This window comes from Bactrocera tryoni, unplaced genomic scaffold, assembly GCF_016617805.1.
Source record: "Bactrocera tryoni isolate S06 unplaced genomic scaffold, CSIRO_BtryS06_freeze2 scaffold_11, whole genome shotgun sequence".
Classification (NCBI taxonomy): Eukaryota; Metazoa; Arthropoda; class Insecta; order Diptera; family Tephritidae; genus Bactrocera; species Bactrocera tryoni.
Genome location: NW_024395824.1, coordinates 10,746,611 through 10,818,699, shown reverse-complemented (window position 1 = coordinate 10,818,699; position 72,089 = coordinate 10,746,611). Strand labels below are relative to the sequence as shown.

At 36.6% G+C, this 72,089-nt stretch overlaps 1 protein-coding gene across 4 annotated transcripts; it reads right to left on the bottom strand.

The window, feature by feature from the left end:
* Positions 1 to 46,492: 46,492 nt before the first annotated feature.
* LOC120779731 (inactive rhomboid protein 1) lies at positions 46,493 to 66,308 on the bottom strand. 4 transcript variants are annotated; one of them, XM_040112104.1, is made up of 8 exons: positions 65,471 to 66,267; positions 55,768 to 59,815; positions 55,345 to 55,686; positions 54,465 to 54,719; positions 54,148 to 54,405; positions 53,169 to 53,510; positions 51,274 to 52,161; positions 51,084 to 51,211 (listed from the first exon to the last, which is right to left on the bottom strand). In XM_040112104.1, exons 2-8 carry the CDS (start codon positions 59,557 to 59,559, stop codon positions 51,182 to 51,184), a joined length of 5,907 nt encoding a protein of 1,968 aa, XP_039968038.1. In that variant the 5' UTR covers positions 59,560 to 59,815; positions 65,471 to 66,267; the 3' UTR covers positions 51,084 to 51,181. The 4 variants fall into 4 exon arrangements, with proteins under 4 accessions (XP_039968036.1, XP_039968037.1, XP_039968038.1 ...); XM_040112105.1 differs by lacking the exon at positions 51,084 to 51,211 and having other exon boundaries at positions 51,835 to 51,958; positions 52,026 to 52,161; positions 65,471 to 66,308; XM_040112102.1 differs by having other exon boundaries at positions 46,493 to 52,161; positions 65,471 to 66,262.
* Between the last annotated feature and the right edge of the window lie 5,781 nt (positions 66,309 to 72,089).

The following is a 72,089-nucleotide window of genomic DNA, read 5'->3' as shown; positions in this document are numbered from 1 at the left end:
AATAGGCTTAACTGTATTATCGTTCGACATTAGCTTATTTACTTATATATACTTATTTATATATATGTGTATGTATATTTATGTTTTTAGTTGAGACGGCGTTAGCAGACCCGAAATACGGTCACTCTCTTGATTCCGCATCCAAGCCTAATGTGGAACCTAATTTTATGTTAGTGAGCTATTAAGCATTTACTATATACATACATAAGTATATATTATTACAAGGTGTTTAGAGTATAGGAATGTAACTCGCGTGAATCGCTTCGTGTCGAAACATGTCGCGGCGCGCTCGCAAACCCGGCATCGCGCCCGAAGCTTGTGACACGCGCTTCACACATTACACATCAGGAGCAAAAACAATATAACTTCGGTTGCGTTGCAAGTTTTCATGTTTTTCTTTTTGTCAATAACGTGTTATAAAATGTACAACAATATTAAATTGAAGCGATATTGTAAATCGATTGAGAAGTTTAAATTATTTCAATTTGTTTGTAACAATTGTTTATAACTTTTTTAAATAACGTTTTTCCTGTCAATAAAAAATTGAAATAGGAAGAGAAAGTCAATAACGATAGCTGTTTTAAAAATGAGCAAGATCGATGCTATCCATCCTGAGAAAATAAATAAATTGTAAACTCATGCAAAAAAAAAGTTTATAACAACAACTTGAAAAATAATTGAAACTTTGGAAAATTGTTCAAGTTGTATTTTTTATTTATTGTTGTGAACTGAAAAACGTTTATTCAACGTTAAAAGCTCGACCGTCAAAAAAATGTTGGTACACTTGAGAAATTTTGACTCTTAAACATCTACACATTGGACCACAGGGGTTACTAGCAATAACCAGGCAAAAGTTTTGGATTTTGAGAGGTAGACAATTAGCAAGCAAAGTTGTAAATAATGTTATAGATGCTTTAAAGCAAACCCTCGGCCCCTACATCAGTTAATGCGAAACTTACCGCAAGATAGACTAATAGGAACGCGTCCATTTTATATAGTAGGAATGGACTTCCTAGGTCCAATTTGGATACATCATAAAATACGTGGAAAAAAGGCTGATAAAGCTTACGTCTGTGTCTTCGTGTGGTTTTCCACGAAGGCAGTACACTTAGAAGTAGTTTCAGATCTTTCTTCAGCAGCTTTTATAGGTGAGAGGTAGTTGCCCCCATAAAATCTATTCAGATAACGGGACCAATTATATTGGAGCAGCCAATAGTCTTCGCGAAGTTTTTAAGTTATTTCAGAAAGACTCACATAAAACAGAATTATCAGAATTTTGTAATCAAAGAGAAATAACCTGGATAAACATACCAGCAAGATCTCCACATGTAGGAGGATTGTGGGAAGCGGCTGTTAAATCAGTTAAAAAACATTTTTTCCGAGTAGTTGAAGGTATAATGACTTTTGAAGAAATGTCCACACTCATGACACAAATAGAAGCCGTACTTAATTCAAGACCTATTACCCCATTATCAAACAATCCAAATGATCTCCAGGTATTAACACCAGGCCATTTTTTGGTAGGAGAACCATTATCAACTATCGTTGACACGAACTAAAACCAAAGTTACCAAGGGTTAGAGGACCATTGGAAATCGGTCGAAAAGAATTCAAAAGAATTCTGGAAGCGATGGTCCAATAAATATTTAAATGAACTGCAAAAAAGAAATAAATGGCAAGTTCCTTTTGAAAATATCAAAACTGGTACCTTGGTACTTCTTAAAGAAGAAAATATCCCACCATTACAGTGGCAAAGAGGACGTATTGAAAACGTTATTTTAGGCCAAGATGGGAAATGTAGAATTGTAGACGTAAGGACAAGCAATGGTACATCAAAAAGAGCAATACACAATGTTTGTCCTTTTCCTATCGAAGAAAAAACAAGAGATGATCCGATTGAAGTAAATGATAATATACCAAGGCGGTCGACTCGGATAAAAAATAAAAACTTAATCTTAACATTATTAAACTTACTTATAGTTTTACCATCTGTAGAATGCTTAAAGGTAAGTTATTTTAAGAATAGTTCTGGAGTATTTTTGGAACAAAGAGGGCCTGTTGGGTTGACTAGAACAGCGTGGGATATAATTGTCCACATCGATCTTCTTCAATACTCGGTTGAAAAGCAGCAAATTTCAAATTCGTTGAAATATTTGAAGGACTCAACTATATTTAATGAGGATAAAGTGAACGAAATGGCTCAGCAGCTGCACAACAAGTATTTAAAGATTGAACAGCTGCACGACATCATTGCGTTCACGGGGAGAAGGATGCAACGGAAGACAAGGTCAGTCTTACCCTTTATAGGGTCATTATACCACTCCTTGTTTGGACTGATGGATGAAGAGCATGCAGAAGATCTTACGCAAAAAATAGAGAAGGCTAAGGAGAACGAAAACTACTTGCTGGGATTATTGCGAAATCAATTTTCAGTGGAAGACGTCACCTTAGATGTTTTAAAACGTCAAAATCAAGCTTACTGGGATAACTTTAAAAGAATGAACGACTCAATTTATTCAATGAGTTCCATTCTCGATGACCAATTGAAAAGTGAGTTATTTATTGAAACAGCCACCAAACTCAGCACAACAATGGAGACCTTTGAAATGCTTCAAAGAGACATTATAAGCGTCCTTTGGAACTCTAGAGGTAACTTCATGGAAAGGCTGTTGCCGATAAAAAAGTTTGAAGCCCAAATAAAATTAATTTCAAATAATCTTGACCAGAGCTTGCGGCTTCCTGATACTGACCCCTTTGAACTCGGACATATAGCCACTACAACAGCCAAAGTTACTAAAGATTTTAAATTGTTTAATATAAAAATACCTTTAGTTGCCAAAACAGAACTCCATATGTACACAATATACCCATACCCCACAATACATGACGGGTATTTCGTCAGCATTAAGGAAACAAATCGTCACATTATTTTCAACGAAAATAAAACGGTTTTCTATAGCATGACTGATGAAATGTTGTACAGATGTCAACGTATGGTGAGAATGACAATATGTCCACAAGTGCATCCTATCTTTAACGTAGGACATATGCAGACTTGTGAGATGTCATTACTAAAAAATAAAACAGGCATACCACTTAACTGTGAAGTCAATATTATGCCAACGCAAGAATTTTGGTTACAGCTCTCCTCACCTAATACATGGATATTTTCAATGCCATCAAAGGTAGCGGCCAAAACTAGCTACAATGGTAGTAATCAAACTACCATTCTAAATAGACAAGGCATCATAACTTTAGACACCAACTGCGTTTTGAGGACGGAGAGCGTAAACCTTTGGGAATACAATCTCAAAACTTCCGGAATTAAGTTTGAAATACCAGGAACTAACCTCACAACACATCTCCCTCCCCTAAAACATTTTAAGCTAAAAGGATCCATACAAGCATTCAAGATACCTGACATTCCGCGACCAACTACCATTTGGGGATTTCCACTGGACTTAGAATGGCATCATATGGTGCATTACGGCATGAATACCACCAACCTAATCCTGTTAATTGCTGGTGGTGTAATCTTAACAATAATCCTACGACGCATCTCCAACGCAGCAAGGAACGTATATCCCATAGGAGGATATATATTTAGAAATTAGTTATTAATATTAGCAAATGAAAATTATATTAAACATTTAAAAAGTATACAATAAAAATAGTTTATATTAGAAAAATTATAACGAGTTCGATCAGCCAATCTTGTAATTAAAAATGTAATTAACATGCCCAAGATTTATAAATACTTGAATTATTTTGAAGTGTAAACACTTCAACGTGGGCAGTATGTTCAGATTGAATGAGATAAATCTGTATAGAAACGGATCTCATATGTCAAATATTTGTATGCATTATCGCTAACACATAAAAATACAGTCATAAATATAAATATGTATCGGGTGATTTTTTAAGAGCTTGATAACTTTTTTTTTAAAAAAAACGCATAAAATTTGCAAAATCTCATCGGTTCTTTATTTGAAACGTTAGATTGGTTACATGACATTTACTTTTTTGAAGATAATTTCATTTAAAATGTTGACCGCGGCTGCGTCTTAGGTGGTCCATTCGGAAAGTCCAATTTTGGGCAATCTTTTTCGAGCATTTCGGCCGGAATAGCCCGAATTTCTTCGGAAATGTTGTCTTCCGCTGGAATAGTTGCCGGCTTATTTCTGTAATGAGACTTTAGACTTGACGTAGCCCCACAAAAAATAGTCTAAAGGCGTTAAATCGCATGATCTTGGTGGCCAACTTACGGGTCCATTTCTTGAGATGAATTGTTCTCCGAAGTTTTCCCTCAAAATGGCCATAGAATCGCGAGCTGTGTGGCATGTAGCGCCTTCAGTTCTTGCACGAGCTGTATTTTATACGGTTTTACACCAAGATCTTTGCGTAAAATCTTCCATGTGGTCGAATAACACAAACCCAATTGCTGCGAACGGCGACGAATCGACATTTCACGGTCTTCAGCCACACTCTCAGAAACAGACGCAATATTCTCTTCTGTACGCACTGTACGCATTCGTGTGGTTGGTTTAATGTCCAATAAAGTAAACTGAGTGCGAAACTTAGTCACAATCGCATTAATTGTTTGCTCACTTGGTCGATTATGTAGACCATAAATCGGACGTAAAGCGCGAAACACATTTCGAACCGAACACTGATTTTGGTAATAAAATTCAATGATTTGCAAGCGTTGCTCGTTAGTAAGTCTATTCATGATGAAATGTCAAAGCATACTGAGCATCTTTCTCTTTGACACCATGTCTGAAATCCCACGTGATCTGTCAAATACTAATGCATGAAAATCCTAACCTCAAAAAAACCACCCGATACAAATACCCATTTCGGGTATTGTTTATGTTATGTTATGTAAATACATATCTTAAGTCAATATGTTATCATAAGTAAATATCTTTGTTGTTAATTGTTGAGTGCATACGTATTGCATATAAATGCATACGTGTCTCATATAAATGTATTATATGTATCTCTATGCGTTGTTTATGTATTGCTTTGTACTGCCTCAACACTGGCGAAGATAAGCCTGTTCAATATATTTGATCAGGCATATTGATTAGATACTGCAATATTTAATGCACTCAATGTAAGGGAACGGAAATGATCCTAAACTATTAAAAGATAAGAAATAGTGTGTATGCCGTTGAGAACACTTATGTTTAAGATATGTGTACATACTTCGGTATGTACAATAGATTAGTATTAAGATTGGTGTATGTACTCTGCATGTGGTGCATACACAAATTAGGATAAGAAATTTTATAAATAAAGGAGCTCTGGGCAACCAGGGCTGAGTACATTTTTAAATCCGTACCAAACGCGTCTTATTTTTTTCAAGAAGAGTTAATATTGCCAGCAATAAATGAAGTAATAACTACCGTGCTTCATAAACCGGCCGCAGATATTATCCGAAAAATTCCTTTGAGTAATAATTATGTGCAAAGACGAATTGATGAAATGGCTGAAAACATTGAAGAATCATTGTGCGATCACCTGAGGACAAGCCAATTCTCAATTCAGCTCGATGAGTCCACTTTACCAACTAATGAAGCATTGTTGTTGTCTTACGTGAGGTTTATTAGAGATGAGAAAATATGTGAATGTGAAGAACTATTATTTGCTAGAAATTTAGAGATTCGATATATTGGAAAAGTTTTGCGATGAGAAAGAGATTCCTTTGAAAAATATTATTCCAATTGCTACGGATGGCGCTCCGGCTATGATAGGGTGCCATAAAGGCTTAATAGCGCACTTAAAAAATAAAATTCCAGATGTCCTTGGTGTACATTGCGTTATTCATAGACAACATTTAGTTGCTAGAACCTTAAGTGAAAAACTATTTCAATCACTGCAATATGTCATCAAAGCAGTCAATAAAATCCGCAACAGCTCTTTGAATGATAGATTATTTCATCAGCTTTGTGTTACTAATGACGAGGATTTCAATCGTTTGTTGTTTCATACTGAAATTCGTTGGCTATCAAGAGGCAATTATCTGACTCGATTCTACAACCTATTTGACTCTGTTATAGAGTTCTTGGAAACTAAAGATACAGAATTTCAAGACAGGCTTATAACATTAAAGAATGATATAGCTTACATGACAGACCTGTATAAATTGTTCAACGACATGAATCTCCAACTGCAAGGCGATAAACTAAATGTAATTAAAACAAAAAACGTCGTTGCTGCTTTCGCATCCAAACTGCTTCTACACAAAAAGAATCTGGGCAGACGTGAGTTTCACAATTTTCCTAATTTATCAGTATCATGCAGTAACGACGAATTCTTTGCCTACGGCCAACCTTTGGAAAACCTCCACATTGACTTCACCGAACGACACCAGGACATTTTGAACTTGGAAATACCAGACTGGGTGTTGGATCCGTTTTCAAATGTCAACACAGCAATGTCACCTAAGCTGGAAGAAGAACTTATAGAATTGACAACAAACGAGGAAATAAAAATCAAGTTCAAAAATGGTTACCAAGAATTTTGGCTACAAAAACCAATCTCGCAATTGTACCCTGGATTGTGGTCAATCGCTCAACGATTCTTGATAGCATTCCCATCGTCATATTTGTGTGAGCGTGGATTTAGTGCTATGACAACACTGCTTACTAAAAATAGAAATCGTTTGCTTGTTACCGAACGTGGCGACTTGCGACTGTTCTTGAGTAAATTGGAACCTGATATTAACAAAATTATTAAACAGCATCAGATTCATCCTTCACATTAGTTTTTATATATGGATCGATTATTTTAGTTTTATTTTTAATAAAATATTCTCTGTTTTAATACTATAAAGTTGTGTTTCGATAATCATTCTTATTGGCAGGTGGAGCCCGTAAGAGTTAACTTGAGACCTAAGCGCCGTTGTATGTTACCTACTGCGCTCAGGTTTCAAGTTGCTGGTTATAGTAAAAGTTTCGTTTAGAATTCTCCGTTAATATACATATATAGGTCACAATAATTAATTTGAAGTTATAGTGGTTTTCAAATAGGTGAAAAAATGGGGGCGCTAAAAAAATATTTATTCTCAAAGTGGGCGGTAGACAAAATAAGTTTGGGAACCACTGTTCTAGGCAAATAACAAATATTTTAATATTTAGTTTTTAATACAAAGTTTAGTTTTGAAAAAAGCTTCTAATAGAGCTTTTATTGTTTTACCTTATAAATTATGAAAAATATTGCTTGTTAGTACATTCTAGTTGCAAATCGATTGAAATGTGAAACCATATATTGTAACGTTTTAATAAAAAAAAAGTAGCCTAACATTGTCCGAATCGGCTACGTGTTCTATGTTGTAATAGCAAACGTTTTTGAGTTTACATTCTTTTACGTTTTTGAAAGTGCTGTGTTTAAGATTTTTAGGTATAATGCCTAGGCAGAGCGTAAATAGTGCCAAAAGTTTTTGTTATGTGTACTGAGAACGCTTAACATACGGTTAAGTACTGTAATTTACAATTTTGGAGTCTCGATGAAGAACTGGAATCGATTAACTCTTCAAGTGATGTTACAGAAACTGCAAAGGAAATGACAACCGATCCTTTATTTTATTCACCAGGATGTTCAACAGTGCCGCATATAATTTCACAGAGTGAACTAAATGACTTAGTTCGAGATCTAAGCCTTTCAAAGTCGCAGTCCGAGCTATTAGCATTCAGACTAAAAGGTTGGAAACTTCTCCAAAGTGATGTAAATATTACTTTTTACAGAAAAAGGCAGAAAGACCTCGCAAATTGCTTTCTTCAAGAAGGGGATCTAATATACTGTTCAGAAGTTAACCTTTTGTTTATCGCACTAGGACAGAAACATGATCCACGTGATTGGCGTCTATTCATTGATTCCTCTAAACTTAGTTTAAAGGCGGTATTATTATAATGGTAACAAATATCCATCTGTGCCCTTAGCTCATGCGGTTCATATAAGAATTCTTTTAGAGCCAATCCGTTATTATGAATATAGTTTGGCAATATGTGGAGCTTCCTTTGCGAATGGTACAGCCGTGCGAGAGACTGTCGTTATGTACAGAAGCAGTGGCCAGTACGTCAGGCACTCACTCTGGGACAAAAAAACATTACCAGTGAACCTCTAGTTAATCCCAAAAAGGGATTACTATCACATTTGCATATTAAATTGGGTTTAATTAAGGGTTTTGTTTTGACAATGGACAGAAATGGAAGAGGGTTCTTGTATCTGAAACAAAAATTTCCAAGAGTCAGTGAAGCAAAAATTAAGAGGGAAGATTTGTGGGTCCGCAAATAAAAGAATTAATTAAAACATTTGAGGAAATGCTCAATGAAACTGAAATACGAGCCTGGAGTGCCTTTAAAAGCGTTGTCAAAATTTTCTTGGAAATGTAAAAGCTGACAATTACAAAGATCTTGTGACTGAACTACTTACTGCCTATGGACAAAGGGTCGCAACGTGTCCCTTAAAGTTCACTTTCTGGATTCCCATCTGGATTTTTTCCCCGAACATTTAGGGGCCGTAAATGGGGAACGTTTGGATCGGTTCCGCCAAGTCATTTCTGCTATGGAGAAACGGTACCAAGGCAAGTAAAGTGCCAGTTTGCTTGCCGATTACTGCTGGACATTGTTAAGGGTACTCTTTGGTTAATAACAATAATACATATGTATATATATCGCTGTTTTTTTTAACAAAAATCCTCATAGCAAAAAAACTATGGGTGATAGAAGAAATATGTAGCTATTTTCTGCATTTGTGGCAATTTTTACATAATAAACACTTTGTTCTGTTCATGTAAAAAAAAAAACAAGTGGACTTTTGATTACCAGTGTTATAGAAAGGGAACAGAGTGGGAAACGTAGCGACTCAAATCTTTAAACGCGTTTTTCAAAGAATGGTGTTTTTCAAAAAGGTTTCCATTCATTCCCGTCCTGCTATATGGCGTGGGGGCATGGACAATGACAACATTTGACAAGTCGGCCTTAGGAGTGTTCGAGAGAAAGGTTTTGCGTTAGATTTATGGTTTATTGCCCATTGGCAACGGCAAGTACCGCAGTCGATAGAACCATGAGCTGTACGAGGTATACGGTGACATTGACATACATAGTTTAGTGAATCAAGAGACAGTGGCACGCTGGTTACGTTATGTTGGCGTCAAATAGCGAAAAGAAGAAACGACTTGCGCGCTGTTGTTAACTCGGCCATAACCACTTAAGCGGGGTCTACGCCAAAAAAGAAGAAGAATTACTCAATACAGTAAAATTATTATTTACGTATAAAGACGAAAACGTTATAGGCAGTTTTTACAGATTTAAACTCGAACATTACTTAAAAATTTAAAAATGATTGAGAAAATATATATTTTTTTGAGGGGATCTTATAAAATCTAGATATTTAAAAGAAATGTTATTTTTAAGCCAGAAGCGACTTAAACCATTTGCCCAAAAATTGGTGGTGGAGACAACTTAGGACACAAAATATCTATATCTTTTATCTCTTAATGTTAAAAGTCAACACATTCCATAAAACCAAAAATTATATTTCAAACCGTAAGCATATGTTCAAAATTACGTAAGAGTCATTACGAAATATTTTATTATTTCAAAAAAAATAATAAAAACAACATATAGGTACTGCAAGAGTACAGTGATTTTTGTATACATATGTACTATATATGGATTATAGTGATTGTTGCTAATGTAAATAGCTGTCTTTTATAGGACGCCCCATGAGAAACCGGTAAGATATTTCAAATGTCATAACAGAGAATCGCATCGTTATGCGTTATGGACGAACGGCGTAGAGACATTCCTAACAAACGCGATGTTTACCATAAAAAACTAGTGGAAAAGCTGCAGTTGTGATTAAAAGTTCAATTATAATTTGAGATGAGTGCATATGGCACAAACACATTTTCAAAGCATGGCACAGAACAATGCAATTTTTAAACTGAAACGATTAAGGTTTTGGGTGTGCTGTCTTACTATTGTCTGGTGATTGCCGAAGCCCGGTCATTCCTCGCTTCTTTTAAGCCAATGATATCGCCGAATGTTTAAGCATCCGTTCTTATGGTGAAGTGCATAAACATTTTCATATAATACAGTTTCTAGATATTGGGGATGTTAGAATATACCTGCAACCAAATACACAATGCATTATATTGCCAGACAATGGTCCTCCTGCCACAGTTTCCAATGATACTGTAGAATGTATGATATGAATAGAGCTCAATTGAATTGAGCTTAAAAATGTTTATAATTAAAAACTATAAATGTTATTATTAAAAATTAAGAATGATTCAGTTCATTATCTCAAATTTTATCAACTAACAATTCAGAAAATTAATCATTTTTTAAAACTTGTAATATAAAATGAAAAAGTAGAATGTTATATATTATGTATTTTTGTGCTTAATAACAAATCTAAGAAAATTAGTATCTATCAATCATTTTCAAATTTGGAAGTAATCCACGGGGTTATTATTACACCGGAAATAACGTCTTCGTTTTAATTCATAAATACAATTTTACTGTACTGAATAGTTCGAAATTAATGTACACACTTCCCTCATACTCAAAGCCTCTATTTTGTAAATTTCACACACACGGCAAACTACTGCCACGCCTTCTTTGCCTTCACTTTCCGTGCTCGCTCTCACGCAATTATACTTACGTTGCTTACATTGCAAGGGTCGCCATTCCGCCAACAACTGCGGCTGCTCTAAAGCTCTAAAAAGGCCTAGTTCCGGCATACCAAAAGAGGCCAATCCCCGGAAGTCCAAAACTGTCGACCAGTTCGGTAAACCCGAACATCACCCCACAGATGCAGCAGGCTTGAAGATCCCCAATTGAAACGCCAACGGGATCTCTACTCCAAAAACTACTACTCTAACTCCTCGCAGGTATGTCGACATATGTCGCTTGTATCACTGAAACTAATCTAAACTCCAAAAAAAGCTTTATATCCCGAACTTCACAACCTAAAGGAGCGACCGCCACGGGGTCAATGGAATCTTTGTCGCCAGCTGTGTAATGGGTTTCATTCATGGTTGCCAATACACTTTAGGCTGTAGGCATTGACTTAGTTCTCAATTCACGAACACACAAAGTTATCTCGGTTTAAATTCACCCCGATAAAAATCCCCTCGACATCCCGTTTCTCTTCGACGCCACCACCTCGCCATCATCGCAGGTCAGTTCAACTCTAAGAACAAGACCTGGTATCGCTCAGCGAACAACGCAACCCGTTCGCTGATTCCGTGACACCCTGTAAAGAGTGTTTCTCCAAAATACCCACAACATCGAAGCGAATACCTTGCACCAATAATTTAACCCATAATGGACGCCCCTGTACCCAGATCCCTCTCCAGCCCAGAGGTTACAAATCGCCCCTAGTTTCTCCTCAGTTTGACACCAAAATCGACTTCCTTCCCTTAAAGATCTTGCTGGAAACCTACGCCTTCATTTGTACCCCAATCAACTCCATAGCTGATATTGATATGGCAGTGCCGAAGGAAATCCAAAACTCGGTCAGATCAGCCACCTCTCCAAAAACCTACCTCTCGTCCAAAAAACCTCTCGCCACGTATCCGTGCACCCATCGCAGTAAGGAAAAAGTGTTGCAAACTCTGGCAAGAGCACAGACAATCCCGAATGTGCAGCGCTTTAATTCCGTCCAAAAAATTAAAGGTTCTTCTTCTTCAAAAAAGCTCCTAAGTTTTCAGCTTCTTTATCGCTGAGACCAAGCAGCATCTTAAAAGTTGCTGGAAGGGTATCAGAGCTCTCCCCAATCGCAAATACTACCACACAACAGCCCTCAACAAATTTACCTGGACTGGTCCTGGTTGTGGGGCTCCGATTTCAACTCAACCAAATCCGAGACAATCAGAGGCGCGAGTTATGTTATTACGTTCCTTCGTTAATTGCATCAAATAAAATACTTTATCTTCTTGAAGGTTACACCAATAATGATCTTTACTTTTAAATTAATTTAACATGAAGGTAAGAAGTAAAAGAAATTTGATGAGTCAAGAAAAATACAGTAAAAATTAAAACAATAACAATTGTATAAAAATTGGTAAACAGGAAGTAAGTATTAATTAGTACACAATTGTTGCAATGTTTTGATCTGCTGACTTTAATATTTTAAAATTAAAGGGAAATTATATTGCTGACTTAAACAAAAGAAATTTGATGAGTCAAGAAAAATACAGTAAAAATTAAAACAATAATAAATGTATAAAAGTTGGTAAACAGGAAGTAAGTATTAATTAGTACATAACTGTTGCAATGTTTTGTTCTGCTGACTTTAATATTTTAAAATTAAAGGGAAAAATTATTATTAGTAATTTATGAATATGAATACAATTTAGTTTGTAAGAAAATAGTGTTTTATATTGCTGACTTACACTATTTAAAATTCAAATGAAAATTTTATAATCATTTGTTCTTGTTGTTTTATTGGTGTCTTCTGGGTTTTGGTGGGGGTTGATGTGACTATATAACTCCTCCCCCCTTAAAGTAGAGCGATGGCCACAACGAAGTTGGTGGGGACAGAGCGGCTTCAGTGGGCTTAGGATAATACCGAATTCTGGGGTTTTTCCATAACAGAGTTAGACTAGTGATAGTTAAGGTGATGAGTATCAATGTTGTAATCGCTATTATGTTTCTTCTTAGAATTGAATCCTTTCTTAATTTCATAATATCGTTTTTGTTGATGAAACTGGCTAGGCTTAAAGTCTCTGTTACTGTTGTTATTTGCACTTTCTCTAGATTTGGTGGTGCTACGAAGATTGTGTCCCAATGGACTGAAGGGTTGTCTTTATATGTTGTTCTCGCTATCGTGACGGAACAATTCGTGTAGTGGAGAAGGGAGGTTCCTTCAATTGTGAAGTTTTGCCCACAATCAGAGGTTATCGGTAGTCCTTTACGTTGATAATCATTATATAATTCCGGTTGGAATATATTCTTCCGGTTGGAATATATTCGATGTGTTCCCCACATCGTTCACAGGACATATTGGTGTTTTATTATTCAAGATTCTACCGATACAAGTTGAATTATTGGTGCTTTCGAAGTCATTTGACCTCTTGCAGTAATAGACGTTCTCAATTTTTGGGCAAATCTTTGTTAAGTACTGGAGCTCGTGGCTATTGTAACTTACGTATGGGTTTGTTTTAATTACTTTCGTATTATTCATAGGAAGAGGAATGAGATGGAAAAGCGAATTCGTACTTTTAGCCAAATTCGGTAGTTTTATATTAAAAATTAGGTTGCCATTATTATAATATGTTTGGAGTTCCAGAAGTTCGTAAAGGTGTCCGTTCGAAACTAAGTCAATATTCTGGGACTTAAAATGGTGTCTTATTTCATCCAATTCATCTGGATTAAGAATAAGCTTTGATACTATACCAAGCTTTGCGAGCATAACAGCTTCTATTATGTCAGAGATATGGTTCAGTAATAAATCTATATTATAATCAAGCTGATTCATGTATTGAATTTCTAATAGCGCATTGTCTTTTTTTAGAATATTATTAGTTGTTTTTGCTCAGAGTTTTTCTAAAAATTTTGTAATGCTTTCTTGATTGTTATTTATGTACATGCTCTGTCAAATTTTTAAATCTCTGTATCATTTGTATATTCAAACTTTTTTGATTTTCCTCTATTATTTTTGAATTTAATGTTGTGTCCTGGAGTTCTTGCATTTGTTTATTTATAGTCATAGCGTCATTTGCGTCCATGTTCCCAGTTACATATTTTATTACAGAGCCTAAGCCGTTGAATAGTCCTCGTTTTGTACGTTTATATGGATTTAATGTCTGTAGTTTGTTTTCGAGTCCCTTAAGTTTTAGCTTACAAATTTTAGCAGCATCTTTTAGAAGGCTATTTTTTTCAAATTTGTCTACGATAGTAATTAACTTTGAAGTTTGCGAATTATAATTGTCTAAGTCTATTATATGAATGAGATTGAAATAAGTTTCAATCGTTCTCGTGTGTCCAATCTTCAGGGCCATCATATTCTGGTCTTTGTCAAAATTTATTCTAAAGTTAAATAATTCTTTATTATTTTCGTGGTCTCAATTTAATTTTTGATTTGTGTAATTTTTTGTCTTTAGTAGTTTGTAAAGTAACGTCATTGTCTTTTAATACTTTATGTTCTGAGAATCGTGCAGTTATTTTGTTTCTCCTACATTCTTTTCTATGTACATATGTGGCGGCCGACAGCACTCATTTGCCATCCCTGTCAAACAACGAGTCTCGCTCACCAGCCATTAAGCAAAATGACAGTTCAACAAGTCGGCCATTACGAAATCGAAGAAAGCAAACACTACAACCACGCAAAGATGACTCATTCCTTTTTACCTCAACCTTCTAAGCAACCAGACGTGCAGCGATCCACCGTATTTTGTTCATCAACTTATAAATAACTTTCTGGGGCAAAGCTGCAGGAAATATAGTGAGAATTGCGAGTAATAGCCTTTTTAATGTTTAAATAAAGAACACGAATAAACTACACATATATCCTCTTCTTTGTTCCTACACTCTGGAGGTTTCCTAGATTTATTAAGACGACTAATATTTTTTAATTTATAACAATTATAACTTTCATAACTTTTTCTTTAACAATGGAGTATAGTTTTTCTTTAAATTCATTTAACTTAACTAAAAATTCGTGTTTGTTGTCGTATTTTATGTCTCTTGAGAAGTTATACGGTCTTCCGAAGAATAACTCATATGGTGTAAATTTTGTAGATGAATGGATTGTATTATTGTAAGTTATAAACGTCTCATCTAATATCTCTTCGTGATCTAATTCCATTTTCTTGGATTTTCTGGTTGTCATTATAATTCTGTATATTTCAGTTAGGGTTGAATGAAGTCGTTCTACTGGAGAGTTGCTTCTGGATTGTTGAAATGATGTGAAATGAAGTATAATTTCATACTGTCAAAAAACAAAAAATGTTAGATGTAAATTCGGTACCCTTATCACAAACAATTTTCTTAGGTATTCCCGCAAGGTTCATAAATGTTTTTAAAGCTTTGAGCACACAAACGCTTGTTCTTGATGGTAATGTATAGCCTGTCGCATATTTAGAAAATTTATCGATGATGGTCAAAATACATTTACTATTTATAGTATACTAGCTGACCCGGCAGGCGTTGTCCTGCCTGAAATTATGTGTTTTGAAATGAAAAGAAAGTTGAATTTATGCTGTGTTGAAAATCGTTTATTTTCGATTTTTCCAAATTTTTTCAATGTAACGAAACTTGATAAATAATATTTCTTTGTTTCTGTTTCGGTGCGTAAATGTTCAGAGAAGATGGTTTTCCAACTCGTGAGAACGCCACGTATGTCCGATCCTGTGAAAAACATAGCATTTCCAAATTTATGCCAGACACTTCTAGCGACTATCCTTGTTTCCTATTGATTCTCATCTCAAATGCAATTTTCACTGGAAATGGAATGCGTTGGAACTGAAATGGCAAATCGTTAGAACTCAAAGGAATTCGTAGAATCAAGCATTCTGCCCCTTGTATTTGATAGCGCAGATTGCGGAACATAATAACGACAGATCCAACTTTGAGACGCAAGTGATGCGGTGGCATACCAAGCCTCTCCAAAGAGTTTAGAAATTCCACTGGATAATTCACGGCGTGAATTAATAAACGACAGATGGATTTGATATCGAACCACCGGAATCCAATTTTTAGACGCGGATTTGAAGGCTGATTTGTCTAAATGTTTATAGCGAAAAGTGTGCGTACTTCATTTTTATTCCAGTGATTAACATGTTCCAGCAATTGTAATTGCTGGCTTACTTATCCAAAATTTGCACACACCGTACCATTCACAGTACGCAATGACTCAAATAAAGTTGAACCGCGTTCATTAATCAATAGCAACCGAAGGTAGAAACAATCGTCTTTTATCGGGTGGATTGTGTAAATTTGTCCTAATGCATTAGTTGATAACACACCTGGATGTTAATCTACTGGTTGGAATTGCTTTCTGCGCAACTATTTCATTGACGATGCATTCCAGGTGTATTTCCGAATAGAGCAATTTTCTCGCAAACGGATCACTGACGAAAGTTGAGAAAAAACTCGTTAATGCTAATTTTGTTGCTGGCGGTGTTTCCACTGGCTGTGCTGTATTCTCTGGGTTGAAATACACTCTCCAAATTAACTGCGAGACGTATTTTATCGATTACACCAAACTGCAACTCAACATTGATATGAGTTTTGAATGTGAATTACACAAAAATGGCGAATATGATACGATCCATGTGTTGTCAACTTCAATATTCATTCTTCTAAATTGAATGCTGAATGTTCTGCCATTGTCGTCTGGTGAGCGACGCCTATACAGTGGATATCAATCATTTCTAGTTTGAGTTTCCGAAAGAAAAGCACTTGCATAGTGTTTCGTGCATATATTGTCAGACATACAACCCGAAGTGGGATTGTGGTGTCCGCAAGGTCCATGAACCATATTGGTTTTCAACATTTGGTATAATACTGTATCTTTCCCTGCATCAGGAATTTCCGCAGAAATGAGTTCATCAGTTTGATCTGGTGTAACCACCATCCACCATCCACAGAAGAATGTGTGCGTGCGGCTAACTTTTTTTTGCTACTCAAAGAATACATCCAGCGTCTAACAGCACCATATATATGTATGTACCATATGTTGCTTCAAGATAAAGTACATCAAACATCGCTGCTGTTTTTTGAAAAGTCGTGCTGTGACATCGTGACGATCGCTTGCTGATTGACCGCGTTCCATAATTCACATGTATGTCATTGCATCCTGGGAGTAGTCGTTCATTTGTCTTGGGCTGCCATACGTTGATGGCAAAAGGAACGCCGACCGCTATTAGCGCGACCTCTTCGTGGCTTCGTAAGAAATTTCAATCTGTAATTGATAACTTTATGTGAAACATAACGTTTTCACTGAATAATTTTCAATAATTTTTCTTTTTTTTTTTTCATTCACCGTCGAACTGTCATCGTAACCGGTTGCTTTTCGCTCTGTGCTTATTGAGTTTGTTAAAACGGTATAACGGTTTGTTCTGCGTTTATATTACGCTCGTGCTTTGTTTGTGAATTAATTTTTTATCGTTTTATATCTTTTCAATCACTTAATTTCTTAATTTGTTAAACTAAAATTCGCGTTTACTATGGCCCTAGGGCCGCAAATTAGGGATAATAGGTTTCCCTATTATCTCCAATAATGAAAAAAGAAAAGAAAAAAACCAAATCCGATCCCGTTAGACCAATTTCCAGAATTACCAGTCTCAAACACGGATGATCCAAAATTTTTGGTCATGTCATCGCTGGACGACAACAAGCCACTTAATTCGTTATCATGCTTCGCTACGTATAAAGGTATTCAAGCAATCAGTAAGGAAGTAAGTAAAGTTACTGAGCTACGTGATGGTAGCCTACTGCTCTTTGTAAATAACAACAAAACAGCTAGCAAATTTCTTTCTGCAAAAATTTTACCTGGCGGAGGTCATATCAATGTCAAGCTTCATAATACTTTGAATACGGTTAAAGGCACCATATACGCCCCATTCCTGAATAACTTATCAGAAGAAGATATTGTTGATGGTCTCAAGGAGCAGGGTGTTTCTGCTGTACATAAGTTTTCACGAATTGCTGACGGCTCCCGTAATCCTACGGGTGTAGTTTTATTAACTTTTGATAAATACAAACTTCCTGAAAGAATTGATGTTGCCTGGAGGAACCTCACTGTCCGTCCGTATTACCCTAATCCTATGCGTTGTAAGCAATGTCAATTAATTGGCCACACAGCAAAATACTGCCGTAATTCACCTTCTTGTGTCCCATGCAACCTCCCTTCCGATCATACCCCACCTACTGAATGTAAGAGAATAATGTGTGCAAATTGCTCGGGCGACCACCCGGCATCATCTAATACTTGCCCTAAATATCAACAATCCAAAGAAATATTAAAAATTAAAACTATTTATAAATGTAGTATGCGTGAAGCTGTTACCAAGTATAAAATTCAATTTTCTCATACAACTTCTAATGCAAACTCTTTTGCCTCTATAGCTAAAATTTCTAACAATACTAATCAAATCAATAATGAAACAACACCTAATAACAAATCCAACAATCCTACCAAAACTAATCTAACAACAACTACAGACATCAATTCATATAAACAATCCCTTCCAACCCATCCTACCTCCTCTTCTGTCACTTCTCCTTCCCCTCTCTTTTCCCCTATATCCATCTCTGACTCTCCTCTCAATATCCTTTCCTCCTGTCCTATCACACCCTCCCCCACCCTCTCCTGCTCGCAAGATCCTCTTGCATTACCCAATTTTCCTTCTTACAATGAAGACATTTAGTTTAAATAAAATATTCGTAGCTTAACTTTTTTCTTTTATAAGTTTACATATGATATGATTACACTTCTTCAATGGAACATTAACGGTTATGTTAATAATTATATTAACTTAGAGTTACTTATGGGATCGTACAATCCATCTATTATCCTGTTGAATGAAACTCACCTATCTTATAATGCCTCAGCTTTTACCCCTAGGGCTTATGTGGGATATTTTATTAATCTCCCACATAACACCACCAACAAGCAGGGAGTTGCCATCCTAGTTAAAAGAAATCTACCTCACGTATTACTTCCCATACCCCTTTCAATTTTTTCTTCTGCAGCTATTGAGATCCTCGCCCCTATAAAATTTCAATCATCTGTGCTTATTCCCCTCCTGATCAATCATTTTCTACTACTGAATTTTTAAATCTTATTCCTTCCGGTTCAAATCCTTTTATCTTGTGTGGTGACTTCAATGCTTGGAGTCCCCTTTGGGGCTCTGCTTCGGCTAACTCCAAGGGACGTAGCATTGAGGATGCCTTACTAAGATCCAACTGCATTGTTTTAAATGATGGTTCCCCACCCATTTTTCCACTCACTCTACCTTCACTAATATTGATCTTTCCATATGTTCTGCCTCCCTCTCCTCAAAAATATCCTGGTGTTGTATTGATGATCTCCATGGCAGTGATCATTTTCCCATCCTTTCCAAAATATCTACTTCTCGCCCTCATTCATTTTTTAAGCCCAGGATTCGGTTTAAAACTGATTCGGCTGATTGGGATAGGTTTGAAGAAGCCTGTTTTTCGCATTCACGTTATTTCCCCTTTTCTTCCAATATAAATCAAGAGGCTTCTAGAATCCAAAAAATTATACGTTCTGCTTTCTAACTATTCTTTTCCCCTTTCTTCTTCTAAACCAGTCAAGCTTGCTCCTCTTTGGTGGAATAATGAGCTTTCTGCACTAAGAAATCTGAAACAGATCGCATGGCATCAATTTAAACGTTTACGTTCTAGTGCAAACTTAATAGCTTACAAAAATCCAATGCACTTTTTCGCCATAAAGCTAAAGCTGCTAAGGTTCATTGTTTCCAAGAATTTACGAATAATATCACTTCTTCTTCGGATTCTAGAAAAATCTGACTGATATGAAAAGACTGGCTGGTTTATCACCTTCTTCTCCTATCACTTATTTAAATACTCCTCGGGGCACTCTACTATATCCCAAAGATATAGCCTTAGAGTTTGCCACCCACTTTTCCAATATTTCTTTGGACTCCAATTTCTCTTCTGATTTTTCCTCTAGTAAACTTTCTTCTCTTTGCTCTCCTTACCTTCCTCCTTCCACCTTATCTCAATCAGCTGAATATTTAGATGCCGATATATCTGAACTTGATTTTAATTTAGCCCTCTCGTCAGTCAAGGGCAAAACTCCTGGCATTGATAAAATCTCTTACCTTATCATCAAGCACCTTCCTCCATTCCTTATATCCCGTCTAGTCAAACTTTACAATAGTATTTTTCTCAGTGGCAACTACCCTGTCCTCTGGAAGACTAACGCGATTATTCCTATTTTAAAACCTGGTAAACCTCCTGGTGTGGTCAGCAATTATCGTCCCATTTCCCTTCTTCCTTGCCTTGGTAAATTGATTGAAAAGATTATTGCTACTAGACTCGCCTGGTATGCTCAATCTAATAATCTCATTTCGCACAACCAAGTTGCGTTCAAGAGGGGGCAGGGTACGTTGGATGCTCTCCTGCACCTTGATCACTTTATCTCTGATACTCTGTCCCACAAAAATCATGTTTCTATTCTTTCTTTAGATTTCCTAAAAGCATTTGACAGGATTGGGATTCATGTAGTGTTAAGACAGCTTAGTAGGTGGAGAGTGGGTTCTCGTATTTTTAACTTTGTCAAATCTTTCCTATCCAACCGTAAATTAAGTGTTATCATATCCAATGTTTCATCCTCTGTTCTACCATTAGATAATGGTACCCCACAAGGGTCACCGCTCTCGGTGATCCTATTTACTATTGCATTTGATGAAATCAGTACCATTCTATCAGATTTTGTTACTATCCGGCATCAGATTTATGCTGACGATTTAATTTTATTCTCAAAAACTTCAAATGTGACTTCAGTAACAATTACTTTCTCTGAAATTTTATTGCGTCTTTCTCGTTGGTCCTCTACTTCAGGCACATCAATATCTTTTCCTAAATCGAAACTTTTTCATATTTGTAAAAAACATCAATGTACTATCCCAACGCTCACATTTGATAATACAAACATTTTGTGTACAGATAGTATTAAGTTCCTTGGTATTGTATTAGACTCTAAGTATTCATTTAAGAAACATTGTCAGTATATAAGAAAAAGACTTTTTGTTAATTTAAATATTATTAAATACCTCTCATGTAAGCGCTCACTCATCGGCTCGGCTTTACTGGTCAACGTCACTAAAGCCCTCATCTCATCTGTAATTAATTATGGCTTGGAAATTTATGGACATCATTCTAAGAATCATCTAAAGATGCTTGCTGCGCCCTATCATTCTTCAGTTCGTTGTTCTCTTCGAGTGTTTCCAACATCGCCAATTAAAAACATACTGACGGAAGCTGGCCTACCTTCTCTAAAAGATGCAGTGGAAGATAGCTTAAATAAGCTTTATTCAAAACTCATACTCAGCACGAACTTTACTATAAAAAAGGACTTTCAATCATCACTTTGCAGAAAGAGGTCTCCTAAAATACCGTCTTCTATTTTTAAAAGTGCTTTGTTTGCTAAAACCAATGAGTTGCCGCTTAAAATATTGCTGCCTTGCAGTAAATATATTCCACCGTGGAAAGTAAATGAATCTTCTTTCATTAGTGATCTTACTTTTCTTCACAAATCCATCACTCCAAGCACTGTGTATAAATCTCGATTTTTGGAATTATCTGCGCACTTCAAATCTTTTGGTTGGCAGTTTATATATACTGATGGCTCCAAATCGTCGCATACATCTTTTGCTGTAGTTGATGATAACCAACAAAGAATATCGTATGGTTTATTATTTCCATTTTGTTCAATTTTTACCGCTGAAGCTACGGGTATTCTCAAAGCTGTCCAGTATGCCCAACAAAACCTTGGTAAATTCATCATCTGTACAGATAGTCTATCGTGTTTTCAAGCTTTAAAAAACCGCAGTAACTACAATGACGTCATTATTGGCATTAGATCGCTGTTGTTTTCGTTAGCACATAGACTAAAAATAATGTGGATACCCGGTCACTCTCTGGAATCATTGGAAATACTTTTGCGGACTCGGTGGCTAAGGAGGTGTGCATCACTCCAACAACTACATCTGCCTTGTTTGTTAAGAGTGATATAAAACGGCTTATTATTCAACAAAGATCCACTAAATTGGCGCTTGATTGGATGAATTACAGACACCACTACTCTAGAATAAATTCAAATCGTATCAAACCATCCTTTCCGTCATCGCTTTCATCTAATTATATCATTCCATATATCAGACTTCGCATTGGCCACTCCATTATCACACACGCTCACATACTAAATGGCACTCAGATCAACCAATGCCCATTTTGTGATTCAGATTTAAATCTATTGCATCTTCTGCAACATTGTCCAGCACTTCAAACTCATAGACTGTCAAACTTCAATAATACTGATCCAATAATTTTATTGATGGATCCCTCAAGCAACAACATTTCGAAAATCTACAACTTTTTGAAAGACAGCGACCTTCTTCGACGCATATAACATAACCAGTCGGCCGATAGCCCATGATGCTAGTGCTGCGTATTTTCTTAAGTTTGTATAATAATTGTATTATTATGTAAGCTTTTATAAAATAAAAATAAAATAAAATAAATAAAAATTTTTCTTTTGAACAGCCGGAATAAAAAAAGCATGCGACCGAAATTGAATGATTCAAATATTTGACAAACAAAAATTTTGAAAAACAAAACAAACAAAAATTGAAAAAAAATTTGTATGGAAAAATATTACTTTTTGGGAATTTTCCAATTTCCAATTTCCCTTAACATTTAGGAGGATGAAAAATAGATGTTGTCCGATTCTCCACCCTAGCCGATATGCACGCTAAGATTCACGAAAATCGGTCGAGCGGTTTCAGAGGAGTTCAATAACGTACACCGGGACACGAGAATTTTATATATTAGATATGTCAATGTGCAAAATTTGAAGAGGTTCGTTTGGTGTTTCTGTAACTTGGAATTCTAATTTTGGTGGGTGTCTGTCGTATTTGATTGTATTGCAAATTTCACTATTATGTAAAGTTTTATTTATTATAGATTGCATAAGGGGAAAATAATGTTATCTCTTTAAGTATTCATAAATTTCGGTAATTCCTCTATGGTTCCTATTTTCGTGACAGGTACGAATTAGTTCAACTTGTTTATCAATGTCAGTTAAATCTGATAGGATTTTAGTGCATCGGACGATACGAAATTGTTTTCCATTTGAAAAGTATTTTGAGTATATCAGTTGAATAGTTCTGAAAGTTGGTTCATCGGAGAAGATGGCAGTTAGTTTCCCTAAGGGTATAAATTTTTTGAAAATCCGAACTATTGTATCTTGAGAAAATTCTCTTTCTCTTATAGTTCTACGTTGTTTGTTTCTGAAGATGGTTTCAACAGCCATACTGGGTTTTTTGTCAGATCTTTCTAATAAAAGTTGCAAGTTGAATTCATTTAAAGGTTTTTCTGAAATTGGTATGCCATCATTCACATTTTCCTTACATGAATGTATTGTATACAGTTCGTCCGAATCACACAAATTTATATCAGCGATTTAATCATTGTCGAATTAAATCCTGCTCAATGCATCTGCGTTACTGTTCAATTTTCCTTTTTTGTATACGATCTCGTAGTCATACTCTTCCAACTTCAGGCGCCATCTCACCAATTTCGAATTGGGCTCCTTGAGACTCATTAGCCATGTAAGTGGTCTGTGGTCAGTAATTATTTTAAACTAGCTGACCCCGCAGCCGTTGCCCTGCGTGAAATTATGTGTTTTGAAATGAAAAAAAGTTGATTATATTCTGTCGAAAATGATTTATTTACGATTTTTTTTATGTAGCGCAACTTAATAAACATAACTTTTTGATTTCTGTTCTGGTGCGTAAATATATAGAGAAGATGGGTTTCCAACTCGTCAACACACCACATATATCTGGCCGTGTGAAAAACATAGCATTTCCCGATTTCCTTGTGTCCTGTTGATTGTCAACGCAAGGGCAATTTTCCCTGGAAATTGAATACGTTTGAACTGAAATGGCTGTCCCTTGTATTCGATAACTACGTCATAATCATTCGGGTTCCATTACACAGTTTCGGCGCATGAAGATTGTGAAACATAATAATGACAGATCCAACTTTAAGACGCAAATGATGCTGGGGCAGGCTTGGTATGGTATTTGGAAATTCCACTGGATAATTTACGGTTTCGTCTTCCTTGTCAAGACGATCGATCGATTTATATGAGCGCAAACCTCCCGGAACTTGACTTTGAATCTTCCAGTTTAAATCACTAACATCGGTAATTTTGGCAGCTAAAATTGCTCGTGCACTCAAGCTATCGCAGTTACGATAATTTGGCCAATGTTCGGATAAACATTCGTGATGAGTTCATCTTCCGTTGAAGTGAATTGACAAAAGGGAGGTGAAATTGATATCAAACCACTGGAAGTATCAACCGAAATTTGCCCATTTCCAATTCTTAGCGAATACAATGTAAAATGTCATCGGCAATGTCATTTTTTCGTATCCCATAATTAACGCGAATTTAAAGGCTGATATGTCGAAATGATCTTCGCGAAAAGTATGCGAACTTCAGTGGCATGCGAAGTACTATCGCATTGTCCTTCGTCTGTTTCCAGTGATTATCATGTTCCAGCAAATGCTACTGCTGGCATGCTTCTCAAAATGTTGCACACACTGTACCATTCACAATACGCGATGACTTAAATGAAGTTGAACCGCGAGACGCAAAACAGTCGGAAAACTTTCATGAATTGCAAAAGTAAATATCCTACAAAGCGCTTTATTGCAGTTCATATATCGACCCATTTGATACTGCTGATCTCATATCGTTCAAGGCCAATAACCGCTATGTTGCTTTCTTTGGTGACGTACTTGCAAACGTATTTGATCGATTACACCAATCTGCAATATTCAACATTGACATGACTTTTGAATGTGAATTAAACAAAAGGGGCGAATATGGTTCGACCCATGTGTTGTCTACTTCGATGTGTTGTTAACGTCGATATTCACGCCTCTAAATGCTAAATGTTCTGCCATTGTCGTCTGGTGAGTGACGCCGATACAGTTAATATCCATCATTTCCCATTCCCGTTTCCGAAAGAAAAGCACATGAGTAGTGTTTCGTGCATTTATTGTCAAACATACAAACCAAAGTGGGATTGTAAGGTTCGCAAGGTCCATGAATCATATTGGTTTTCACTACTTCGTATAATTCTGGATCTATCTCTGAATCAGGAATTTCCGCTGAAATGATTTCATCAATTTGATCTGGTGTAATCACCATCCGCATCCAAAGAAGAATGTGTGCGTGCGGCAAACCTCTTTTTGCTACTCAACAGAACACATTCAGCATCTAACAGCATCATATATACCATAGGTTGCTTCAAGATAAAGACCATCAAACATCGCAGCTATTGTTTAAAAAGTCGTGCTGTGATATCGTTACGATCGCTAGCTGATTGACCGCGATCCATAATTCCGCACGTATGTCATCGCATTTTGGGAGTACTTCTTGCCTTTCTTTGGGCTGCCATACGTTGATGGCAAAAAGAACGCCGACCAATATTAGCGCCACCTCTTCGTGGCTTCGTAACAAATTTCAATCTGTAATTGATCACATCGTCTCAAACATACATAAAGTTTTCACTGAATAATTTTCAATAATTTTCCTTTGGATAGCCGGAATAAAAAAGTAAGCGACCGCAATTGAACGATTCAAATAATTTACAAATCAAAATATTGAAAAACAAAACAAACAAAAATTGAAAAAATGTGTATGGAAAATGTTACTTTTTGGAATTGTCCAATTTTCCGACTTCTCCTCATGAAAAGTATAAGGTATTTTGTTTCTAAACCTTTCCCGATCCACAACAAACAACCTTTAAAAATTTCATTAAGATTGGTTCAACCGTTCTCTTAGTGTTACTAACAAACAAACATTCATATTTATTGTAACGTTTGTATGGGGAAAAGAAAAGGGCTGTTTTTAAAGGTTTTCCTTAAACTATTCGAATTTTTCTCGCCGTAAAAAACATCCTTGAACTTCAACAAACATTTATGAAAAAGAATTGGCCAAATTGATCCAGGCGTTATTGAGTTATGCGCGTACATACATTTTTGGTATTCATTTTTATTTATATAGATTTACGACCGAAGAGATATGGGCGGAAATATTTGGTTGCCCACACTATGGCTAAAAGCTCTTTCTCAATTGTGGAATAGTTAATCTCTCTCTCAGAAAGAGTCCTACTTGCGTAGTAAATAGGTTTGTCACTGCCAATGTGACCTTGAGAAAGGACTGCTCCAAGCGCAATGTTAATTGCGTCTGTTGTGAGTAAAAATGGCTTTGAGAAATCAGGGTATTGCAGTATTGAATCGTTTATTAAAATGTTCTTGCATATTTCGAAAGCTTCTAGATATCTGGGCTCCTGCCCTTTTTTAAGCATTCTGTCATTGGTTTTGCAAGTCTTGCCAGGTTTGGGATAAACTTCCTATAATAACTAAGTAGGCCTATGAACGATTTTATTTCACGATTAGTGCGTGGTATTGGAAATTTCTGGATAGCTTCTATTTTTGTCGGATCCGGTTTTATGCCTTTTTGGACCTTAAAATTTGAACATCTTAACTTTAGAAAAACTTTTTCTAGATTCTCAATATTTTCCTGGAGGGACGTCGAAAATATAATAATGTATGTATGTGTATGTAAATACACTAGACAGATTTTTCCAACGAAATCATTTAGGACATTATCCATAACCCTCTCAAAAGTTGAGGGTGCGTTTTTTAAGCCAAAAGGCATTCTTACGTATTCGTAGTGACCCCCTCCCACAGTAAAGGCTGTTTTTTATATGTCCCGTGGATCCATTTCAATTTGATGGAAGCCACTTGCTAAGTCCAAAGTCGAAAAGTAAAGGCATTTGCCCAGTTTATCCAAGATCTCAGATAGGTTCGGGAGTGGGTACCTGTCCGAGACGGTTTTCTCGTTCAACTTCCTGTAGTCAATGACCAGTCTCCATTTCGTCTTCCCCGATGCGTCCTTCTTTTTTTGAACAATCCATACTGGAGAGCTCCATGGGGAAAAACTCGGAATAATAATCCCTTGCTCCAACGTCTCTGATATCTGTCTCCGAACTTCCTCTTTGTGAACGAAAGGATACCTGTAAGACCTAGTATTAATAGGAATATCGCCCGTCGTCCTAATTCTGTGTTTTATTTCATTTGCAAACGTCAACTTTTCATCCTCTCTATGTACTATGTATATTTAGTACATAGTTTCAAAAGTTTATGCTTTTCTTCGTCATTCAGATGTTCCATTCAGAGTAAGTCAGATAAATTTGTAATTCTTTCACTCTTTGATTTGTAATGCATATTAAAGTTATTAAGTTCGACGAAGTTTTCTGAATCATACGGACTTGTTTTCAGGGGTTGCTCTAGGAAAATTGTTTGGTCATTCCCCGTGGGATTAACTACTTCTATTGTACTAAACCAGTCTTTCGCAAAGTATATGCCTGGAGAAATAAATAAGCCGTTGTCCAAAGTTATTGTATTTATCATAATATCTCCTTCCTTAGAATCAACTGTCAGTTTTACGATTTGTTTCGAATTTGCCTCTATTGTGAATTTATCAGAGGAAAAATTTGGTTTTATTTTAAGAGGTATTGTAATACGAGTATTATTTGTAATTAGTATTTTATTTTCAAGATCAATTTTAGCTTTAATTTTTGTTAGAAAATCTAAGCCTAACAGTCCGTCAAAATAATCATGGAATTTAAAAACTAAGAATGTAAGAGTTCCTGTTTTATGTATGTGTGTGTATGTTTATGTAAGATAGTAGATATAATTATTGGAATACATTTCTTGATATCTAAGGGATTTATGAATTCCGGGTATATAAATGAAGAAGAAGCTCCGGTATCTATTAGGAATCTTAATTGTCTGCCAAATGGAGAGCTTATACTGATATGGGGTACTACCATGTTTATTGCAGTCTATATATCCTGTTTGTTTCTTGAGGCTAACTGTAAAAAATCCTGATTATCGTCAATTTTGTAATTTTCATATTGGTCCAGGTTTATCTTGTTAGCGTGGTCAAGACATGGGATAGAGCTTTCGTTTCGAAGACTTCTAAATTCGTTAGTATTATTTATTTCATTCCTATTTATTATCCTACTAAATTGAGTGCTTGGGCTAGTTTTGAATTTGTTTGTGCCTTTTTCAGGTTTTGAAAATCCACTACCGGTATCCATAGGTTCTGGTGGAGGTTGTGATTGCCTCCAATTTGTTTGTCTCGAAAAATTATCTGATTGTTTCAATTTGGCCCAAAATTATTGATATTAACATAGTAAGGTCTGGTTGAAAAATTAGAATATCTTTTAGGTTGGTAATAATTTTCTTGTCTTGGTGCATTATTTACAAAATTTTGTGGATATTTAGGATGTGGATTATATTGGTAATTTGGTCTCCATTGAGGATATTTCGGTTTATTTAAATTGGACCTAATATAATGAATATTCTGTTCTCTGATGCAGTAGTCAAGGGCAATCGGCAATGATTCTGGTCTCATTGCTATAATCGTAGATCCCATAGGTTCCCGTAAACCCGACAAAAATGAGTTTAGGCACATTTCAGAAAATGGATTTCTCTTTGCATTAATTACATTAGTGCCGGACTCATGGATAGATAAATTATTAGACAAGGCTGATTGGATTTCCATTATTTCGCTGTAATATTTTTCAATCGGTTTGCCGTATTGTTTAAAACAATGAAGATCTCTAATTAGGGATGTTTCTGTCCTTTTATCTGAATAATGCGATATCAAGTTTCCTCTGATCTCACCCCAATTGAGGGATGTGCCATACATGTTTGAGACTTCGTTGGCTTGACCAGCAATTTTATTTCTTATGGCCCTCAAGAGGATTAGTCCATGAGGAGTGTAATCTGCTCCCTTAATGTGAAGAAGAATTTCTTCCACATTACTAATGAATTCGTGGAGCAATCTTGGATTACCATCAAATTTGGGTAGGTCCTTGATTGCATCTGGAATTCTAAGTGAGTTAAAAATGTCGATATTATTCATGTTGTTACTATTAGTTGTCGTTTGAGTTCCTGATATACTTGGAACTTCTGTATTTGAAAGCATATTAAAATTTAATGTAATGTCCTCGGATATAACGGGTAGGCTTCTTGACTTAAAAATTTTAAAACTTTTAGGATATGGAAAATATATAGATTTACTACTCATCAAAAATAATAACTTGATAGGAATTTGGAATCAAATAATGCCTACACAAAAATTATTTAATTCGATTTTTTGTTTTTTTTTTATATATATTGTATGTAATTTATTTTTTATTTAACTTTTCCACTTTTCGACTTCGTTCTTTTTAATTTTATTTATTTTGACAATGTATGTTATATTTTCTTTTAAGTTGTAAAGATTATATTTTTTAATGATCTTTCCAAGTGCTTATAAAAAAGTTTCTTTTGAATTAACATATTTTCATTTAAAATTTTTTCTATTTTCGCAATATATTGTATGTACGTATGTTAACTTTCCTTCAAACATTTTTTTTTGTTTTTTTTTTCCTTAAAATTCAATAACCACTCATTTACTTACAGAGCCCCTATGAAAATTGTACGCATGAGGGATTTAGGTCCTTTTTCCAACGGTTCTCGAGTAATTCCACTTATTTTCCTTGTAAGCTTATACCAATATGCTCTTGATATTTGTTCTCCGTCCGATGTTCCTTCGAGTTTTTGAACAGGCGGCCCCTTATGTGGTCCAAGGATTTAATTATTAACAAAGATATTATTTTGTTAGCACTTTTAGTTAAGTTTCAACCCGAACCGTTGGCTTTCCGACTGCGCCAGTTATGTTATTACGTTCCTTCGTTAATTGTACCAAATAAAACACTTTATCTTCTTGAAGATTACACCAATAATGATCTTTATTTTTAAATTAATTTAACATGAAGGTAAGTAAGTAAAAGAAATTTGATGAGTCAAGAAAAATACAGTAAAAATTAAAACAATAATAATTGTATAAAAATTGGTAAACAGGAAGTAAGTATTAATTAGTACACAATTGTTGCAGTGTTTTGTTCTGCTGACTTTAATATTTTAAAATTAAAGGGAAAAATTATTATTAGTAATTTATGAATATGAATTCAATTTAGTTTGTAAGAAAATAATGTTTTATATTGCTGACTTACACTATTTAAAATTCAAATGAAAATTTTATAATGATTTGTTGTTGTTGTTTTATTGGTGTCTTCTGGGTTTTGGTGGGTTTAGTTTGGTGTAGTTTCCACGATATGAGTTCGCATACCAATTGACACCTACATAGGTCCAGAGCAGAGTGGAAAGGACGACACCTTGCAGAGTTCCCCTATTCATTTTCCGATGTGCCTGTATTCTCTTCTCGTTGTGGAATCCTCTCGATATGAAGAAAGGTACCCACCATAGCCTTTATGTATGAGGGCTCCTCCAAACTGACCTTCGTTTGCTGTAGGCATGCTAAGCACTTAATAGCCCATTCTTTGAAATTCGTCCCCTAATGTACAGGTTCAATAGTCACTTCAGAGTTTTCTCTAAAGGGAGGAAAGACTAATAGGCCTAAAGTTCTTGGCACCACTCTAACCTGCCTACATGCCACCGTCAACCATCTCCCTGGCAGCTTTGTTGCACACTGTCCTTTATTACATATTGTTTGCAATAAGGTTTTCCATAAGATATTTGTTTTAATACTTTTTATAATTTTCTCATCCTCATACATACAAATGTTCGTCTAAACAAAATTTATGAAAAAGGATATGAAGTAACATAAACAAATCTAACATATACATGTGTATGTCCACTGTCATAATCTCCAGTGAATATGAGATATAAGAAGCCATTAATACAAATATTTTTACATTAAAACCAGAAAACCCATCCACGTTAATTACGTTGTAAGAGTCCACGACTTTAATTTGAGCATTATTTTAAAATTTGAAAATGATTAATAAGTAAAGTTGTTAGTTGATAACACTTGAGATTATGAAAAAAAATTTAATGTTAAAAAAAAAGTTTATTTATAGTTACATTTTCAAATTCATTGGAACTTAGCTCCATTCGTTACCTACAATCTAGCAGTTTCATTGGAAAACGTAGCAAGAGTTACACTAATTATAACTCAAGAACCGATTTGGCTGAAAGTTGTTAGGAAAGTAGCATACAACCAGGGGACGGACATAGGATAATTTTTATCTCTTTATGGTAAAAGTCATTAAATTAATAAATATCAAAATTATATTTCAAATCGTAAGCATGTATTCAAAATTCATGTAAGAATCATTTGAAAATTGTATTACTTCAAAAAAAGAAAGAAATATAATTTTCGTATGATGATATTTGACCCGATTCAAGCCATTTTTGATACACAGAATTACTATGTTTAGGAAAGGATTCTGTCTGAATTTCAATTGTATATCTCACTCATTGACCAATATTTTCGGTCAAAAGTCAACTATAGATACAGGGGTCCACATATTTGTTTCCAGTTTTGATTGGATTTAGACGGTTTTTGTCAAAAGCATATTTTCAGGGAATTATTACTGCAAAATATTATTCCGTTATATTAATTTACGTCATGTTTTTAGACTGGAAAGTAAAACAATCATATGGAATTTTAAATTGTGTTATCTAGCTAAGTCATGTCGTCCGAATGGACGAAAACACTCCAGCTCTGAAAGTATTCGACGCAGTACCCGCCGGGACAGCAGAGAAAGAGGAAGACCTCCACTGGCGCACTGTCGTTAACTCGGCTATATGCGTTTATAGCGGTTTCTACGCCAGTAAAGAATAAGAAGAACAGTAACGCCACATGGGAAGTGAGCGGGGTTATCTTCCGATTTCATGAATTTTCACACTGTCTGTAGAAGTTTATAATGTATAATGTTTTAACTAAGTAAATTTTGTTGCTTCAGCTTTAGTAGCTTAGGAGATATGTATATTAAACTTATTAGAGGGCGGGGCCATGCCCACTTTTTCAAAATTTGTATTCACAGGTGCCCCTTGCTACTGCGATCCCCAGCGCCAAATTGCAGTTTTATTTCTTAATTAGATGTGTAGTTATGGCACTTTATAGGTTTTCGGTAAGTGGCGATTTGTGAGTGTGGCATTGTTCCGATTACGCCCATGTACGAACTATTTATTTTGTTGTACTAAGAAACCTATATGCCAAGTTTCATCAAGATATCTCAGTTTTTACCCAAGCTACAGCTTGCACGGACGGACGGACAGTTACCCGGATTTCAACTTTTTTCGTTATCCTGATCATTTATGATACGTATAATCAATAGCGCATTCAGGGAATTGGGGAATTTAGGAAAAACTTGAAGGAAAACCAAGAATTTTCGGCCGACAAACAAAACGCGGAAATTTCTGCGTGAGAATTTACGAAGAATACTACAGGGTCTCAGTGAGAAATCCATTTCTAGAGAATGGATTTCAACTGAGTTTGCTGCATCCAGAAAAAGTACGTGCTTTGAAAACCAAAAAATTTAAAATCTTATTGACTGCTTGATAGATAGATTCAAAGGCTTTTTGGATAATGACAACGTCGAGAGACGTTTGAAGCTTAAAGGTGAACTTGATCGCTGGCAGTGCCATTGGGGTTAGAAGCAAAAGTCAAAAGATAACAACGTTGAAACGTTGAAGAATACATCGCAGTTCTTCCTCATAATTCATAGTTTTCTTCGCATATTCTGCACACACTTGGTTGAAAAATTGGTTTTGCACGTTAAATATATAAAGTCGGGTAAAGGGTAAATATCGAAAAAGAACGGGATGATGCGAAAAGCGGAGATGTAAATCGATCGACGTCGTATCGACAAAAGGTGCGAGAGATCCTTTTTCGTTCCCTTTTGTTACATTTGGTATCCTGAATGGTTTCATCGTGTTTTGATACACGATACGGTGATTGGTGTGTTTCGGTGTGGTGAAGCTATTCTACATAAATAAAAATATATAAAGAATATAATATAAAATATTTACACACATGCTTAGTAATATTAAAGTAGAATTAGACAGAGAAATGGTGTGGACACCGAGGAAAGCAACTATCAGGTGAACGCAGAAGTCAGCGATAGCCACATACAAAACGACAAGAATATTAATCAAGTGCAAGAGGTAGTGCAGATCTCTGTCAGCCAAGCATTGCCACAGCAGGAACAAAGATTCCAATCACAGCTTAATGATATGAGCGCAAAAGTTAATAATTTGTGCTTTCAAGCGCCACAAGTGGAAGTTTATCAAAGAATTTCGGTAAATTAAGAAATCAGGTGCGATATTCCCCTAGATATAATTAAGTCAATTCTCGATTTTAGTGGGCGTCTGACGAGTACGTGGCATGTAGACACTCGGCCGTAGACTTGTACGAGCTGTTTAAACCATTTAACGGTTTACCAAGCGGTAACAATAATCAGAAATAAGGTAAGAGGACAGCTAGAGTAGTTCTTGTATCTCACAACACAGTGTCGATGCTATCATAGCTCGGCTAGATTGCTCATACGCAGATAAAACTTCGCTACGCCTATTGAGACGGCCCTCGAAATGGTTAGGCAAGGGGAATAAGCCTCATAGAATATTATGTTGAGGTCGAAAGAAAGTTGACCCTTGTTACAAACAAGATTGTAATGTCACACGAGGCGGGGTAGGCTACATTGCTCAACGATGAAGTCAGGTCAGACGCGCTTCACCCCCTCATTTCCGGCTTGAAAAAGCCCCGTAAGGCTATTGTTTTTCCGTCACAGCCAAAAGGTTTAGCAGAGTTTTAGCACTAGCAGAGAAGCAGAGTCGAGCGTAGAGCGCAGTATGTTTTCGGCATCCAGCTCCAAAGCTATTGCAAAAAGAGAACAGGCGAGGGAAAATAATAAAAATCGACCGCACGCGAAACAAGGCAGAAGCTGTGGTGGTGAGAGAAACTCCCATTTTGTTAAAAGGCAACAGGATAAGAACATCCACCAAGATAGAAACAAAAGAGAAGACCAAGGGAAGCCCGAGAGTTAGGGGAAGTGGACCCAGCTTCTAAGTTTAGGCAGGCCACCACTTCTCCAAAGCACCAAACTAGTGGCGAACAGGCTCAAAAAAGCTACAATACATCAGATAGGGCTCATTGTATTACGCTCCCGGCTGCCACATGTCAAGCGGCAGCTACGTGGGTGGGAAATATATAAAAATATTAATTGACATAAGACGGCAAAAAATTACATTAAACCCATAAAGGAGCTACAAGAAGTAATTCCTGTCGAAAGCCTTTTCCCCGTAAGCTCGATATATGGTTCGAGGATATTTTGAAATTTTTTGGCCAAATCTCCCCATTCTTCGCGTTAGGCACACTTAACTCATTTGATGCAATTATAGAATTCGACTAGTTAACACTACATTGCTACAATCCCAATGAAAGTTTCAGATTTTGTAAACAACGAAATTAGGCAGTTACTTAAAGATGGTATCATTATACCATCAAAGTCTCCATACAACAGCTCAGTCTGGGTTGTAGACGGCAATGAAAACCGAAATAAACCGTTGGTAATCGACTTTAGGAAGCTAAATGAATGAACTATAGCCGATCGATACCCAATGCTACTTAGCAATGAGATGGCATTGGTGCAGCCCTACTCAAGGGGGTAGACCCATTTTCATGGTTTCACGCAAGCTAAAGACAAGCGAGACACACTACGCCACGAATGAGCGAGAATTGTTAGCTCTAGTCTGGACTCTAGGTAAATTGCAAAAATACCTCTATGAAGCCGTTACTTTTTCCGTTTCAGATAGAAACACGAATGCGAAAATTAAACGATGGAAGGCATTCATTGATGAACACAACGCAAAAGCGTACTACAAACCAGAATAAGAAACTTATGTGGCTGATGCCCTTTCACGGCAAAAATGTAAACGCCTTACAGTCAGACGCTGCAACGATTCACAGCGAAAATTCGTCGACCTACACGATCGACACGACAGAAAAGCCTTTAAACTTTTTCAAAAATCAAATCATTCTTGAAGAAGCAAAATTCAGATTGAAATGAGTTATAATACTCTTTGGCCAAAAAATACACCACCTTACAAGGAGCGTTCCAAAGTAAACAGGACTTTTTGAATCTATAATTCCCTGATGGCGCCATCTATATGTCGACTGATGCGTTAGAATCTGATATCTTTATCGATTGTCCAGTGACAATTTCATGACATTTCATCGGATGGAAGTGAAGTTATTGCGTTTTAAGTGTAGTATGTTTGTGTTATCGGTGCGAAAATGAACTTCGAACAAAGAGCCAACATTAAGTTTTGTTTTAAAAATATAAAATAATAAAATTGGTTCAATTGATGAAACAAGTTTATGGCGATGATTGCCTATCCCGTAGCTGAGTTCACGTGTGGTTTCAACGTTTTCAAAGTGGTCGTGAGGACATAAATGACATAATTGACGAAAATAAAGCGGAAACTTTGATGCGAGATTTCTAGGTCTTTAATTTTTACGATTTTTTTTAATTGGCGAGCTGGATAGAAACAAAACTAAACATTGTATGGAATTGGGGCAAAGTTTATTACCTTTCACGTTGAATTATCTCTATTTAAACTAAAAAAAAACTAAGAAAAGTCATTTTAACATATTTTTAAACAAGATAAAGTAAAAATTTTTGGTGAAGAACCACTTTTTTTGAATTTTCAAAGAATTTGCTTTAATAGCAGAAATGCCTATTGCCTCTGATTTTGAAAAAGTAAGGTGGTCCGAGTCCAATTTAATTGATGAAAACAACAGGCAGGCATTAATACATAATACAGCCACAAATTAACAGTGAAGGAAATAATTAAAGCTAAAAAATGTATTGGTTGACACTCCGAAAAATTTGTATGAAACACTATTAGCAAGAAATAGAATATTAATAAATTATATATCGAACTTGATACTCACAATTACACTAGCAAATGATATGTTCCCACCAAAAAGTGATTAGATTACATTTAATCTCTTCACTAATGTAACCCGTTCTCAGTTTGAGTTCAGTTGTTTGACAGTTGAGTTCAGTTGTTTGACAAACATCTGTTTTGTTTTTGCCATTCAAGAATTCACAATGCTTAATATTTATTGAAAGAAAACATTGTTTTACTTGTATAGTATTTTGTTATAAAAGCCGTCTTTTCTTAAATATTTTCCATATAAAGGAAATAATGGACGCATTTTTTTATTTGGGAAGTCAATTTTCAGGTGAATTCAAATCATTGCGCTTAATTCATTTGAGTTTTTTTTTAATTTTTTCTCTTTGTAGTGTCTAAATCAGATGTGATTATGTAATAGATTTCCAATGCTGACAAGTAGAAAAGCTAAATCAGAGTCGCACAGAGAGCTTTCGCGTAGATTAGATTCAAAGCACCTCGGAGTCGAAATTAAGAACTGTAATTTTTGTATGACGAAATCTTGACAATTTAAGATTAGTGTGATAAACTATATAGTTGAAATCTTTTGATTAAGTGTCGGTCTGAACATGTTATAAGGCGGATACAATAAATCCCACTATTTTTGACCATGATGATTTGAAATCAATTATGAATGAACACCCCGTCGAAATGACCATAGCTAGCTTAACCGAAACATCTAAAATTAAGGTCCTCCAATCCGAGAATATTGCCCATATATTAATAGTGTATCCTAGGGTCAAACTCATCTGTAAGAAAATCACCATCTGCCCGGTGACAGACCAACACCATGATACCATAGCCGAATGCAACGATGACGTACTAGCGGTAAATGAATGCGTAACGACGACCTATGCCATCGTCTGTAAACTGACAGCGCAAGATACCTGCGCACGAGCATTGCACCTTGGAGATACAGCCTTTTGCCGCACTCAGGCAAGCTACCTAAAGCTTATAATAAAAGATGACGACTTTATTATAATTAACGAGAGCACTGCACAAGTTAGCACAGGCGATGGGCCAGAGATTACTATAAAAAGGACACATCTCATCACCATTCTCTCTTGTGCCACAATCAACGGCATAAGATAAGTAAATCGACGCGAGATGTTAAACAGATCGGCAGGCGTAGCATGATTGCCTCTACTCAACATCATCAGCCACGATCCAGTGCTAAGCATGCCCCAACTCCAGAGGATGAATAACCTAAATCTGCGCGTCATTCAAAATTTCAAGGCCGAGTTGGAGACCGCCGGATCACATAATGTTTGGTTTGCAGCAGGCATCATGCTCTGTGTTGTTGGCATTGGCTTTATCATAGATTTATCATTGGCAAATAATGAAAAGAAGAAAAACATCGAAGGAAGTACGAAAGGCCATTAACAACTACAAAATAACAGAGGACGGTCATGAGCTTGAGGGGGGTGTAGTTAATACATAAGAATTGCACTTTCTGTTTATGTCATAAGAATACACTTTTTGTTTATGAAGTGCAAGAATGATGCAATGCAACATTCTGCTGACGTACAAGTTCGTTGCCCAGCCACTGTGGTCAGCAGCGGTAATCCGATACTTGTGTACATACATATGTCGCAAGCGACTGTGTTGACGTATGCTGATTCGGCTTGCCGTATATAGCAGCAGACACTTATGCGCCAAGATTTTAGGTTCAATTACAGTTCAATAATATTTTTAAGTTCAGTTTATATCTTGATGTTAATGGTTCAACAATGAAGTTCTAGCTCCGGCACTTACCGAATTACCTGTATTATTTGGACCTCTTGCCGCTCATCTCATCAGCTTATTTTACTTACTGTCGTTATGTACAGTAGATTAATATTAAGTTATGTGTATGTACAAGATGTGGTGCATACATGAAATAGGATAAGAACATCTATAAATGAAGGAGCTCTGGGTAACCATAGCTGAGTTCTATTTGATAAGTGAAACCGAACCCTTCGTGTTATTATTTTAACAACTTGTTTTGACCCGCGGTGTTACCTGCGATTTATTAAGGAAAATTAATTGTATATTAATAGTAAAAATAGTGACTATTCAGGTTTCCAGAAGCGAAATAGTTTACATTTGAGCATCAGAAAGATGAATTTACAAAATTTAATGCTGGAGAGTTGATTATGCTTATGTAATTGTTTTATGTCTCGGGTAGTAGCTAGGAATCATTTTACCGCACCACATCCCAGTAAACAACACTGCGCGACTTGTTTCTGCGTAAATCATACGATTTTTTGCTTTTTTGTGCCGTCTCAGTTCTGTGAGACGTAACCCAGCGCCGTTGCATAGTCTGGGCACATCCAGAGTAGGCATCAGTATGACATGCACACCAACTTTGAGTTTTAACTTGTGGGAGGGTCCCCCTAACAGGTCGAGAGAATTTAAGATCTCTACAGGGTATATTGTTACGTCGTCAGTTGCCATCACCGTGATCATTGAGATGAAGGTCCTCACCTCACCAGGAACTTGCTGTAATATTCTTTTATTTATATTTTCTACCAATTCGTTTTTGGGCGCCTGATAGCTATTTCGCACAACCCTCCTCTTGTAAACTTTGGAAATACCTAATTAATAAGGTTATCTTCCGAGCCAAGAACATTACTAAATAGGCCGTCAAAGGTCTTCTGGACCCTAATGTTGGTATTCAACTGAAATCACTCTACCTTAGCCCACAACGGCGAAGCCTTGATGCATACGTTAGATATACAGACAGATAAATAAATGAGGCTTGCGCCGTCACCTAAGGTTTATTGTGTCCTCTCCTAAGTCACAGCAACTCACTTGGCCCATATTATATAAATGCTTTTTGAGCTTACTTTGGCCAGTGTAAAATACGAAAAGTAGCCGGAAGTTGCTCCTTGGGAGATTGATTACGTATCTAAACCTGCTAAGATTGTTACCACCCATTAGTGTTGCCCCTTGGAGTTGCTACCAATGCCTTCTAGTTTATTTCCGTTTATATCTTTGTAACCGGCCACGCGGATGAGGTTTGGTTACATCCTGATAGATTGTTCAGCCGTTCTTTACAGCCATTCTCTACAGTGCTTTAGTAGCTTTAACCATGGTCAGGTTCACATGCGGCTTCCAGCGCAGAGTGGAATCCAGCGTGAGGACAAGATGTTTGACCATATGAGTCATCTTCACCTCTATGTCCCCAAGGGATTGGTTTCTGAGGCAGGGCAAGGACCTTTGTCTCGTAAACGAATTATTATCGCATTCGGGGGTAGATGTCCAGCCTATCCCCACTGCACCATCCCTTAGATAGCTCTAATTCGCTATGTTCGCTGTTACAGGGAGTGTCCTCGAATTTTCCTCTAGCTAAAGTAACAATGTCATCATTGTCATATTAATGGCATTGACAGCGGATCCCACTGTTATTTTAAATAAGGTACATATATCGTCTACGACAATACTCCATAATAGAGGAAATAGCACTACAGGGTGGAGGCAGCCTCTTGTAGTGCCGAGAAAAATTCTGACGTGTTGTCAAATGCACCTTCAATGTCATGGAAGTCGCATAGCATCACCTCTACACCTTCCAGCGAACTCCCTGATTCGCATGCGGGGGTGCAGTTTTAAATGTCTTGGATTTTATTTTATAATTAACAATCTTTTCCATACTCTTTCGTGAGAAGTAGGTATGACAAATTGACCTACAGATTTCGTCATTGAATAGTCCTTCCTTCCTACCCTGGATATAATGATTGCATTTGCAGTTCTCTATGGTTCTGCCAGCGCAAGGCTATCTCTTTTCAGCCAAACAAGGTAAGCGAGTAAAACTTCCTCTCCCTGTAGCGAAAGTGCCGGAAAGATGCAGTCCGGCCTGAATACTTCAATTTCACGAACTAAGCCAAAGCCCACTTGATTGAGTCAGTAGTAAACAACTCTCTTGGGTTCCGAATTGTCTCCGTCCATCTTTTAATGTCTGGAAGAGTGTGAGTCTTTTCTTTGGCTGTAGTCCTATGCAGCGATGCCAAGTTTAGTGTTGAGGAGACGTTTTCACTGAAATTAATGAAACTCTGCTGTTTAAAAGATCTAATCTCCTTGTTATAAATAGTTAGGTTGCATCTATATCCCTTCTAGTTCCAGGTACGTTTGGTCTCGTTAAAGAGATTACGTATCTAGTTAGTTTAGAGGACATTAATATGATGGCCTGGTTAAGTGCAGACAACCTGCTTTTCAGCCCAGAGCCTTTGCGCTTATGTATGTCCCAGAGATGTTTGTCAGCTCTAACGTATTCCGAAGGATAACTCAATTAATATTCTTTGGAATACATTTGAGGAGGAAGCTCGTGACCTCTACCTTCAGCCCGAATCTTATGATCCTGTGATGCCACATGGAAGACTCTGGTGACACCCTCCACTGTGAGATAAATCCAGCCATAAGTTTATTACTCAAGGTGATGTCCAACACCTCTATCTTATTTCTTGTAACGAATGTAGGTTCACAACCCCCATAATAAACTTTTAGATTGGGACCGTGCTGATTCATTCTATGTGATTGATGCTTACATCCCATCCCAGGATCAGGGGCAGCTTTTTTCTTCTGCAGTAGTTCACTAGGCCCTGCCCAGCCTCTGGGGGTGCTGCAATTATGTTCCTAACTACTATAAAAGGTTTGGGCCTCGCACTAGAGAGATATCTGATTACCTTGTTCGAGTCCGTTTTGAGGCCTTTGGCATCCCCTTTATGTACCCAAGGTTTCTGTATCAGCGGAATGCCTAGGTTATTCGATGTGAATATGCTCAGAATAGTTTTTCTCGTCTGCCGCGGTAACTCGTTCGATAATCACCTGTCAGCAAAACGACCATTCCGCCCATCAAGATTCGATTGGCCCCAATGTCTTGTAAGCTGAGACCCAGTGTTTCAACCGCTACTTGTGCAATATTGCTGCACTCATCCCACACGATCAATTTACATTATTGCACAGGGCGCCCAGACTATTATTTTTGCTGATATTGCAATCGGGAGTTTAATCAAGTGCAAGGTTCATACTACCGTTACCAGCGCAACCACTTTGCCTTTGATCAACTGCGCCAGCAGCAAGTTCAGTAAGAAAGTTTTGCCGGTGCACCCTGTTGCGTCTAAAAAAAATACCCTTTGTTCAGGCAGGCATACTGAAATCGGGCAGCAATTTTTCATAAGTTCAGGTTCATTAGTTTCAGGACTTCGGTAAAAATTCTGTTATCATGTTACTGGCGGGCAATGTCTTCTGACAATGCGTTTTTATACTTGTCCCACAATTACTGAGGGTTGGAGAGTCCGCAGGTTCTTATCATAATCACAAATAACTTTCTCCGCGTTTTCTGATCGGCACAACATGATACATTTCAAAAAATGTTGACAAGTGACATTCCGCCACGTTCATCTTCTGGTCCATGCCTCTGTGGCATGGTTGTCTTTAAATTACAATTATTAGGGCAGTCGTCCCCTTTCGTTACTTTTAAGATTCTCCTGAATCCTTGTATTAGAAATTCTAATTTTAACATTATTTCGTTTGAGCCACATAACTAACAATACGATTGCTATTATTATAATTTCTATTAAAATAACATTTATTCCATATGAAACATTTTTATGATATTTTAATTCTTTAATTTTATTTAAATTTCAGTATTACTTCGTATGTCAGATTTAATAATTTTACTGGATATATATTTGTAATAATTTTTTTTTTTAATTTTCATATGATAAAAACATGTATTATTTAATTTTTTTGGAGTATAAATTTCCTTCTATCGCAGTTTTTAATCATATAAAAATCTATCTTAAAATAGTCTATTTCATCTTTTGTTAATATTGCTGGGTATACACCCAGGTTATATTTTGCTGCTACTATATTGTTTTGTATTTCTTTAACTTTTTCCTCCCGTAAGGCTATTTGGCTTTGTGAGATGAACTTTTCTTCCTTCATCCCTAAGGTATGCCAATAGCTGTTATGCCTTGAATTTATTATCCATAATGAATTTTTTTGGTTTACCAAATTTCGAAAAATGGTCGATCATTATTGCTTTCTTTCCAGTTTCTAGTTTCTAACAGTTTCTAACTGTTATTTTATAGACTGCCACAAATGTGGTGAGCTTATCTAATGATTTAACAAAGAATGAAAGAGATGAAATGAAAAATATCAATGTGCACTATTTCATTTTTATTTTCAGAGGTTTCTATTAATTGAAATTTTGGTTTTATTGGATGAGTATCATATTTGATTTTATGGCATTTTTGGCAGTTGTTTATTAGTAGTTGAATATGTTTGTTAAATTTAGGGTAATATATTTTATCTTGAATTATACGTTTCGTTTATACCAATATGCATAGATTCGTTTGAATAGTAAAGTGATATTTGTTTATTGAATTCCTCTTCTTCTTCTACTTCTGAGGCTCTTTTTGTGCATTTTACAAACTTTAAATTTCTATCTTGAGAAAACATTTCAATTAGTAATTTCTGCATTTTATGGTAATCCAGTTCTGATACTTCAGAAAATATTCCCACTATTCCTTTTATAAATCTTTTTATTGTTTCTTTGTTCTCTTTTTCTTCTTCCATTGGGTTTATTTCAATAATTTTTCTTCCATGGAGTCTTTGCATCTGAGCTAGAGGGCTATATGTCAATATAGTTTGCTTTTGTATTTATTTACAACTTTTTCTTTAATTGGAAAATGCTGTTCTTCATCTGCTGAATGAATTGTGTCCGACAATTTCGGGCTAGATTCGTTGTCGTTACCTTCTTTTATTTTTGGTGAGTTCTCAATACAACTCAAGAAATCAGCTACAACATTATTTTTAAAATAAACTCTTTATCATATTCAGGGAACTTTAAAATTGGATGTGATGAAATTAGTGTTTTAAAATTTTCAAAACTAGCTATGTACTGCGAATGTCTCGGATTTATTTTAGAACCTTTTTTTAAGTACTTTATCATGGGATATGCTACTTTCGAATAGTCTCTAATAAATTTCCTATAATATCCTGTAGCTTCCAAAAAACCTTTAAGCTATCTCTCTGTTTTCGGAAGTTCTAACTCTTTTATTGCCAAAATTTGTTCTGTATTACGTTTAAAAAAGAGGGATTTAATGTATGCCCTAAAAATTTCGTTTACTTTTTTAGAAAGTTAAATTTGCTTGCTTGAATTTTTAAATTGAGATTCGGTAAAACCGCGAAAATTTTTTCAAGTGTTAGAATATGCTCTTCCAAGGACCTGGAAAAAACCAAAATATCATCCAGATAGACAACACAAATTTTGCTTATGAATTCTTTTAGAATCTTTAAGCTTAAAAGGCATACGGACGTACTCATACAGTCCTGTCAGAGTAACGAAAGCTGTTTTTTCCCTTTCTGCCATTAATTTTTGATGACCTTTGGCTAAATCAATGGCGCTAAAGTACTGTGCTTTCCCCAATTTATACAAAATCCCATCAATATTTGGCAAAGGGTATTTATTATCATCGTCAGTCAGTTGGTTAAGTCTCCTATAGTCAACCACTAATCTATATTTTTGAATATTTGAACCCTCTGTTTTCTTTGGTACAATTAAAATAGGTATACCTGCTCTCACTTTTTCGGATTATTCCCTGACTTTCTAACTCATAAATTTGCTTTCTTACCACTTCTTCGTGCCTTGGAGGTAGTCTATAGATTCTTGAAATTATTTGATGATTGTTTGTGGTCTTAATCCCATGTACCACAGTTTTTGTGTTGGTCAGATTATTCTTTTCTTTGTAAAATAATTTGTATAATTGGCTTTATAGAATTTCAATCTTGCTTTTTTCTTCTGATTTTAGATGATCAAGTGCATTATTTTTTTGTTCACTTACTTCCAATGAATAAACCTGTTTCTGAACAGTTTTCATATGGAAAGGAATCATTATTCCATTTTTCAAAGCTATATTAGTTTTTTCTATATCAATAATTTTAAAATTTTTGAAAATAAAATCAGGGCAAGGATATTTTACTTTCATGTTTGGTTTCTGAATATTGCCATTTAATGTACTTATAACCGTACTCTCGCTCTACAATCGGTAAGTTCAAAATTTCAAAGTTTTTTTTCTTTATACTAATAGTGCACCACTTTTTCCCAAACACACCCGAAGAACTAGATATTAGTACATCCCCTTTCTCACTTAAATCGGATATAAATGATAAAAAGGAAGTACTGATCGTAGATCAATATCAAAACTATGTATATTCTATATATGTAGATCCAAACTTTCTTATAGGGCACATGAGAAACATACCGTGGAATTAGAACCATTAGTAAAGTGCGAGAAATATAGGAAAGAATTAAGCAAGAAATGTTAGAGTTCGGAAAAAGCCGAAAAGTCTCCCGATCTGGCAGCGCTGCGTTATCAATAGCAAACACAACGACAATCTTCTAGCCTTCCGAAAATAGGGGTATATTCCGCAAGTAAGCAACATTAATAGATTAAAGAATGAAGTTTTGATTTATTGAAAACTGTTCTTTATTAGTATAATACTCTATTTTGTTCTCCATTTTATAATAAATTTATGCACATTTTTATATCTTATTATACTCCATATTAGAGCTAATCCATGTTTGCGGTTTTTTGTTTTGGTTTTTTATATAAATCAAAACTTTATATGTATATATATACTCGTATAACAGTGGAAGAAGGAAAACAAAGCAAATTCGATTAATTCCAAGTCGTTTTTTGCAACAACAGCACCAGACACGTATGCCTTGTGTGTTTGTATGTATGTACGTAGTATGTTAGAATATGTGTTAATCATTATTAATATTATATTTTAATATAAAAAAATTATGGTTCTTTATATATCGCATCATTAGATTATTCACTTGATTTATTTACGTTACTTCATACCTTTTTTCATTATTTTTGTTTTTTAGGTGGGGATGAACATTTGTATGTGTGAGGATGAGGAGCAAAAATTAAAAATCCATAAAAAGTATTGAAAATAATTTCCTACGGGATACCTTATTGCAAACAATATAAAAAGAGGACAGCCCGAATGTCGTACCTTTTATGCTGTTATTGCACACATTTTTCTGCGCTGATATCTCGTACAGACTTAAAAGATCTTTGCAAAACGTTAAATTCAAATGAATGACATTCTTTTATAAGCAGGTATATATTGTTTATATTATACATATTAAAGATATTTTGCCATGCTAAACCATGACCGTTATATCAGCAAAAGGTAAATGTGAGCATAGCAAAAATGTACAAATACGTAAAATATAATAGGGGTATTCTCTTGCTCTTGCAAAACCCTTACACGGTGCACGAATTGCAGATATTTCCCCTTGGCGCAACGGCACAACAACAAACACACGCAGAAAATTATTTGCAATGGCTGTAAAATTTGTCAGACCAAACCCATGTTTATTTTCGTTCAATGACACGTAAAAAAATAATTGAAACCCTGTGCTAGCTGTCATTTTACTTAAATACATATTTTGACGTTAAATTGTTGAGGAAGGTAAATTTTAAATAGATTTTATAATTTCTATTTAAATTATAAAGATCGGTTTCAGTTTTTTTGTTAAGAATGAATGCAGAAGGTGCGCCAATTCACGATAGCCATACACAAGAGTCATTTACAATAAATTGACCGAATTAGCCGTTCATATATCAATAGATTCTGCAATGGGTGCTCTCGTGCTCTTGTATATTTCGGTATAGGATTTTTGCAATATGCAATCTTGCAAGAGCAAGAGAATTCCCCTGATGACTACGAAACGAATGGGATCATGTAAATTTTAGCATTCGAATCTTCATTGATCACTTTTACTATCTTGTGGACTTAATTCACGGGTGCCAACATAAGCGAGGTCTATGTACTTATATACATATATACCTGTGTTGCAACCTGATTAATGAGGAGGAGTATCATTAATTAATTGTAAATATATCTGTTATAATTTTAGCCAGTGATTATAGCTGTCTTTGAACCCCCAATCGGTTGAGAGTAGCCAATCGACAAACAGGCAACAATTCTGGTGTGACCGGCTATAGCATGTGTTTTATTCATGCGGAATTGTACTACGATTCCTTCTGGGTAGATAAATTATTTTTTCCGTGTCAAAAGAACGTTTTATTAACCCCTGTTATAATTGATTTTAATAGCGATATTCTGTAAGCAGTCTCTAGTCCCTATTTGAGACATTTTGTGGTGAAGTCTCAATTTGTGACCAGTTACTATTCACAGTCTCTAGCGTTAGTCTCATAATATTGCCTCAAATTTGAGACCTGATAGTTAGCAGGTCACAGAACTAAAAAGAACTCTGGTCTGCAATTTTGAATATACTGAATAGGGATCACCATAGATCATATATCGATTGTCGTTTTTTTATATTTTGTAAGCAACTCAAACACGAAAAGGTTAAAAATAAATCAATTTTACATAAATTTCGTAAATATTATGAAACAAAGTCAACATATATTTTTATTTTTATTGATAATTATGTTTTTTGACTTTGTTTAATATTTGTTATCGACATATTCATTTCTATTCAAGTGTAAAAACATCTCTGAATAATGAAATGTAATAGATTTTGTGACTGTCACTTACAGAATAGCAAAATCGTTTCAAGTCTCAAAAATTGTCTCTAACTTAAAATCTCGAATTTAGAGACTTGAGACTGTATCACTGTACAGAATCGCACGATAAATCTTAAGTTTTGGAAATCTGAGAATAAAAAGAAATGTGTGTCATTTCAGCCATTCGCAATAGTAAAACTGAAGTAGTTAAAATATTCAAAACAAAACTTCGTGGCATTGAAGATAGCGGTATGCTGGGGCAATCACTGAATATTTATCGGCGATGCTATTGACTGCATTCAAAACTATATATTAAGTGAAACCAGCTTAGAATAAATATTTCAAATTTTACTTTTTATTGAAAGTTTCATCTTAACTCGTAGTAGTTGAGCATATTATTATCATTTTGTATGCTGCCGACTCGTTGTGAAAGTACTTAATTATTAACCACAAATTATATATTGTTTTCTGTCTGGTCTATTTGAATTGTGATTATAGTGTAAGTGTTTGTATGACCTTATGTAATATTAAAAGGCTAGGTGTAGTCATATTTTTTTGTACTTTTGCAAAATGTTACTATAGAGTATAATAGTTTTACCTGAGCCAGCCAAATTTGCAGAGGACATATCATTTCGACACTTCTTGCCACAGAACGTAAATAGGTGAAATCGGATTATAACCACAACATCTACACCCCATATAATGGATTAGTCAAAAACTACTAAAAGCGAGATAAATCAGTACCTGAATGTATCAGAGACGTTAAAATTAACATTCCCAATTGCACGAGACAGTTTTATGGGAGCAATTGGAAAAATTGGGTGATGGGTATGGCATCGCCCACCAACCAACCAAACTCGGTATATAATATAATCCTGACATTCCTACAGTTTAAAAATGGGCGAAAACAGACAAAGAGCACGCCTACTTCCCATATAACACAATTTTAAATTTCATCTGGTTCTTTTACTTTTCAGTATACAAATCAAGAACCGTTCCATGTATCCGGAAAAACAAATAGAACCTTCAAGGTACTTGATAGAGCTTTTTGAAAACAGAAGGAATTTTCGAGCACTTTTCTTAATTTCGACGTTTTATAAATAAATAATTGGTGATTTTTCCGCAAAATCTAGCACTAGAATAGCTAGTAAAATCATTTTTTTTGTTCGAATGTTTTCTGATGAATCTCAAGGAAAGGCGTTGATTACCGCAAAGTACACCGCCTGGGACTGGATCTAGACAAACAGCATTTACTTTTAAAATTACCGTCATGTCATGATGTTATGGTTTTACTTTTATTTAATTAATTATTTATTTAAAATTGTAATTTGTTCATGTTCCTGCAACGCATAATTTATGAGTTATTTACACTTTAATTGTGTACCAAACGGTAAAAATAAAAATACTGTATGTAAGAAATTTTAATGGAGAATATCTAAAAAAACTATGAAGCAATTTTCGATGATTAATATTTGTTTTTGTTCCATAATCCTGAAATATAAAAGGCAACCCTTGTAAATACGTTTTATAGGTACTCCGAAAAGTACAATTTACAATCAATGTCATTTTCAATTACGTCCATAATTTGACTTGAACACATTAGTCTGAGCAAATGCCGGAAATAAATCAAGTAAGGAAGAACTAAGTTAAAGTTTGTTAGTTATATTGGGTTTAGGGCATGTTTTCACCTCATTTCCTACATGCACCGTTATCAGAAAAACACGCTCTCTCATTGAGATAATTCATTGATCGGCCGATATACCGATGCGGTATAAAGTCAGCCTATATTGACCCGATTCAACCCACTTTTAGCATACAGACATAATATTATCAGGAATCTCCTAATTTCAATTATGTACATATTGTCCGATATTTTCGGTTAAAAGTCAGTCTGAGGCTCTAGGGTTCATATTTCCGGTATTTGGGGGTTGAAAAGTTATGTTCCGATTTTAACAATTTTTTGGCCTGAGATGGCATATTTTAAAGACACTATCCGCGCAATGTTTTATCCCAATATATTCATTAAATCAGATGAAATTTAAAATTTAGTTATATGGGAATATAATAATGTGAAGATAATGTATATCGCATATCAAATTTGTTAAGTAGGTCCTGAGATATGGGTATTCACCTAAATGTAGGCGATGCCACGCCCAATTGACACCGGCTCTAATAATGCTCTCACCAGTGGCGTAGCTATACAGGGGCTAGGCGGGGCAGTGCCCTGGGACCCTCAAGCTCTCTAATCCATTCCAAAAATTTCGATCGAACAGAACTTTTGAAAATTTCTCCCATTTTCAAAATAAATATGACAGGTTGCAACGCCCCTTTAATCATGACAACTCACTTGAGAGAAATTCAAAAGTTATGGCTAGGAATTTCCCTTAAATTGTTTCTGTAGGTTGGCAGTGCTGTCAATTTGAGGGATAGTGATTTATTATGAACTCGAGTTAAGATTTTTATAGAGAACGGTTAAAAAATTAATACATGGATCAGGAGTAAGTAAACTAATGTCAATAAACTTTTGTACTGGTCAATATAGTGGTTCAATTTTATTTGATTTGACCACTCACATTATTGTCCGTTAAGTCAATAAATTGTGTCAAATCTATAGATTTCGGCTACAGCTCATTGCATAATGCGAAATATCGTGAAAAAATGCAAGTCACTTGCATCACATTAATTCCGGTCTCCAATAAAACTTCGTTATTTTGATATTATTAAAGCATTATCAGAAATAGTTCTAAAGAGCCCTAATAAAGATGAGCGTAGTGAAGCAATGAGTATTAAAACAAAAGTGTTAAATTTTGAGTTTGCGTTGCTTTGCGAATTCAAAACTTTACAAAAATGCGACCTTCGATTTGGCGAGGCGAGTATAGTTTTAGCAGAGACCAAAGCAAAGATGCAAATTTATAGATTTGATTTCGAAATATTCAAGTGCAAAGCTAGTGAATCTGCAAGAAAATATTAAAAAACATTTTGATGAATTAGCAGTTGATCACCGATTTCCAAAACGAGAAAAAATATTTTTTTTATTTTCTAACACCAACATTTTTTTTACATGTTGATGAAGCAACTTTATTACAAAAGTGTGACGAATTCCAAAGAAAATATTCAGATATAATAGGCCTAGTTTTTCACTTCAATTTATTAATATTTACCACCTAGTTTTACCTAAACCAATTCAAGCATGGACTTCTCACAACAATGAACCAAATACTATATAACGGAAGTTTTTGCAGCAATGTTATTATTCATGACAATTCCTGTCACTTCTGCAGCAACTGAAAGGTCATTTAGCAAGTTAAAAATAAAAAAAAACAAATACCAAACTCGACTCCGACATTTATCGCTAATAGCAATTAAAAAAAGCCTGGATTTAAACAAAGTCATTGATATTTTTGCGATAACTAAAGCTAGGAAAAAATTGTAAATATAATTGTTATTTAGTCAGTTGGTAGGGCTGACCTCTATATAATAAACCCTTGAATCTTATCTATTTCGTTTTGTTAGCCAAACCTACACTAGGTATTATTTGTAATTTATGTTGTTACTGTTTAACATTTTTACTACCTGCCCTGCTATGCACAAAAAAGAACTTAAGTAGCATACCATTTTTAAAATATTTGTATATTTCATATATTTGATTTAATAAAACCTAATCAGTTTACATAGCAGTGAAGCCAACAACAAATTCATTATAAAATATATTTTATAATACATTTTAACAGTGTACGTAGGGGTACTTAATGGATTTGTCCTGAGTGAATTTGATTATTATTGCTTGAATGGTTTAGGATAAATGTACATTGAACATCTTAAAGACCACGGGGGCACGCCCAATCGTTCAAAATTTTTACCCCACAAGTGCCTATCTTAACTTATTGCTCAGTAATGCACTTTATTGGATTTCGGTTAACGGAATTTTGTGGGTGTGGCAGTGATCTAATCCCGCCCATTTATAGAACCGAACTTTGCTAAGGAACACGTGTACTAAGTTTCATTATGATATCTCAATTTTTACTTAAGCTACAGCTTGCGCAAGCAGACGGACAGGCGGACCATTTCAACTCGTCTCGTCATGCTAATCATTTATATACATAAGTATATGTATATTATATAACATACCTATATCTATTTCGATTAGTTTTTGGTGATATAAACAACCGTTAGGTGGACAAAACCATTATACTCTGTAGCATCATGTTTCAAGCGTATACAAATTGTAATTAATAGTATGCCTTAAGCTTTGGCAAAGCTGTAAATCACCTAATCGTGTTAGACAATATTCTAGTTGTTTCCGTGGAATGTGGCAATCGAGTAGCTAATATAAACGAATTAACTGGCATAAGCAAATTATGATATGGCGAATCGAAAACGACTTATAAGAGATAAGTTGAAGGGTCTCCTTAAAAGCCATTTTGTGTAAAAAAGAGAATTTAATAACTGATCATGTAGCGACGCGCAAAGCTCTAAATATATTTTTAAAATGCTCGTTAGCTGCTTTTGGTATTTCGGAGTGTTGTTCGCTTAATGTGGCCATTACTGATATATCTGTATGAATGCACATGTACAAATATATGCGTGTATGTGTACCAGCATGTGCAACATATGGAAATTGTGTTTAGCGTTAGTTCTACAATGAAATTTTTTTTAGCTTTTGCTCGCTACTTAAACTACTATTGTTTGTGAAATTATTTTTAAATATTTATGTTATTATACTCATACCCCTTTGGCGTCTATTGCTGTATTGTTGGTGTTATTTTTTTGGTGCTGTTGCTATTTGTCGTTTTTGTTGCACTTTTGTTGTTCATCAATTCATTTTTTGTTTTCAATTTATCCGCTTCATCCAGCGTGGATGACGATGTGGTGCTTCTTGGTCCTGTAGCTGTTGATGCCGGATCTCCGGTAGCCGAACGTGACATATTTACTGTATCTGTTAATGCTGTTACTGCGACTTTTTTATATAATCTCTTAAATGGGGGTGCAACATTTGATACTAAATTTAGCTGCTGTTGTTTACTATCCGTAAAGTTCTGCCATGGCTTTGTGCTGAAACGAACTTTGGATTTGGCAACTTTTGCGACTTTTGGATTGATTGAAGTCTTATTTACATTTTTGTCATTGGTGAACGCAAAAACGCTGGAATCATTTAAATGGAAGGTGAACTGGGTTTTCGCATCCGGATTTACATGCGTTCTTGTGCGATCGTCTTTGTTGTCGGTATCTGCTTCGACTATATACATTAGTTCCCTGTGTATGTCAATGTCGTCGAAGTTATGTAACGAATCTACAATATTATCTAATTTTTGGCGATCATTGTAAAAGCTCGTGTCCTTATTTCCGTTAGGGTGTGACTGTTTTCGTCCTGAATGTAGCATAAGCCTTAGTTGTTGTAGCTGTAGCTCTTGATTTTCTAAGATAAGACTGCTACTTCTGTTGCAGTTACCATTGGTACTAACTCCTACAAATCTCAAGTTCTTAGTTTGCTTCCCAAACGAATATTGACCACTACTGTAATTAGGCGTCTGATTGACTATAGCGTTGAATGTTTGCAACGACTGCAGCTTACCAACTGTCATGTCCCCGACAATAACGTCAATGTCAATGTTATTGCTTCCATCACCGATATCTTCATCACCAGTTCTTTTATTTTTTTTTATGTTATACGCGATTATCTTAGTGTTGCTATTACTATGATTACTCAATCCCGCTTCAACTTCTATGATTTTGGCGACAGGCCGCGCATTTTCTGACAATATTTCACTGTCGCCAATTATATGGTGTGACTTGTTACTGCTGTTCAAAAAGCTTTTGATGTTATTCGCAAAATAATAATTTGTGAAACTGCTGTTATTACTATTACCGTTATTATTAGGATTATATTTGTATTTGCTACTCATTTGATTATTGCTGCGATTCATATGGTAAGCATAATTATAAAATGATGGCACAGGACCCATTTCATTTTGCTGCACTTGTAATGGTTCCTTCTGTAAATCCTGAATAAGAAAACAAAGAAAATGTACAGGCTTAAACATTTAGTTTTTGTACATTTATTGTTCAAATATGTAGCACAGAAAGCTTTCCTCGCAAGAGTAACCCTCTTAGAAAGCAGGATGTTAAGAGCTCGATCATAACACGAATCTTACTTGAACAGCTTAGAACGCTGATCTGTTGTGGTACCTAAAACTCCTATATAATTGATTATAATAGCCTCACAAATCGACAAAACACTTAGAGCCTATCATAAATTTGTTGGGACGGGTATGTCTACTGGTTCACCGAAGGTAAGACTGCCGTGATCATTCAACCTCAGTCTTGACTGGATGTTTCCACATAATATTCTTCTAGGCTAAAATGGTCTTTGTGTCGCACAGGTGCGGGTCGGTGACCAACGCCTGCTAAGCGCACGCGTGTTCCATTGGTCCAGTTCTAACACACAAGATCGCAATGAAAATCCAACTCGTTAATATTCCGATGTGATTCCGATCATTGGCCTTGCGCTATGAATAGGCACCCAATTGAGTCTGATGATGAAGTAGCTTGGCTTAGAAAGAAAACACTTTCCATTGTAGAATCAAAAATACGCTCTACTTTGTAATCGCAAAGCAAAAACTTTGTTCGGGTAAACAGCGGTTCGATTTTTCATTTACATCCGAAAGAAAAATGCATAGAAACAGAAGTGGGAATCTACCAAAATTCCTGAAAATTTAAGTATTCGCCGTGTAATAATTATAGAAGAGAAATACAAGAATAAATTCATGTTTTAAGTAAAATATAAAAAGAAAGTCTTAAAATTGGGTACAGCTGAACATTATATACTACAGTATTTTCTAAGAATTAGTGACAGAACGTTTATATAAAATATGTTCCTACAGAAAATTTGACCATGAATTCAGCAATTCTTTTTTTGGGGGGAAATTATGAATCGTATGCCCATCTAATTGCATTAATATACATATCTTGCTATAGAAATGTATGTGGATACATGTGCATGTTTACATACCACTCCACTTGTAATTATATCACTGGAACGATGGTGATAGTAATACTGCTGCTGCTGCATCGATTGGTACCATTTGTTTTTGCCATTATACCCTCTGCCATTACTGATACCAGCAGGTATATCACCACTATGGCCACCGCCGAGGCCGATTCCTCCAACGCCGACCCCAACACTTACGCTGTCTGCAACGTTACTGCCACCGCCTGAATTAGCATTCAAATTTGTTTTTAAAACTTCTCCCACATTTAGTGAAGTTAACTCCGTTGGAAATACGTAGAAAATCCCCAACAGCACTGAATATATAAACAGGTGGAAGATGACGCAGGACCATATAAGATTGATCTAGAAATAAAAATGTAAAATAAAATTAAAAAGAAATATTGCGAAATTAGAAAAATGTTTGGCTGATGCTTAAAACATAAGTAACGAATTGTGCAAATCACTTCATAGAGCTATCCAAAAACTTAACTTTTTGTGATTATATTTTGAATTTATGCTATGTTTTATTTTATATACTTGGACTAAAAACGCGAGCGGATGCCAAAACCAACTAATGATGGATAGGGCGGGCAAAACTGGTTTATTAGAACTAGATCAAAAATAGCAAGATCATTAAAGACGTGTCCATTTTCAAAAATTTTTTTTTGAGTTTTTATATTCATTATGTAATTTCATCTTATTGAAGCGCTGTAAATATGGTAAGGGCGATCGTAGCTATGTACATCAGTACGTTTTGTTCAGAGATCACTTGTGTTATCCTTAATCAAATTAAGCAGATAGACAAAATTGGCTTAAGCAATTCCTTTTTCCGTTCTGAAAAATTAATCTCTCAATAATTTAGCAACTTTTTTGAAATAGAGGTACCCTTTTTTTAGGTTTCCTATTCACTGTATATAATTTAAATTTTCTTTCAAAATTTGTGGAATGAGTGCTTCATTTATCTTTAAATAAAAATATATGCGACCAATAAAGTGAAAACCTTAGATTTTCGTCCATATTTGGTAACGCTCACAAACGGCACCAGCGCAATGGTTAAGAATATCCCACAAAAAATGCCCGCCAACAGGCCTGCAAAGTTCAACTGCCAAGGTAGTATTCCAACGCCAAAAACTAGTGCTGTTATACACATAAGTTTGAAAAGAGCAACGTGCGGTTTACGTAGATGTTTCCAGTGGATAAGTATTAGCAACACAACCAGGGATGCAATTACACCAGACAATGATGCCAATGGTCCGACCTAAATATGGGTTGATCAAATAAAAATTCTCAAGTAAAATAATATTTCCTTATACTCACTTCTGCTTTGTATGGCACTAGTACGGCGCTAGTCAAATTTCCAGCCAGTCCTGAGCCAATATAAACAATAGCGGTGCGGACAGGCCCTATTAAACGCTCCAAGTCGGCTAGAAATACGTGTTGAAAGGCGACAGTAATGGCCAAATGAAGAATCCCAGCATGTAAGCAAAGTGATGTGAATAAACGATAAAATTGATCAGGCACCTCACCAGATATAAATGGTACCATGCCGCAGACGTTGCTTAAGCAGGAAATCTGTAATTATACAAATTTTGGGTATTGAAAATATGTAAGGGCGACGTATTTTACAGGAGAATGTAAATAAACAAATACCCAAGGGTTAGTTTTTGGTGTAAATTTATACGCTCACAATTTGCAATTTGTCTCGAACGAACAGACAGTCAATCGAAATTTAACTCATTTCCTCACAGGATAATCATTTATACATATGGTATATACATATACATAACTCCATATCTATCTACGTTGGTTTCAGGTGAGACAAACAGGTCATGTTGTCCGAATGGACGAAAACACTCCAGCTCTGAAAGTATATACAACACAATAGCCTTGAAGCAACATGTTGCGAGAGTATAAAAAACACGAAAATGGAGGCTATTATGCGAATATGTCTTAAAAAAAGTAGGACTGTGGTGGCTTCTGTATCTCGGCGCTGTATCATCCGAAATCAAAATTCATTCGTTAGATAATCCGAAAACTTGTTCTTGTAAAATAGAAGATATTAACAAATTTGAATAATAAATAATAAATCTTCCAAATTTAGAAATAATATGTACAATAGTTTTAAAGATGCTAATAAGCATTTTCTTAATTCAAGAAATTGATGAATAGTTCAAACTTTAACAAACATGGAGCTTACCTGCGAACATAACGATGCTTCTTCGTGAAAGTAGCCATTGACGAAATCACAGTACTCGCGAGTGGTTATTCTACATTCTCCATAAACTCCAGTGCAACACGGGTGACCTATGACCTCACATACCATGTGTTCGGCGGTGTGATCTTTATAGCGAAAACGTTGTGAAAACGAATTTGTTTTCCGGCAAATTGGCCATTTTGTTATATCATCTGGCCATTCATATGGTGCTATGGATGCGGGTGCATCGCAATATTTAGGATCCAGTCCACAAACGGAACCCGAAATGCGACCACCTGGTCCAGATTCACCTGGCGACCATTTTTTCCAGGTTGATATAGACTTCTAAAATTAAATTGAAAATTCTTTTATATATACTCTTGCCACATTTTAATTAAGCGTATAAAAAATTGTATTTTTACTTACGGTTGGGAATAGTCCACGCACAGAGCAGTCCGCTTGAGAGCTTTGTACGCATCCTGAATCATCGTTGCGTATACAACATGCTGTTTCACGTTCTTGCCGCCGCGTCTTCATTAGCACATCCATGATACGAACATCGCTACGCATACAAGTAGCAAACTTCGCACCCATATGTACCAAGTCGTTATTTCGTGGCCCTATCCATAAATTTCGCTGTTCGGTGTGCTGCACTGTTTGCAAACTAAGGCTAGTAACCAGTACCTGTCCTGTTTTTTGTTCAACTCCAATTCCTATAGGCCCTATACCGTAGCAAATGAGCGACAATAAGAGAACTAATGTCTGCACTGTGTTTATCCAATACGTAAAAAATGGCCGATGATCCGCACGATCGTCTAGATCACTAACTGTAAATAATTTAACTTTGCGCTGTATTGAGCGACGCGAATTCTCGAGTACGCCATCTAAAAGTTGTGCCGATATGCGATTACCGCGTGTTGCGTTTGTTGGTTGTACATTTGGCAGTAAAGGTATGCCATTATTACCAGCGATCGCTGTCATATTGGACTGGTGGGAAATGCTAGTACTGCAAACATTACTTGATTGTTGACCACCGGTATTAATGTTGGTGGTTGTGGCTTGCTGCAGCAATATGGACGCAGTTATTTGTTCACCATTTGTAGCAACGTTGCTGTTGGGAGTGCCATGTTTTCCACTACCACCCATTACAGCCGAAGTACGCCATCCGTGCATACGTTCACTCATGTATATTTGTCGATGATGTTCAAGTAGCTGTACGCCACTATTGTTCGTGATCGTGGCACTGCCATCACCAGGTCTCATAACGTTCGATTGCTGCAACGAGCCGCTATTTGCGCCATTACAGCTATTTAAACCGATTACATTGCTATTGTTTAGAGTTTGTTCAGTACCTGAAGAGTCGAAAAATAGTTCCTCTTCGTGAAGCGCTGGTAAGCCTTCAAAAATATCACCTGAGTTATCGATACCATTCATTTGATTTATATGAGCTTGCGCAAAACTCCGTGACCATTGTCGGTTGTGGCGTGGATGTCGTTTATTCAGTGTCTGTACGATATAAGTTAAACTAGACATAATCATTGTACCTACGGATGCTTTCCGCTCGACATGATCTCCTAACTGGAAGTCAGTATATGAGAAATGGAGTCGTCGCGATGTATATTCGATTGTCAAGTCATCACCTTCTGTATCATGAGCGGGTAATATATCAGGCCTTTCCGAAGGGTGGTAGTGATGTTGATGGTATTGTTGATTAGTCCCTCCACCGACTCCATTATAGAAATTTGTGCGGTTATTAATCTCACTGGTATTTCTGCTATTCATTTCATTATGTAACTCATTCTCGCTTTTCAACGCACCAAACCTTCGGAGGGCTAAACGCCTTTGACGGCCTTGCCAAACAGCAAACTCTTCAGCTTCCGTACTGGCGTCTACACCAAAAAAACGAGCTATTTCTTTGCGTATGTATTGACTCAAACGTTTCTTTCGAGAAAAGCGTTGAATTTGTTGCTGTTGTTGTGGTATAGGCAGTTGTTGTATTGGTGAGGGCTGTTGTGGTTGATGATGCATCTGCATATTCGAATGTTGTAGTAGCTGCCGTTTAAGGTTCAAAGCTTGTTGAAGCTGCTGCTGCTTGCACATTTGACCGTTCCCAGTAATGCTAACGTGCTCTGTGATTGTGCCCTCTGTTATTACATTCATTGGATGATGTAGAGCTTTTGAAGTCACATAAATTTGATCTCCTTGCTGCTGTAGCAATTGCTCAACTCCGTTATTGGTACTGTGATCATTCGCTTTACTTCGAAGAGGTACTCGCGAATTGGGTGCTCCATTTGCCGACGGCGATTGCGGGGAAATATGCGACTCGCTGGTGGATGGTGTTAGTGAAAGTGAAGTTTGTTCCAACTTATTCTGTATAAAGACGCCATTGCAACTACCGGTGACTCCTGCGCTATTGCCTTCAAGTACCTGTTGTATAGGTATTGGGCTGATCGGGCCTGTTGTCTGAGTGGTCTGATGGACGCCGGTTGTACGTCGTACTGTGTTGCAATGCAAACAAGTGGTGGCTGCACCGGATCCAGAATTTATGTTGCTAATACTGTCACCAACACTATTTCCGCCAGAATTAGCATCCATTTGGGTGACAGGCGTCGTATAAATGCGGCTGTTACTATCATTTATCACATTTGAGTTATTAGCACGAGCGACACCGTTTGTATTCAAGCGGCTGTTGCTGACTACATACATACCGTTGGCGCCAATAGATAGTGGTGAAGCCGTCGACGGTCTAACGCATAAAGGATTCGAACCGCACGCCACAGCTGTCGACGCTGAACAGGCCGTCGACGCAGAAGTTATACAGCTAGATGTGTTATGCAACTGAGATAGCGATGCCAAGTTTTCATTTGTTGGCATTTGTTGATCTTGTAAGATGATAATGGAAGCATCTTTTGCTGTTACTCCAGCGCATTTTGAATTACCCATGCCGTTAGCAATGATATTGCTGTTGTTAACAATATTGAAGGATGGTCGAGTACGCGGAGATGTGGCATAGTAGTCGGTAACTGATTGTGGCCGATGCTCAAGACTATGCGTCATGTGCGAGGTATTTGTATTAGCTGCCTGCATCACTGGTGGATGTGCCAAATCATTGGCACAGCATTTCATGCGTAAGCGGAAAGGCAGTGTGTTGACATGTTGCGTTGTGCCATTTTCACTGATCACACTGCTATTGTTCGTGCATTTGCTTACATATGTTTGCGGCGTCAGTGTAGACTGTTGTACCGATATGTCAGTGTATAGTTCGTTTGGCGGTGGAGGGGTCGGCACATAGCGCTTTACAGGCGTATGCACTGTCGACGAAAGGTATGTGTATGTGTCGCTTGGCATCAGGGGTGTACCTTGTGTTAAAAAATGTGCGGAAGATGCGTATCGTGCGGCACTGCAAGGCTGTGTTGAGACATCACCCGAGGCCGCAGCAAAGGCGCCTTGGCTGCCAATGGTGGATGTGCTATTCAAAACCAGTGATTTAGGCGTAGACACCTCACGATATCGGTCTGATAAGCGAAATCGAGTATTCGGTGAAATGGAACACTGTTGCATGCTGCCTGCGTACTTTTCTGACAAGTTTGTGCCGCAATTGCTAGAAACAGCCAACGGTAATGTTGATGCGGATGATGAAAGCGATTGTGCTGTATGATGAGTATGTAGATGTTGATGTAAATGCTGTGTGTTAGCTTGATGTACTTGACCGCCAATATTGCCACCGCCATCATAATTAGTGTATGTCGTATGCATATCCAAACAGTTAACATTACTGGAAGCGCCACATATTTGAGAACCTTGCAGTGATGTTAAGCCCATTATGCATCTATCACTATTCGGCGCTGGTGATGGTGGCGGCAAACAACAATTTGTTGAATCATCAAAGCCATTAATCGGTTGGGTTGAGAGTTTACCATGATGCTGCAAGAACATCTCATTCGGATGTGGACTATAACGGCCTCCAGATGCACCAGTATCGCAGCAATTATTGCTGCCCATAATATTAGCATCATTGATAAGCTGCAAATGCGGTTGATAGCCCAATAAAGAACGACAGCGTACACCGCACACATTGTTGTTGCTCATGATGCGTCGGTTATTGCGAACTCCCGAGCTAAAGCCACAAGTCTGAGAACCTGCCGTTGCTGTGTGATGAGTGCGGTGATGAATGTGATGATCATTTTCGATACAACTCGATGGATTCGGTGAGATCATGTTTTGGTAGCGTGGTTCGGCAGTGTTTGTAACGTCTTCAACGCATATTGGCCACGTGGGTGATAATTGTAAAATTTTATTATTATTATATGGTAAAACGATGAAAGTTACCACCTCCTAAACAATCTTAAAGTTCTGTGCTTCAATAGTAACATTGCTAAAAATATGACTCTATTCACCAAGTCTACTTTTTTTTAGACTATATTTATGCAAACTTTCATTCAGACATGTCTGTAGCAACCAGCCAAAAAAAGACCTTTTGGGAAATAAAAAGTTAAATATTTTGCGAATTAAACATAATCTCCGACGTCGTAGTCAAAAATAATTTTAAAAAATTTCCAAAATAGTGGCACTTTGAGAAATAATGTTGAATTTTCTGGTCCTGCTTGAACTCCCGTTTTATGTCCCGCTTCGGTTTTGTCGGAATGTGGTACCATTACCTCCTCCTTTTTTCTTTTATCAAAAGTATCTGACCAACTCCTGAGTCGGAATAGCATTCTCATATCGTTATATTGCCTCCTTCAGTATTTTTTTGACGGTTACAAATACATACAATAGTTTTCCATTAGATTTAAACAAATTCATTTTCTTTTCATCAGATCATAGTACATTAACATTAGTACATTATTTAAATTTTTGCGAGTTATATGTGCATTTGGAAAATATAGTATTTGTTTTGCTTTGAAGTGGACCTGTCTTTGTTGAGCGTGCCTTCGAGTCTTTTTCAATAAGTATATTATTCAACGTTCGACTGGACGCAGACGCTTGCAAAGTATTCCTGAGATCCACTGATCCTTTGAAGTGAAATTCAAAAGCTAATCGAACTCGTTTTATGAAAGAAAAAACAAAAATGTGAATTGTGGCTTATTTTTGTTAAGCACGTGGTCATTCATAAGATCTGAATTGGATGTTGTTTCTACAGGGATTGTCCGGAAAGTAATAGGAGAATCAGGAAAAACATTTTTGCGCAACGTGTTTCTGTGAGTGGTGCAACCCTGAAAATGGAGCGTTCGTAAGATCAGAAGTACGCGATTAAATTCCGTGTGAAACTCAGTAAATCTGCGACAGAGACGTTCGATATGATCAAGCAGGCTTACCCAGATGTTGCTTTACCAAGAAATGGTGGGTTTCGGTGGCACCAGCACTTTTTTCGATATAGAATTTCGATTTTGACATCAAAGGCAGCATCCACCATGATCTTGTTCCTCCTGGACAAACCGTCAACCACAAGTTTTACGTGGAAGTCCTTCAGAGACTCAAACGAGGGGTCAATCGGGTCCGACAAGACATCGCAGCCGATTGGAAGTTGCACAACGACAATGCCTTTCTTGAAACCAGCTTCCAGATATGAACCCCCGGACTTTTTTGTTTCCCTGCCTGTAAATAGAGATTTGAAGTTCACGCAAGTGAGAAAAGTTCTCTAATTGCCTTTCACTTGGGAGTGGCCAGAAACGATTACTTTACATTTGACTCAAGTAGCTCATGACTTCCAGTCCTAGACCAAGTATTCTCTGGGTAGCCAAAGAACATCCGTTCGAAGGTGAGCCAAAATGAGAAGGCGAAACATCCCCTCGACAGGTTGGGTTTGGGACCCGCCACGTAAAAACGTACCTAATGAAAAATAACAATCAGCTTTGGATGAGAGACCCACCTTTTGATGCCGACCATGGCGAACGAATTAAGGATTACGATTTGAGGGCATGCACCTGGAATGTCCGGTTTCTTAATTGGGAAGGTGTCGCTGCCCAGCTGGGTGATGTCCTCGTCAGAATGAAGGCTGACATCACCGCCGTCCAATAAATGAGATGGACGGGACAAGGACTGAGGCGAGTAGATCCTTGTGGCATTTACTACAGTGGTCAAATAAAGGAGCGCAAATTTGGTGTGGGATTCGTGATGGGAGAGAGACTCTGTCGCCGAGTACTATCATTCACCCCGTGGATGAACGTCTCGCCACAATACGCATCAAAGCGAAGTTCTTCAACATATGTTTTCGGCCACGCCCCGACGGAAGAGAAGGACGATGTGACCAAAGATGCTTTCTATGAGCTCTTAGAGCGCACCTATAAGAGTTGCTTCCGCCACGATATCAAAGTCGTGATTGGCGACTTTAACGCCAGGTAAGTATCTTTGGCGCACCAGTCGGTTAATTCAGTCTCCACGAAGAAACATCCCCAAAGGGGTTGAGGCTAATCGACTTCGCCGGGGCCAGAAATATGGTTATCTGTAGTACTAGATTCCAGCCACCTCGCTGTCTCCGGATCGAAACACTACCAACCAGATCCACCATGTTGTGATAGACGGAAGACACCTCTCCAGTGTTCTAGACATGCGTACCCTCCGAGGTTCTAACATCGACTCGGACCACTATCTTGTTGCAGCCAAGATTCGCACTCGTCTCTATGCAGCAAAAAACGCACGTCAATAAACACAAGAAACAACAGACAGCCGAACAATTTTCTACTCGACTTACACGCCTACTCTCTGAGCACTCGTCAACTACTTGGCATAAGGGAACTGTGAGACGGCATTTCAAGCTCCTTATGTACAATTGGAATTTAAGTGTGCACAGTCCCATCCACAAAAAGGGAGACCCCATAATCTGCGCCAACTACCGTGGGGTAAGTCTTCTAAACACCGTTATAAGGTTCTATCGAGCGTATTGTGTGAAAAAATAAAGCCCACCGTCAACAAACTGATTGGTCCTTATCAGTGTGACTTCCCCTTCTTCTTAATTGGCGTAGACACCGCTTACGCGATTATAGCCGAGTTAGCAACAGCGCGACAGTCGTTTCTTCTTTTCGCTACGTGGCGCCAATTGGATATTCCAAGCGAAGCCAGGTCCTTCTCCACTTGGTACTTCCAACGGAGTCGAGGTCTTCCTCTTCCTCTGCTTTCCCCGGCGTTGAATACTTTCAGAGCTGGAGTGTTTTTGTCCATCCGGACAACATGACCTAGCCAGCGTAGCCGCTGTCTTTTAATTCGCTGAACTCAGTTGTGGCTTTAGACCTGGAAAATCAACAACCGACTAGATATTCACCATGCGCAAAATCTTGGAAAAGAGCCGTGAAAAGAGAATCGACACACACCATCCCTTCGTCGATTTCAAAACTGCTTTCGACAGCAGATAAAGGAGCTGCCTTTATGCCGCGATGTCTGAATTTGGGATCCTCGCAAAACTACAGTCTGTCAAGTAAGAGCGTGGTCGACTTTACCGACAGTTAATGAAAGATTTCGCTCTAATTTCTTCGCGAGCCGATAGAGGAAGCTGTTGTTAACTCGGCTGTTATCGCGTAAGCGGTGTCTATGCCAGTAAAGAAGAAGAAGAACGATTGGTTCAATCTATTTTTTTAAATCGACAGTCTCATTACTTTCCGGACAATCCCTGTGTTATTCTTTCTCAAGATTTGTAGATAAGTAGTATTAGTTGAATTAGTAGAATTAATATAATGTTGGCAGATGGTAGTTCTTTCAAATACAAGAAAGTACATAAAATCATTTTAAGTCTCCTCTGTATTTGCTAATAAAATTGATATTGCTTAAAAAATAAACTTTTATTTAATGTTCTTTTGTTTTTTTTTTTTTTTAATTTTATGGATTGACGTCACAGCTACTCTAATTTAGTGGTATATAAGAAAACTAGAGTCATTCAATGTAGGCACAAAGTGCCAAACCTGCAAAACTTTTTCTGAGCGAAAATAATCGAGTTCAAGATCAGGGCATGCTCCGTTATAAGCGAAATAGACTGCTGTATAATATATTTTGTTGAATGATTTGAGCAAAATGCATAAATGTTTTGTAAAACTAAAAAAATGTTGGTTGATATTAAAGTGGTCCCAAACAATATTACATATAGATATTACAAACTGCGTGCACTTTATCCATTTGTAGGTAGATAGAAGTGCCGCCACCCTAAGCTCAATTAGCGCTGTATGTGCCATTTTGATGCACTATCGTAAGGTCTTTATTATCTTGCAATCTCGTTCCATCGTTGCGATTCATTTGGTGCTCTCAATGAAACTACTTATATCCGTTATGCTTTTTGTGGAAGTCATTCAAGGTTTGATGCCTGATGGATTCCAAGTATTCTGTGTCGGGTTTGTGCTATAACTGGGCGTTCACAAAGAATGTGGAAAATAGTTTTCTTATTCTCTTCTGGCCACAAGATATTTTTATAAGGCAGACCCATTTTTAATATTATTATCCAAAAGGCTAATGCCCCGTTATAGCTGTAGTTTTGAATATACCTTTCTTATACCTATTCTAAGCTTCGTTATCTCTCAGTTCGTTTTTCGACTTCGATCTGTTTTGAACTCTTTGTCAAAATAAGTATAAAGCTCTCTCTAGATCGTTCCCATCTGATATGATATTAACTACACTTCGGATTCGTCTGAAGAAGCGTCTAGCTTGGCAAATTCGTCTGATTTTGAGTTGCCGAAAATATTCCTGTTATTAGGAACCCAAATTAGGGGAGTTGACTTGTCCTGCCATTGTTGAATACGCTGGAATTAATCTTCTTAGTAAAGTGTGGTACGTTTTGCTGCATATTTATACATATGGATTTGCACTTGTATTGCAATTGTAATTTGAGGAACACATAAATATTTTCGAAGATATAATGAATTGTAATTGTATGTCAGTTTAATATTTCTTATCCGATTTTGTTAAATTGCGGAAAAGGCTTAACCTAGATTATACTACAGTAAGTGGACCTACCGAATTGTATTTAAATAATTGTAGGTATAATTGTTAAACATCACTTATATTGAATTAAAAATTTGCAATATGTAGGTGTATACATATGTTTACATATGTATGTGGCAATCCTCAGATTAACTTACATACATACATTTTGCATTATTATTTCAATCCCACGCAATTATGTATATATCTGCAAATAAATTTTTATAGACATTGGAAGGATTTACTTTTAAAAGAAATGTGACATAAGTTATAGGCCTGTTGTAAGCCAGTTTCCTGTAGGGCGTAGTATTTGAATTGACTATGTCAACCTAATATCAAAATAATCACACATAAAGAAACACACGACACTCTTGTCATTAAATCACATATGCATGTGTGCAAAGGAGTTATTACAAAAACATATTGAAGCAGCTGATCAAATCGTACTGCCGTAATAATTTCGCCACTTTATAACACTTTGTCTTCTTTCTTTTTTTCTTCCCCCCTAAATCAAAAACATTTATTTGCACTTTTCTTTATCTGAATTTTTTCTACTATGCACATTCGTTTACTTTCTACATGCATACATATTCTACTGTGATCAAATTGAAAAGATAATTTTGTCCATTTCATCTTCTTCAAAGTAATCCCCACCCGCCGCAATAGACATATGCCAACGAATTTTCCAGTTATCATAGCACTTGGAAAAATCCTCAGAGCCTTCTTCGATTCAGCTTATATATCCTCATTTGTGTCAAAACGGTGTCCTCGGAGTGGTCAGGTGAATTTGCTGAATAGCCGGAAGTTACACGAATGTAAATTAAGCGAATGCGGGGGTTGCGGCACGATAACTAATGCGGTATGCACTATCGCACTTCTTTGTTCAATAAATTCAGATCTAGTAAAAATCGAAGAATTCACTTTTAGAGCCTCACAAAACGGCAAGTATCTCAAATACAAATGAATAATGAATGACGTGAAATTTAGCATATATGTCAATAAGGGTACTACCAAAAAAAATTTACCGATTCGAAAAACACGAGAAGTATAAATTTGATCACAGTAGCATACATATGTATATGAAGGTATGGTATTCCTTAGTAATCCAAAGATGTTATACTTGTACATTTTGTACAGATGCATGTACATATGTACATATTTATATTGTGTACTCTTTAAAATTTGTGAAATATTATATTTATGTATGCATCTATGCTTCGTTCTATACCGTATGCGTAAACATATATTTTCTCTTCAAATACTTTTTTGACGCATTAATGTTTCATTAAATACAATTATGTTGTTTTTTGTTATTATTTCGTTTGTGATTAGTTTGTTCGAAATCAAAATTGTCGTCGCCAGTTGGGCGAACAAAAGGCGAGCCGACCGAATACTGAACACCGAATGCAGGACACTGCAGCAACTGACGACAACGACGTTAAGCACGACGGCAACGTCAAATACGAATATAATCGATATATTTATTTTGCTATTTCTTGCCTTACTTTGTTAGTGTGCAATATTTTATAAGTATAAGGGATGGAAATAAGCGCGATTTAAGTTGTGGTGTGAGTTTTTTTTTACTAAGCAAGGGCTGGCTTCACGTTGCTAAGTTGAACCGAATGTTGACACACCCACATAAATATATATGTGGGCAAATGCATATGTGAGCAAATTATTCCTTTGAACTCATGCAGTGAGGATTTGTGTGTGTACGTGTCAGTGTGTGCGTGCCAATAACAGTTGCTGTTCTAATTATTGATTATAATTTTTGAACCTTTTCATACCGCTTACTTCAACTAATTAGTTTTCACAATATACATGAGTGTCCAAACCCCTAGGTATTTAAATATCCTTTATTATAGATTTTGCATTCTTTCTTGTGCAGGCTGTTTTCACTTGTTAGATTTATTGTTATTTTGCGCTGATACTCCTACGTCCAGCGAACGCCTCAGCTTTTGACCTCAAAAGTATGTAACATAAGCTCACGATACATCAAAGGCAGCGTTGCCACATGCATCAATATTAAATAATAATGAATGTATGTATATCCTAAGTTATATTAACGAGTATCAAAACAATGTGTATGTGCAGCAATAAACAAAATACATTAAAAAAATTATTTCAAACTAAAGAATAAGATTTGTCATCAATTGTAAGGGATTATGTGAAGATATTTTTCGTTTTTTATGTTTTTGCCTTCGTATTAAGTAGAGTCAAAATTTCTCAAGTGTACCAACATTTTTTTGACGGTCGAGCTTTTAACGTTGAATAAACGTTTTTCAGTTCACAACAATAAATAAAAAATACAACTTGAACAATTTTCCAAAATTTCAAGTATTTTTCAAGTTATTGTTATAAACTTTTTTTTGCAGGAGTTTACAATTTATTTATTTTCTCAGGATGAATAGCATCGATCTTGCTCATTTTTAAAACAGCTATCGTTAATGACTTTCTCTTCCTATTTCAATTTTTATTGACAGGAAAAACGTTATTTAAAAAAAGTAATAAACAATTGTTATAAACAAATTGAAATAATTTAAACTTCTCAATCGATTTACAATATCGCTTCAATTTAATATTGTTGTACATTTTATAACACGTTATTGACAAAAAGAAAAACATGAAAACTTGCAACGCAACCGAAGTTATATTGTTTTTGCTCCTGATGTGTAATGCGTGAAGCGCGTGTCACAAGCTTCGGGCGCGATGCCGGGTTTGCGAGCGCGCCGCGACATGTTTCGACACGAAGCGATTCACGCGTGCTCTGTTTTTTCTGGGTGTTTACGATTTGTCATTTGTTTAGTTGCATATAGAGGAGCAATAAGCGACGTTTTCTCGTGTTATATTAAATTTATTCGCTATAATCCCTGGCAGTGAATTGCATGTAATAACGAGACTGAGTGTACGATTCAGCATGCCAAGAGCGAATTCTTGTTGCAATCCTCTCGGCAAGAAAGGCCACAAGTGTGTTATCAAGAATGTTGCTTTAGTGAGTATAAATTGGAATGCGAAATTTTCCAATTTTGTAGGGCAGTACAGGTGCAGATCATGTCAAACACAAATTAACAGAGCTTCTAGTGGGAATTTGCCACAAAGCTGCGCATTAACGAATGTTACAAAAGAAAATTCAACTGTTTGTACTCGATGAATCGTCAGAAAAGTGACTGCGAGGTTGACGATAATGAACGTAAAGATCCAAATTATGAAAATCCCGAAATTCCTCCATTCAAAAACGGCAATCCACAGATTTTCTATGCGACAATAATCCAAACGAGAAAATTCTATTGGGGATAATTGGATTAATAATCTAAAAAGAGCTCTTGCCAATCAAAATTCTCGAAATGAAAAAATTGCACTTCTGACTACAGTGCCTCTTAAATGGAGTGCAAATATTGAAAATTAAAATTTTTTTTAGGTGCGAATTGATACTGCAGACTCTACCAACTGAACAGTTTCTGGAACTTCTTAGAGATGACTTGCCCGCAGTTGTGAAACATGATTTCTTAGCAAAGGCCCAAAGTGCTTATTTTGATCAGATAAAATACAGCAAACGAAGGAGAGTTCATAATAACTTTGGATTTTGCTGAAAATTATACATGCCAAGTACAAAATGCCATTCAATCTCAACATTGGGCTAATGTTCAAGCTGACGTTGCACCCTTTCGTTATTTACTACAGGGAAAATTCCGTTTTGAAAAATGTGAATTACGTCATCATTTCAGAACATTTACTTCACAATGCAAATGCAGTGCATTTTTTTATTTCGAAACTGATAGCTCATTTAAAAAATGAATTTGGTTCTGACAAAATAAAAAAAATTTCGTATTTCTCGGACGGCGCTGCTTCGCAGTATAAGAACAAATTTAATTTGATCAATTTGATAAAGCACGAAAAAGACTTTGGTGTCAAAGCTGAATGGCATTTTTTCGCCACTTCTCATGGTAAAAGCGCATGCGACGGCATTGGTGGTACCGTAAAAAGGCATGCCTACAGGTCCAGTTTGCAAGATGAGGACATCACTTCTCCAAAACTCTTATATCAATGGGCAAAAAAGTTTTTCAAGAAAATCGAGTTCAGTTATTCCACAATAGAAGAGCACACGACGCATAACAAGATTTTGGAAGCAAGATATCAAATGGCAAAAACTACAAAAGTCTATTCACTTAATGCCGAACTTGCATGCAAAATATATTATGCTTCAGAAAAACTTGTAACTGCAAGTGTTTTCAAAAAAAGGCTTAAAAAAAATAATGTGGATTATATTATTGAAATAATCATATACACTTTATGTATATTTCAATATAAGCAATAAACAAGAACATGTGTCCGACTTATAACTCGTTTCCAAAGATTATTTTTCAGCGTAACATTGCGCTTACAAAGCTCGTGACACGCGCTTCACGCATTACACATCAGGAGCAAAAACAATATAACTTCGGTTGCGTTGCAAGTTTTCATGTTTTTCTTTTTTGTCAATAACGTGTTATAAAATGTACAACAATATTAAATTGAAGGATATTGTAAATCAATTGAGAGAAGTTTAAATTATTTCAATTTGTTTATAACAATTGTTTATAACTTTTTTAAATAACGTTTTTCCTGTCAATAAAAAATTGAAATAGGAAGAGAAAGTCATTAACGATAGCTGTTTTAAAAATGAGCAAGATCGATGCTATCCATCCTGAGAAAATAAATAAATTGTAAGGTCATGCAAAAAAATTATAACAATAACTTGAAAAATAATTGAAATTTTGGAAAATTGTTCAAGTTGTATTTTTTATTTATTGTTGTGAACTGAAAAACGTTTATTCAACGTTAAAAGCTCGACTGTCAAAAAAATGTTGGTACACTTGAGAAATTTTGACTCAGTATCAAACGACAAACGAAACATACAATACATTAAAAAAATAGCGAGGAAACTAATACAAACACACCGTGCAACCGTGCATAAGGCCTTTCCGTAAAAAAAGGGATGAACGATCGCACATACAGAAGAGTTTCGGTTTGAGTTGTCAAATCGGCCTTAAGAACTCTCTCGTAAAACTTTTAGGTATTTAACCACAGATTTAAATGTTAGTTGGCTTTCAGAGGCGTATACAAACATAAACTAGCTGTATTAGAAAATGCTATCAATAGCAAAAAAATATTTGGATTTTGTTTCATTTAAGCCTACGAAATTTCCATTTAAAACAATGAACCTCGGTGAAAGAAGAACGAAATATTTCGAAATGACTGCAAACATTTATGAAAGTCAAATTTATATACCTGACAAATAAGCTAGTATTTAAATGTGATTAAATATTTAGGAATACCGATGGACTTTGGAAAAATGTTGCCACATGTCTCAGCCATAAATCATTGAAATACGTATATCAATATTTAACTGAAATGGGGACTTTAAGTTTATGTTGCAAATTTGGTTGAGTTATCTATATTAGTTCTCTTAAGTGAGGAAAGTTATCTGATTGCCATTCACTTGGGAGTGGTCAAAAACGATTTTTTTTACAAATGGCCTAAGCAGCTCACGACTTCCGATTTTAGAGCAAGTATCCTCTGGGTAACCAATTAACAATCGTTTAAAGGCGAGCTAAAGTGAGAAAGCGACCCATTCCTCTCCAGAGTTGTGCGATGGGTTTGGGACCCGCCATGTAAAAAACGCCTCTAATGAAAACAATACAACAGCCTTCGAAGAGAAACCCCCTTTTTGATAACGACTACAGCAAACGTAATAAAGCCTTTGATTTTATAGCATGTACCTGGCTGTCTCTGGATCGAAAAGAAACCAAAGAGATCATGTTGTGATAATCGGAAGACACGCCTCCAGTGTTTTAGGCGTGCGTACCCTCCAATGTCCTAATATCGACTTGAACCACTATCTTGTTACAGCCAAGATACGCACCCGCCCCTGTGCATCACCAACTGAACGTCAACAAGCACAAGGAACATTCGTCGTCTCACAAAATACAGCCGAACGATTTCCTACTCGACTTGTATTCCTGCTCTCTGAGAGCACTCGTCAGCAACTCGGTATAAGAGAACTGTAGGATGGCATTTCAAGCTCCGTAAGAACAGTTAAAAAGGAAACCATTGGTTTTCGAAAAAGCAAAAGAACAGCTGATACGACGAGTAATGCTGTGTCGCAGTGGAGAGAAACAGACTGCGAAATCAACAACTGACCAGATATTCACCATGCGACATATCTTGGAAAATACCCGTGAAATGAGAATCGACGCGCCCCACCTCTTCGTTAATTTCAAAACTGCTTTTGACAAGCTGCTTTTATGCCGCGATGTCTGAATTTGGTATCCCCTAATAGGGCTGTGTAAACTGAAGTTGAGCAATACCAAAAGCTCCGTCAGGACGGGAAGGACCTCTCCGAGCCGTTCGATTCCAAATGAGGATTCAGACAAGGCGACTCCCTATCGTGCGACTTCTTCAACCTTCTCCTGGAGAAAATAGTTCGAGCTGCAGAACTAAACAGAGAAGATACCATCTTCTATAAGAGTGTACAGCTGTTGGCGTATGCCGACGATATTGATATCATCGGCCTCAACACCCGCGCCGTTAGTTCTGCTTTCTCTAGGCTGGACAAGGAAGCACAGAAAATGGGTCTGGTAGTGAACGAGGGCAAAACGAAATATCTCCTGTCATCAAACAAACAGTCGTCGCACTCGCGACTTGGCTCTCACGTCACTGTTGACAGTCATAACTTTGAAGTTGTAGGTAATTTCGTCTATTTAGGACCCAGCATTAACACCACTAATAATGTCAGCCTGGAAATCCAACGCAGGATTGCTCTTGCCAACAGGTGCTACTTCGGACTGAGTAGGCAATTGAAAAGTAAAGTCCTCTCTCGACGAACAAAAGCAAAACTCTATAAGTCGCTCATAATTCCCGTCCTTTGCGCATTGGCCACGGAGAATATCGCATCCGATGGAACGATGAGCTGTACGAGATATATGACGACATTGACATAGTTCAGCGAATTAAAAGACAGCGGCTACGCTGGCTAGGTCATGTTGTCCGGATGGATGAAAACACTCCAGCCCTGAAAGTATTCGACGCAGTACCCGCCGGGGGAAGCAGAGGAAGAGGAAGACCTCCACTCCGTTGGAAGGACCAAGTGGAGTAGGACCTGGCTTCGCTTGGAATATCCAATTGGCGCCACGCAGCGAAAAGAAGAAACGACTGACGCGCTGTTGTTAACTCGGCTATAATCGCGTAAGCGGTGTCTACGCCAATTAAGAAGAAGATATCGTCAAATGAAGAAATTTCCCATGCAAGCATTTGATTCAGATCATTCAGTTTGTATGGAAGCTATATGCTCGATTCTCCTTTCACGGGTCTTTTCCAAGATTTGGCGCATGGTGAATATCTGGTCGGTTGTTGATTTTCCAGGTCTGAAGCCACACTGATAAGGTCCAATCAGTTTGTTGACGGTGGGCTTTAATCTTTCACACAATACGCTCGATAGAACCTTATATGCGATGTTGAGGAGGCTAATCCCACGGTAGTTGGCGCAGATTGTGGGGTCTCCTTTTTTATGGGTTGGGCATAGCACACTTAAATTCCAATCGTTGGGCATGCTCTCGTCCGACCATATTTTACAAAGAAGCTGATGCATGCTCCCTATTAGTTCTTCGCCGCCGTGTTTGAATAGCTCGGCCGGTAGTCCGTCGGCCCCTGCCGCTTTGTTGTTCTTCAGGCGGGCAATTGCTATTCGAACTTCTTCATGGTCGGGTAATGGAACGTCTGCTCCATCGTCATCGATTGGGGAATCGGGTTCTCCTTCTCCTGGTGTTGTGCGTTCACTGCCATTCAGCAGGCTGGAGAAGTGTTCCCTC

What these genes read in the sequence shown, in the direction of transcription:
- LOC120779731 (XM_040112102.1), bottom strand. Translation starts at nt 59,559, where the DNA reads ATGATCTCACCGAATCCATCGAGTTGTATCGAAAATGATCATCACATT. An exon ending in AAGCATCGTTATGTTCGCAG is followed by an intron (nt 54,720 to 55,344) that starts GTAAGCTCCATG and finishes GTATAATTACAG; the next exon opens with ATTTCCTGCTTAAGCAACGT. An exon ending in ATATAATTACAAGTGGAGTG is followed by an intron (nt 52,162 to 53,168) that starts GTATGTAAACAT and finishes TTTCTTATTCAG; the next exon opens with GATTTACAGAAGGAACCATT.